The sequence below is a fragment of the Pinus tabuliformis genome, chromosome 5_2 (genome assembly GCF_031772625.1).
Source record: "Pinus tabuliformis cultivar Carrire ecotype Pingquan chromosome 5_2, CPIR1, whole genome shotgun sequence".
Classification (NCBI taxonomy): Eukaryota; Viridiplantae; Streptophyta; class Pinopsida; order Pinales; family Pinaceae; genus Pinus; species Pinus tabuliformis.
Window position 1 is genome coordinate 18,527,727 of NC_142306.1, and position 72,089 is coordinate 18,599,815.

Here is a 72,089-nt window from a genome sequence, read left to right on the forward strand (position 1 = left end):
TGATTCAGGGTGGCGGTCATGAAAGGATGAAAGATGATGTATGGCAGTGGATGGGACACGGTTGACTCTTTCTGAACAACATCTCTTGAACATATAACAGCACTGATGCGATGGATCGGTAGCATTACCCCAAATGTGGATTGTATGGCGAGACCATGGTGATGTGGCCGGTGAATGAAACAACCCAACCCGATGTGGTACGGAGGAAAAGTGTCATGTTCAAGAGCGACTTGCTACCATCAAAGCTTCGAGTTTCTCCCAATTTTTCCCCAGTCATTTCTGACCAGTACCTCTTTATTTTTGTCAAGCTTGAGGAGGATAACATATGCTTGTTCTATAACTTGCCCTTCGGGCAAGCCCATCGCTATGTTTTAACGAGCCTAGCGATAGGGAAACTCATTCTCGTCTAAAGACAAGTTTGTCGCTATTTAATGCATTTAACGAGTCTAGCGACAAAGACAACTCGATCCTTTTCATTTTTAGAGAGTCTGAAAAGGTACGTAAATTTAACTCCAAAGGTCCTTTTTCGTCATCTAATCCCTTAAGTCCGAAAAAGTATAAAACAATACAGAAGGGATGAATGTTCGATAGTTTTATCGAGCCGAACTATACAAGCGCTCGATCTTTTTGTGCAATAATCCCTCAGGTCCAAAAAGATTAAAATCTAGAGGAGGGATAGCTCTTCCGGTCGGTTTAACGAGCTGGAAGGCCAAAACTCGGCAAACTTTTCATATTTTATGAGTCAGATGAAAAGAGCTCAAAGAAGACTGGTATTTTGAGGAACGAGTGATAAACAGGGATAGTAGCAGATTCCAGGTACAGGTTGGAATTTTCCAATCACGACAGTGTCAAAAGGATGGCTAGGTGAAATCACTCTTCGCAGCTGTTCCTTAAAATAGGTAAACACTCAAATGGAAGTGAATGATCGGCCAAATGAAAAGTGGAGGTGACGGTGCAAACACGACCAAGGTTTTTATGGCTGATGAATTTACGATCTCAAATGGTTATTTACCGATTCATTTTTTCTGGATGAGCTTGAACTCTAGGGGGAAGCTTGCTCACAGGTGCATTTATTTTTTAACGAGCATGAACCCGTCCTAAAACTGCTCGAATCCTACATGCCCCCAGCATAATAACTCAAATCAAGGTGCATGCCCCCCAAGCTTCATTGCATTCAACTTGGTGGTTGGAATGAAGGTTTACCTTTGAGATTTGAAAAGGGTATTTGTTTCATTTTTTAATGAGGTTGACATTGTAAAAGAACTATCCTCATGAATCTTTGTTTCATTTTTTAACGAGGTTGACACGAGATAAGAACCGTCCTCGGGGTCCAAATCCATTAGATGTAGAAGGTTTCATATTCCACTGTGGCCACTTCCGCCAGATTACTTGGAGGCGGTAGGGCAAAAGTACCCATTAAGGTAGGGTCTTTTAGGAGACCTACTCTGATATTTTGGAGCGAATTATTACTTCCATGGATCATGGGAATGCTTCCAGTAACTTGAGAACCATTGGGGAGGAAGTTTTCCTGATCGACGATTGTAATCCCTCCTCAAAAGGGAAATGCAATCTTTCTGAAATAGGTCGACACAACAGCCGCCGTGGCATATATCCATGGTCTTCCTAGTAGGATGTTGTAATCAAGATTCCCATCTATGACTTCAACATCTATTTCTACTGTTTTCCCTCCTAGTTCAACTTTCAAGTTGTTTAGGATACCATATGGGGTATATGTCCTTCCGTAAAATGGTTTTAACGTCGTCGCAGACTGTGACAAGGTTGGAGATCCTAAATTTTTCCAACAACTCATCGACATAATACATGTAGATGCCCCCTCATCAATAATTGTTCGATGAACAGTTTTGTTGAGGGCTTTCACTTGAATAAGGAAAGCTAGTTGAGCTGGTAACTGAGGGTCATATCCTTTATGATCAAAGGCCACAAGATTGGAATCCATTGGGCCAATCCCACCTATTGCTGATAATAAAGCTTGCTCTTGGGAGGGGCAATTTTGTGGTACCTCAAGTGTCGACATAGCGGACGATGATTGAGCTAGGTCCTCTATATAATTCTGTGCTATTTTTGCACGAGGATTAAATGTCGATTTGTGTACTACTCCCTTTGGCGACTTTATCATTCGCTCAGGAACGATGGGCGGCACAACTTCGGTCAAAGTTGTTGTCGAACTACTAGGTTGTTCATTAGCCTTGTTGTTCGACAGCTTTGGATTCCTGTAATCCATATTCTTCGTCAAAGCATTATTTTGTTGCTTTGATACAGACAACATAAGCACTTGGGATCGAGAAGAATTTTGATTAGCAACCATATTTTGACCTGGATTGGGAAACGGATCAGTCAATACTGCTGGGCTTTTTGAACTCTTAAAGAGTTTCTTAACTTCAGCTATATGTGGACAATCTTTCGTCCAATGATCCTCATCGCATATATGACACCCTGCCGGGGGTTTCCTTTTTCTCCCTTTCTTTTTCTTCTTGCGCCCTGGTTGCTTCAGTTGTTTGCCCTTGTCAGTCGACATGGCATTTACTTCCGAGGCAAGAAGTTCTTCATTTGCATTTTGACTAGAAATCTTGTGTTTGCTAATCACGCCATCACCGACGTGAGAGTCATTGTTTGATTTAGGAGGAGGAGGAATTGAGAATTCCGGTCTAGGGGCGTCAGGTATTTTGTCGTAGAGCGTGCCGGACTGAGTATAGACCAAGTCCAGATATTGCGCATGAGCGATAACATGCTCTTCCGTTACGACTCCCCCCTTTGCCACATCTTCCGTGATGGCAGGAAGTAATGACTTGATAAACCATTCAACTAATAGCTAATCGGGAACGTACGTTTTTACCATCCTACGACAACGTCGCCACTCATGTATATGATCAGATATGTGGGTGGCGGTCGTCTGTTTGAAGTTGGTAAGGAGTTCTATTCCTGTTTCATACCTTATCGGTAATTGAAAATGGGTTAAAAAGGTTGTGGCTAAGGTACTGAAGTTGTCGAATGAAGCTCTAGGCAATTCAATGTACCATTTTGCCGTTGGACCCGTTAACGTCCTCTGAAAGAGGCGAAGTCTTATCGAATCATCATTCAGGGTGTTTGATGAACACTATAGATGGAATGTCATCACATGATTCGACGGATCTTCACCCGGATTTCCATTAAATTTAGGAATATCTGACGGAAGTTTATGCGGAATCGTTGGCCACCAAGGGGCATAAGCAATTGGATCATTCGTCAGCCGGTTTAGATCTGGTAATTCTAGAGTTGCCACAAAGGGCAACTGTTGATTCAGGTTAGGCGAAGCATACCCAGGATAAGATGGGATCGCCTGAGCAATGGGTCTTTGAAAACCAGCATAATGTTGGCAACTTTGACAAGGTTGATGGGCATAACCATTATAGTATGGTTGCCCATTACTTACAAAGAATTGTTGCTCAGGTCCTTGATATGATTGCTGGAATGGCGGTTGTTGAGATTGAACCAGCCCTGGTTGTTGGACCATTTGCTGTTGACCAATACTGGACGATTGACCAAGATGAGGAGTCACAGTACTTGTTTGATCCTGAGTCGCTCCAGATAAGGAAGCACTAACCTGAGATTGTGATTGAGTCGTCGAGACAAGAGGTTGTTGTATTGCAACCTGAGAAACTTGGGGTTGACATACAACAGGTAGCGCTTGTACTTGCGACGCATTCACCATAGCAGGTGTGGTGGGAATATTCGACACAGGGTGTACTGGTTACATTGAATATACAACCCCTGGTTGTTGAGGCACTATTGGTACCCAACCGCTGGATGTAATTCCAGTTTGACCTGAACTTTGTTGTAAACTCCCATATGGTTGTTCTCTAGGAGGGAACAATGAAAGAGCATACTACCCTCCATACGATGGAAATCTAGTACTTAAAGGGTAAATTGGCCTTTGAAGACACATTGGATCTTTTGTTGAGTTTCAACATAAGAAATACCAGATGATAATCCGGATGAATAAATAGGAACTAACCATGTCGTCGTCCCTGATGGGACTCCGGCTTGTTGTTGATAACTTGCCGGCTCAGATGGTACACCGGCGTACATCATTGGAGTAGCAGCAGGAGGCTCTGTTGCTGTTGTGTCGGACGACACAGTCCTAGATGTCGACGGTTGTTCAGACATATCTAGTCTATCCAAAAGATTTCTTAGCGATTCCACAAGAACTTGTGATGAAGGTAGACTAAATTCGAAGATCAACAAGGGAAAGGTGATGATTATTCCGTTTTAAAATAAATTATTAACGACGCTTTAGACACAACTTGCTTTTTCACTTTTAAAGAGTCGAGAAAAAGCTAAAGATGACTCTAGTCTCCTTCGATGTTTTAACAAGCCCGAAGTGACAAATGCTCGGATGGACTTTTTCTGTTATAGAGTCTGAAAAAGGCCAAAAGGAACTGCTCTGGAGTTCTAGGCAGAGGGTGTGCCAAACTTTTCGCAAAACCACAGAATACGTTTTATGGTACGGGTGGTCGATCTTCGTGAATGCTGTGTTCACTGCATTGCGATCAGTAGGGTGGCTGACACGACTTCCTATGGATAAAGGCTTTATTCCTATAGGGGTCTCCCAATATATACGCGACGGTACGTGGGAGCACAAGTCCGTATTGATACTTATCGCTTCACCATGGAGGAATCACCCAACCACTCAACGGTAAGATATCACGTTTAACGACACCGGAACACGTCTCTAGCTTAGACCTCTATGTGTTTGTGTTATGTTTCAAAGCGTTGTTATGTTCATTCAATTTATTTTAGGTTGATCTTGTTTAGTAGTTTGCCTTTATGGATCACCACGAGATGTATGGTACAACTCCTAAATGCAGTCTAAAGATGATAAGCAAGCTTTTTCAATCTTTTCAACATATGAAAATCTTAACTACTGAGGGAAAAGAAAGACATCATCTTTTCACACAGATCATAGAGCACACACTAATGCACTTTTTCCTAAATCAACATGCAAGCTGTCAAAATGCAAATGCACAATGCAGGTATTTCTTTTCTCTTTCTTAATATTGATGCTTATAAAAAGAAAGCTGTTGTATAACTTTGAATTTGATTTCAAGTGAAAACAAACAAGCTTTTGTCCAAAATCAAAAGAAACCTTAAGATTTACTTGTTTCAACACTAGAAATGCATAAATTCAAACCATATGACGAAAGAAAAAGCTCAATCAATTGTGAACAGCAAACAAACTAACTCGTAAGATCAAAACGACACTTATGACAGGTCTAGATCTAAGAGGTCACAGCAAGACTAGTTCACTTTCGTAATGGGAAACTGCAAATGATGTAAGAAATTCACAAAGAAAAAATACAATTTCTTTATACAACCGAGGCAGAATAGAGGCAAAGAAAGGTGGTTTCAGATAGGTACATTTACTGATAACAGGCTGCAAAAACAGGGATGAAAACTGAGCAAGAGACACAGGGAACCACAGTTGCACAAGGAAAAGATTGTTTCAGCGCAGGTGTAACACAGAGGTTTTGACATTCAGCGCAAGTATCCTTCACGGGACCTGCGTTGAAATGCAAAACCTCTTCACTGGGTCTACGCTGAAACCAGAACGAGAATGTTCCGGGGTTTTGAGCTACGGTTTGCAGTTAAAATCACAGTTTTTGGCCAAATAAAAGCTAGCAATCAAGTACAAACTAAGGGATGATTCAAAGGAGGATGAAAAGCTATCACTAAGAGCTGTTCAGGGTACTTGTGGATCAGCTCTTCAGATCATAAACAGGCCCATAAACTGAGCTAGAGTAGCTGCCCTCTACTTTGCATTTGAAAGATCCAAATGCAGTTCGATTCGGTACTCCCTGTGTTTATGAAATGAATAGCAAAAACACAAACAAACCAACAAGATACGTTCCCCAGTGGAGTCGCCAATTTGTTGTTGGGAAAAGTATCCAATACAGAATGACCCTATCCCACTCTAAGGGTGATAGTACCTCAGCAACAAGCAAAGCAAAGCTATCTAAGATTTCTTCTTTATGAAATGTAAAGAGGGGAGAAAGAGATCCACTAACCGATGTCTTCCGCTAATGGTTGATCCAATCTCTCTCCTTGCTGCTTGCTCCCAGCTCCTTGCTCTTTCACTGGCCCAGCTACACCAAGATCCTGCAAAATGACAAGAGAGGGAAACTACAAGAAGCATACATTCATAACTAGTTTAAGGATTAGAATAAACTAAATACACAAGTATAACAAGACATCATTGAGATACATGCATATAGAAGAAACTCAAATGGCTTTATTAATGGAAGAAGTAAAGTTCAGGAAGTGATACAACCATAAGAGGCCGAATCCAGTATCACCTTCCCAGCAGAAAGAAATCTCCTCTTCACCTCCTTCAAAGCAAATCACCTAATAGTTCTAAACTCAAACCAACAACAATTCTTTGCATTCACAAAATTCCAGCCTCCCGATCTCATGGGAGAGAGATCCATATATAGATGTTTGGAGAGAGGATGAGTCAGCCTGAGATGTGACTAGTGTCCTCTCCCACTTTCAGTTCTTGATTCCACTTAGAGGTTCTTGCTTCCACTTGGAGATTTGGAACCTCTTACTCATCACCAGTCGAATTCCATGATCCAAGTGTCATTTCGGAAGCTTCCTGGGCATTGACACATTGAGGAATGAGCCTTCCACTTGTCCAAACTCGCTCAGCGCAGGTAGCCTTTGTTGGAGTTGACATTCAATGCAGGTGGATAGTGGAGAAGTTGAAATTTAGCGCAGATACTCAGTGGAGCAGTTGACATGATCCAGAATTGGCTTGTTTTTGAGTATTTTCAGGTGGAGAACTTGTCTGAATTGCTGTGGTTTCTTGGCCTTGTTCCTCTAGGGGTAGGAACAACATTTTTAGGGACTTTGGATCCCTTAGATTATGGACATTTCATGCTTCATGCTGTAAGGCACAAAAATGTCTATAACAATGTTGTGACATGGAAACCCAAGTTCCCTACACCAGGGCCGCGTTTTTCACCAGGGTGAGAGATGGAGACCCCAGAGCTTCCTGGAATTAGGTATTTTCCCTCATGACATGAAACATAATCCCTCGGGTTCTATGGATTTGGGCAGTTCTCTATCATTTCGCGGCATGGAAACATGAGTTCCCTACACCAAGGTCATGGTTTCTGTCGTGGCGGGACATGGAAGACACCGAGTTTTCCATAATTGGGCGGCTTCCGTCATGCCACAGAATGGAAAGCCGTATGTTTGATAGACTTGGGCGGTCGTTCCCTATCATGCGATGACATGGAACCCCGCGTTTCCCAGACTTGGGTAGCAATTTTTGTCGTGACGTGAAATGGAAACCCTGTGTGTCCACTGACTTGGGTAGAAGATTCCATCACGCTGTGAAATAGACACCCGGTGTTCCCTGGACTTTAGCAGCTTTTCGTCACACCACGACATGGAAATATGAAGTTCCACAGACTCTCGGGTGATTCAGGGTGTGCCGCGACATGGAAACCCCAAGTTTCCCAGACTTGGGTGGTTTCCGTCGGTGGTTCCGGCCGCACCATGACATGGAAAACACGAGTTCCTTAGACTTTGGCAGTGATTTCAAAACACCCGAAGTTCCCCAGACTTGTGAGCTGGTTTACATCATCATGGAAACCCCAAGTTCCCCAAACTTGTGACTTGGTTTGCATTGTCATGGAAACCCCAAGTTCCATGCATTGGGGCATTGTTGAAAACCCTGCGTTTCCATCGTGTCGAAAAATGTGGAAACCCGTGGTTCCAGCAATGGTGGGACATGGAAACCCCCAAGTTTCCCTAGACTTGGGCACTGCTGGTTTCAGCTGTGGCATGACATGGAAACCCCAAGTTTCCCAGGCTCGGGTGCCAGGGCGCAACATGGAAACCCAAAGTTTCCCCAGGCTTGGGCGCCACTGGCTTCGGTCGTGGCGTGACATGGAAACCCCAAGTTTCCAGGCTTGGGCACCAAGGCACGACATGGAAACCCCAAGTTTCCCCAGGGTTGGGCACTGCCAGTTTCGGTTGTGGTACAACATCGAAAACCCAAGTTTCCCTAGGTTTGGGCTCCAGGGTGCAACTTGGAAACCCCAAATTTTGGGCGCAACACAGAAGCCCCAAATTTTAGGCACTGGGCGGAAGCCCCAAATTTTAGGCACCGGGTGGAAACCCCAAATTTTGGGCACGACATGGAAACCCCAAATTTTTGGCACTGGGGTATGGCATGGAAACCCCAATTTTTCCCAAGCATGGGTGCCTTTTTCGTCGCAACATGGAAACCCAAAATTTTGGGTGATAGGGCGTGACATGGAAACCCTAAAATTTTGGGCACCAGAGCATGACATGGAAACCCCAATTTCCTTGGGCTTCAATGCCTTTTTGTCGTGGTGAGGAAACCCAAAATTTCCTACCCCCAAGAAACAAAAAATTATCATCTAGAGGAAGGGGCAAAGGCGCGAGAGCGGGATGGTTGTCTAGATCTGTTTGTGAGAAGAGCGAAGCTCTGAATAGAGGATACCGAGGGCTGAATCTTAGTGGATCATGGTAGAAAGGCCACTCTTCCACTTACAATGCCCCGTCATGTATTTAAGTCATCTGCAAAGGATTCTTCTCAATGACTATTTGGAATTGAACTTCAAAGCTACCCTGACTGAGATGCTTCGCGGTCATGGTTTGCAAATGACATGGGCCCTTGAGGGCGACAAAGTGACACCCCTACTCTGGGTCGAGATATAGTCGAAGAGTGACATGCACCAGTTTTAGCATGGATTCTCACTTAGAGGCATTCAGTCATAATCCGACACACGGTAGCTTCACGCCATTGGCCTTTCAACCAAGTGCGATGATCGATTGTGTTAATCAATGGTTCCTCTCATACTAAGTTGAATTACTATTACGGTGTGGTTCATCAGTAGGGTAAAACTAGCCTATCTCATGACGGTGTAAACCAAGCTCATGTTCCCTATTGGTGGGTGAACAATCCAACACTTGGTTAATTCTGCTTCACAATGATAAGAAGAGACGACATCAAAGAATAAAAGAGCAACGTCGCTATGAACGCTTGTCTACCATAAGCCAATTATCACTGTGGTAACTTTGTTGACACCTCTAGCTTCAAATTCTGAAAATATAAAGGATCGATAGGCCATGCTTTCACGGTTTTTATTTATACTGAAAATCAAAATCAAATGAGCTTTTACCCTTTTTTTCCACATGAAATTTCTATTCTCGTTGAGCTCATCTTAGGACACTTGCGTTATCTTTTAACAAATGTGCCGCCACAACCAAACTGGCCACTTGAAAATGTCTTCCACCCAGATCGACCAGCCAAAACATGCCTTAAGGCCAAAAACAAGGGCAGTGACCCACCTCCACTCCATAGAATAAGTAAAATAATGTTAAAAGTAGTGGTATTTCACTTGCGATAAAAATGGCTCCCACTTATTCTACACCTCTCAAGTCATTTCACAAAGTTGGACTAGAGTCAAGCTCAACAGGGTCTTCTTTCCTTACCGATTCTGCCAAGCCCATTCCCTTAGTTGTGGTTTCACTAGATAGTAGATAGGGACAGTGGCAATCTCATTAATCCATTCATGCATGTCACTAATTAGATGACAAGGCATTTAGCTACCTTAAGAGAGTCATAGTTACTCCTGCCATTTACCCGCACTTGGTTGAATTTCTTCACTTTGACATTCAGAGGACTGGATAGAAACCACATTATGTCAACATCCACAGGGACCATCGCAATCCTTTGTTTTAATTAAACAGTCAGATTCCCCTTGTCCCTACCAGTTCTGAGTCAACTGTTTGCTGCCTAGGGAAAAGCCCTCGGCAGGGGGTATTCTATGCTCATAGCCCAATTGGCATGTGATGGCCTGCCCTTGCTGCTAGGGCAGCTCAGGCAGACCACTGATAGCCCACAAGTTGAGGGCATAGACCCCTCGGCCCAACCCTCAGAGCCAATCCTTTTCCTGAAGTTATGGATGCATTTTACCGACTTCCCTTACCTACATTGTTCTATGTGCCGCCACAACCAAACTAGCCACTTGAAAATGTCTTCCACCCAGATCGACCAGCCAAAACATGCCTTAAGGCCAAAAACAAGGGCAGTGACCCACCTCCACTCCATAGAATAAGTAAAATAATGTTAAAAGTAGTGGTATTTCACTTGCGATAAAAATGGCTCCCACTTATTCTACACCTCTCAAGTCATTTCACAAAGTTGGACTAGAGTCAAGCTCAACAGGGTCTTCTTTCCTTACCGATTTTGCCAAGCCCATTCCCTTAGTTGTGGTTTCACTAGATAGTAGATAGGGACAGTGGCAATCTCATTAATCCATTCATGCACGTCACTAATTAGATGACAAGGCATTTAGCTACCTTAAGAGAGTCATAGTTACTCCTGCCATTTACCCGCACTTGGTTGAATTTCTTCACTTTGACATTCAGAGGACTGGATAGAAACCACATTATGTCAACATCCACAGGGACCATCGCAATCCTTTGTTTTAATTAAACAGTCAGATTCCCCTTGTCCCTACCAGTTCTGAGTCAACTGTTTGCTGCCTAGGGAAAAGCCCTCGGCAGGGGGTATTCTATGCTCATAGCCCAATTGGCATGTGATGGCCTGCCCTTGCTGCTAGGGCAGCTCAGGCAGACCACTGATAGCCCACAAGTTGAGGGCATAGACCCCTCGGCCCAACCCTCAGAGCCAATCCTTTTCCTGAAGTTATGGATGCATTTTACCGACTTCCCTTACCTACATTGTTCTATTGACCAGAGGTTGTTCACCTTGGAGACCTAATGCAGTTGTGAGTACGACTGGACATGAATGGTACTCGGCCCTCCAAATTTTCAAGGGCTACCGAGGGTGCACTAGACATTGCAAGACATGTGGTGCTCTTCCAGTTGCTGGACCCTATCTCTGGGTGAAACGATTCCAGGGTGGATAAGCTGTTAAAAAGAAAAGATAACTCTTCCGGAGCCCCCAACGATATCTCCGGATTTCCTAACATTTCCACCCACTGCCATGTCCCAGTTCGATAATATTAACCCAATTCCCTTTCAATGCTTGTGCAGAGAGCACCCTTGATACAAGGCTTCCCCATCTCTTAGGATCGACTAACCCATGTCCAAGTGCTATTCACATGGAACCTTTCCCCACTTCAATCTTAAAAGTTCTCATTTGAATATTTACTACTACCACCAAGATCTGCACTGAGGGCCAATCCACCCAAGCTCAAGCCCAAGGTTTCTCAACAACCCCCGCATCCTCCTACTCATCAGATCCAAGCAATTGCTCCGACGATCGAGTATAGGTTCCACACTTTAGCACCATCCATTTTCAAGGCTAGTTGATTGGGCAGGTGAGTTGTTACACACTCCTTAGTATATTTCGACTTCCATGACCACCGTCTTGCTGTCTTAATCAACCAACACAATTTTTGGGATCTGGGTTAGCATGCAATTCGGCATCGTAACTTGACTTTCAGTTGATCCTGCATCGCCAATTCTGCTTACCAAAAATGGCCTACTTGGAGCTCTTGATTCCACAGAACGGCTCAATAAAGTAGCCGCACCCTCTTACCTATTTAAAGTTTGAGAATAGGTCGAGGGCATTATGCCCCCAATGCCTCTAATCATTTGATTTACTCGATAAAACTCGCATGTGAGCTCTAGCTATCCTGAGGGAAACTTCAGAGGAAACTAGCTACTAGATGGTTCTATTAGCCTTTCACCCCTATACCCAAGTCAAATAAATGATTTGCACGTCAGTATCGCTATGAGCCTCCACTAGAGTTTCCTATGGCTTCTCCCTGCTTAGGCATAGTTCACCATCTTTCGGGTCCCAACAGGTGTGCTTGCACTCGAACCCTTCGCATAAGCTCAAGGTCGGTTGACGATGCACCCCCCTAGAGAGGGGATCTCGCCCATCAGCTTCTTTGCACCTTGCAATTTTTCAAACCCACCAACTCGCACAAATGTTAGACTCCTTGGTCCATGTTTCAAGATGGGTCGAATGGAAAGCCCACCAACCAACACCACAAGTGCACAGGTGCACATGGCCCATCACAAGGGCACACACTTCGTTCCTCGACTACCACAATGGAAAACCGATAGGTAGTAATCCACCCGCGCTTGTGACAATGCAGCAGCCCGTGTTGGTTTGCACCTCAATTCAAATGATGAACCAGCTTGATCCATTCCACATCTGACTGAGACGCATTGGAAACCTACATCTGCTTCCCTCCTGGTAATTTCAAGCACTCTTTAACTCTCTTTTCAAATTCCTTTTCATCTTTCCCTCACAGTACTTGTTCGCTATTAATCTCTTGCCTATATTTAGCCTTGGACGAAATTTAGCACCCAATTAGGGCTACATTCCCAAACAACCCAACTCGTCGATAATGCCTGGTGATGCGGCAGGGTCCCGACCCAAAGGGACATGGCCCAAGTCTGCCACTGAGGACGCTTATATAGGCTACAATTCAGGCAACGCTGTCGCCCAATTTTCATGCTGGGCTCTTCCCCATTCGCTCACCGCTATTAGGGGAATCCTTGTAGGTTTCTTTTCCTCTGCTTAATTATATGCTTAAACTTAGCGGGTGTTCTCGCCTGAGCTGAGGTCGTAAATTTGGAGCTAAATCCGCCTACCCGATGGGAGGATAAGAGAGAGCAAAGCAAGTTCAAGCGATGCCACACAAAGCCCGCATCAGCTAATGCCAATTGCCCACCCAAGGGGACAAGATCATCGCTCGGTGATGCACACCATGAAACATCACTTGAGGTATTTCAACCAATCACACCACATTGGGCATGGGCGACCAGCTCCACTGCTCCCTAACATATTGCAGGGAGCACGTTTAAATGGGATGCGATGCCTAGACAGATGTGCCCTCAACCGAGCCCTCGAGTGAAAATTGCATTCAAAAACTCGATGATTCACAAGATTCTTCAATTCACACTAAGTATTGCATTTCGCTACATTCCTCATCGTAACAAGAGCCAAGATATCCATTGCCAAAAGTCATTTCCACGTATTATCGAAAAATCTGCCACAACACTGAATAGGGGCACCCCCCACAACAAATGTAAGGCGAAGGGCCAACAGGAGGAAAGGAAGAGAAATGCATGAAAGAAAGAGAAACAAAGGTGTCTAGCCCCCTCATAGGAGGAGACTCAAACAGAGAACAATCTCCCCGAGTCCCATGCCCTTGCAAAAAGGGGGAAAATGCATGGAACAACAATTGAGAAGGACTAGGGTGGCCACCCTGGGAGCTCGCACTACTTTTAATCCTTCCTGAACACCAGTCCACAACAATTCCCCCTTTTCTCTGTAAAGCTAAGGACCGAAAGGAAGAAGGGAAGAAAACAAGGTGAAATAAATAGAGATCAACGTGGCTACTGGCTCACAAGGGGAGGCTCAGGCAAATCACAAGCCTTCCAAGCCCTGTGCCTTTGCAAAAAGGGGGGAATTGAAGGGGACAATGATCAAGAAGGACTAGGGTGGCCACCCTAGGAGCTCGCACTACGTTTCGTCCTTCCAAAACACCAATCCACAACAATCCCACCTTTTCTCCATAAAGCTAGGGGCCAGAAGGAAGAAGGGACGAAAACAACATGAAAGAAAGGGATAACACCATGGCTACCGGTTCACAAGGGGAGGCTTCAAGCAAAGAACAAGCTTCCCCAATCTCGTTCCTTGGCAAATAGGGGGAACTACAGGGGACGATAATCGAGAAGGACTAGGGTGGCCACCCTGGGAGCTCACACTGTGTTTCATCCTTCCTGAACATTAATCCACAACAATCCCACCTTTTCTCCATAAAGCTAGGGGCCAAAAGGAAGAAGGGAAGAAAACAACATGAAAGAAATAGAGATATCAAATGTGTCTACTGGCTCACAAGAGGAGGCTCAAATAGAGAACAAGCTTCCCCAACCCCATGCCTTCGCAAAATGGGGGGAACTACAGTGGAAGATGATTGAGAAGGACTAGGGTGGCCACCCTCAAAACTCACACTGCTTTTTGTCCTTCCTAAACACCAATCCACAATAATCCCACCTTTTCTCCATAAAGCTAGGGGCCAAAAGCAAGAAGGGAACAAAACAACATGAAAGCAAGAGATATCAAACATGGCTATCAACTCACAAGGGGAGGATAGAGAAGAAGCTTCCCAAACCCCATGCCTTTGCAAAAAGGGGGGAACTGTATGGGACAGCAATCGAGAAGGACTAGGGTGGCCACCTTGGGAACTCACACTACTTTTTGTCCTCCCCGAACACTAATCCAAAACAATCCCACCTATTCTCCATAAAGCTAGGGGCAAAAGGAAGAAGGGAAGAAAACAATAACAAAGAAGCAAAGATCCCAAGAAAAGAGAGAAGCTCAACAACACGCCGAGTAGTTGTTCTCTAACCAAAAAGAAATCAAACAAGGTACCCAATCAAAAAGCATCCCACCTCTTCACACCCTCCCACATACATTATGGCACAACACCCTTTCTATCTTACAACATAACAAACAACAATCTATCAACCAAGGAAGTAAATCACAACCTAAACTTGACCACTAGAAAAGACAAGGGCTACGATGAGACTAGTGTCTGGAGCATGTTACTGAGAGGTAAACAACCCTGTAACCCGACACAAGGCTTAAAACAACAAATGGACTACTAATAACAAACCCACCCTGCTATTTCACCCCTCCGTGTACAAAACACCGAACAACCTTTCCAGCAAGAAAGTCAATGGGGGTCAAGAATCAAACTTCGAAGAGGAGTTGTCATGGGCCAACACTCAATGTTGGAGAAAGCCACAAGCCACAAATACATCGATGGTGCAAAGCCACTGAAGAGAGGGACATTCACAAAGTGCACACCACAAAACAAAGAAATGACCAAGTCCCACAAAAAACCCACAATCCAAAGGGAGGAACAAAGACACAACCCACTACTTATTTTTTCCTTAGAAGGGGAGTGGCTCATGAGAGGACAAGGAATTCCCTCAACAACAAAGGCATGAGACCGAAGGAGGGGTTTTTCATTACCTGGACACCCAACCCTTCTGTAAGGGCATATCGAGGAATGGTCAGGAGGACTAGGGTGGCCAGCCTAATGGGTTGAACCACTCTTCATCCATCCCATATTGAACCCGCCCCGACCCAACCACCAGCAAAAAAGCTCACCCAAGAAACACATCAACCACTGCCGCCTTTTCGAGAGAACCAACTACGGAAGCCCGCACCCTTGGCCCATGCCTTCCAAAGAACAAAAGAGTAAGCACCGCCGCTACGAATGAGTATAAATTTATCCATCATATTTCCCAAGCACCTCAACTACAGCAACCATGCCTGGCTGAATAGATCATCAGAAAGGCTCCCAAGAAACAAGCTTGCAAAATCCCTATAGAAACACATTGGGGGAAAGAGAAACAAAGGATGGGTGGGACAAGCACAATCATGGCTTGCAAGCACACACACGAAAAACAAGCATTACCTCATGACAAGTAACCAACAATGTTCCTACCAAACACCAAACCTGCTTCCCTAGATACACATCACACAGTCCCACATTGCAATCGAAACCCAACTGTTTCAGGGAAAACTAGTGTCGATCCGAACTGCTAGTCCTACTAAGATGGGTAGCTATCTTAGGAACAAATAATGAAATCTTTTCAAGAGTTCCTTTAAGTGTGATAGATGGAAGAGAAGAAAAGAGGACCATCCTGGATCTTCCGCTTTGATCCTAGCTTGATTTCTCATTTCCTTGATAGAATTTTCCACTCCTCTCCTAATTGTCCTACTTCAAAGAGTACCTGTAGAGTCAAAGTAATAGCAAACTATCAAAGCATCTCAATCTAAAACATCATAAACAATGTGGAATCAAAAACACATTGACCATACAATTTCATTCATAAACAATAATATTCACAAATACACGATTATATGGAGGAAAACTCAAAGAACTTTATTAATAGTAATGTAAGAGAGGATTACAACCTAGCTTTGTGATCCAACATCATCCTCCCAGTTGTAGAATCCCTCTTCACCTCATGAATAAGAAAATCACCCAACAATGCAATGTCTCTTCTCACCAACAAACCAACAACACTTCCTTACAAATTACAAAATTCCAACCTTTTGATCTCTCAGATGAGGGATCTATTTATAGATGTCTTGTAAGGGTGTGAGTCAGCTCTGTGTTTTTTATTAGTTTCATTCCACTGATAGTTCTTGGTTCCACTTGGATATTTCATGATCTCTTACTCATCCCTGGACGAATTCAGAGAAGCAAGTGTCACAAGAGAAGTTTCTGGAAGATTCCATGATCGTGCACCTTGCAAACTGTCTCTGCCATTTGTTTATTCTTGCTCGTCGCACCCCATAGAAGGCCATTTTAGTATGCATCACACTTGGCCAGTTAGGCAAGCAGTATGCATCGCACCTGGCCAGTTAGGCAAGCAGTATGCATCGCACTTTGCCCATGGAGCAGTCTATATGGTCTAGTTTTGGCCAGTTCTAAGTATTTTTTTAGGTGGAACTTCTGGGAAATGATGTAATCAACTAACCATGATCCTTTAGGGTATGAAACAACACTTTTAGGGACTTAAGGATCCCTTAGGTTATGGACATATGAGTTTGGGGTTGCAGTGCCCAAATATGTCTATAACAACTGCCCCCTAAAGCATGAGGTCATAAATCTTCTGATGTCGGGTGAAATTATTTATTCATCAGGATCCAAGGTATTCGTACTAGAAGGTGACCTATATAAGATACAATACAATACATCATCATCATATTATTTTCATGATCTAGATAAGGCGGGCATTCCCATGCTCAACTTTATAAATTTATTTTCGTGTACATAGGACAGAGAATCGTCCACTGTTGCAGACTGGTGATTCTTCGCATGAAGAGTCATCTTCCTTGGCTTAGATGACTGTCTGTGCAGCTTCTGTGTACAATTGATGTCTTTATTTTCTTGAATATATCTCAGCCTGGATGGATGAAACTAGATCTGGGGTCTTCAAAACTCCTCCAATCTTCACCTGATGTACAAGTCGATCCATGTGAAAATATGTTCTAAAGTCGAACATGGAAAGACATCACCTGATTACCAACCAATGATGTAAGATGCTAACAGACACGAGAGGAGTCACTGATAATGATGATGACCCTCAAAGTACTACAATACAATTCACGTGGTTTGAATATATGAGCTGATGTCGAAGACCATGCAAAGTATTTCGGTCTAAGGTCATTGATGTAAACCTGTCGCCAGAAGTGAGAAACTTGCCATTGAGGCATGCAAGCTTCAAAGCACTGAAAGGGTTGTTTCTAAGTCAACTTCTTGGATAATGAGCTGATGTCGACAAGAAGTGACATGTCATAGGAGGGCCTTGATGTATCCCACATCTACGATGCAAAACGGAGCAAATGATTTTTGTGGAGGTGAAAACTATCTGATGATATAAGGATCAGGAATGGCAGCCATGAAAAATTAAGAGTGGATGTAATGCAGTGGATGAGGCATTTGCTGGATGGTGAATTCTATGAATGAATTCTCTTGAACATATTGGTGACACTGATATCGACTTGGTAGTGTTAACCCCATGGATGGCACGGTGGACCAATGGTGATGGTGAACGGAAAAACCCAACCCAACTCAATCAAAATGATGGAGTGAAAGTGTCATGTTCAAGAGCGACTTGCTACCAATAGAGTTCTTCAAGTTTTCTTCCCATTTTTCCCCAGTCATTGCTAACCATTACCTCTTTATTTTTGACAAGCTTGAGGAGGATAACGTATGCTTGGTCTATAATTTTCCCTTCGAGCAAACCTTTCGCTTTTTGTTTAGCGAGCCTAGTGTTAGTGAGACTCGTTCTTGTCTGGGTGGACAAGTTTATCACTATTGTTTTAACGAGTTTAATGAAAAATATAACTCAGTCCTTTTCATGTTTAGAGAGTTTGAAAATGGATGAAAAGGAGACTCCAACAGTCCTTTTTCGTGGCATAATCCCTTAAGTCTGAAAAAGTGTAAAATAATCTGGAAGGGATGAATTTTCGACAGTTTTAATGAGCCAACAAATACAAGCACTTGATATTTTTATTTAATAATCCCTCAAGTCCAAAAAGATTAAAATATATGAGAGGGATGGATTTACCCTTACTTTAAGGAGCTAGGAAGGCCAATAGCTCGACAATATTTTTATTTTCAATGAGTCTAAAAAGAGTTTAAAAGAGGCTCGTTTTTTAGGAACAAGTGGTATTTCCGGGTAGCAGCTAGTTCTAGGTAAGTTTTGAACTTCTCAAAACATGGCAGTGTGAAGAGGGTGGAAATTAGAATCACTCATTGCAGATGTTCCTCAAAAGGGTAAATAATCAAGTGGAAGCATATGGTTGGCCAAATGAAATCGAGGTGACGGAAGGAACACAACCAAGGTTCAAAAAGGCTGGTAGCAAAGTGATCACAAAGGTTATTTATCAAAGGCGGGTTTATTTTTTAATGAGCTTCAACCTTGTGCCAACATGTGCTTAGTGCAGGTTGATTTTTTAATGAGCTTGAACCTTGCGGGAACATTCCTCTTACCAGTATTTTGATAATGTCTCTTGGTAGATTTATTTTTTAATGAGCTTGAACACTACCATAACATGTGCTCATGACCTTTTTATGCAAGCTAGAAATGACCGAGCTACGAGGTTAAAGGGTTAAGAACCTACAAACTAATAAAACCAAAGGTTTCTTTTCACTTGTATGCAAAGGTTTACATGCCCCCAGGTCTTTCAGTAAAAGGGGAGTTTCCAGGTTACCAAATGGAAGTCCCTATGGTTAGGCAGGATTGTTTCTGTCAGCCGACAAAAACTCTTCCTTTGCTTTGTCCATCGAAATAGACGAAGGTGATTGTTGTGAGATTCCAATCACATAACATACAAAGGTGAATGCTGTGAGCTTCAATTCACAATCATACAAAGGAAATAATTGTGTCAGATTGATTACAACCTATACTATAATGTTACTTGGTCCAAGTATTATGACCTTTCAAGAGAATTTCTCTTTTCCTCTAGGTTCACCTGCTGAAGTAGACTAGGGTGCATGCCCCTAATCTTCATCACACTCACCAAAATACTCACGGTAATTAGGTGGATGGGATGAAGGTTGAAGAGACATTATTGATGCGAAGAGACCATTTAGGGATGATGATTGATTTATAGCTGTGTTTGAACCAGGAAATGAAAGCTGGTTGACAAGTTGCACCAGTTTACCTTCATGTGGAAAACACATCACTCGAAAAAATGTGGAAACAATGGCTTCCATGCTATATATATAATCACGTCCAAGGAGTAGATTGTAATCTAGTGGACCTTGGACTACCATCATGTTCAAATGAATGGTTTTCTTTCTCAAACTTATCGACAACTTTGGAAGGATCCCTAATGGTCAACTGGTTCCTTTGTTGAAGCCGGACAAATTTTGTTTCTCAGGAAAAAGCGATGGTGAACCAAGTGATTTCCAAGTAGTTGAGGAATGGATAATCACCGAATCCCCTTCATCTATGATAGTGCCAAACATGATCATTTTGTAAACTTGTACTATCATTCGAAATGGTACATTATATGGAAGGCAAGGTTTCGCTAGTTGATTCCAATCAAAGAAAATGACTAGACTGCTCGGAGGAGGTACCAAATAAATGTCCAGATAAGTTTCATGAACTGGGGGGGCCTCTTCTTGTTGTGAAGGAATGGGTGGATTGCCCCCAAGGTCATTAGACTCTGTATCGACAAAAAGAATTTGAACTATGTCATTCTCATTCTCTTTAGAAACTGTATCATCTGAAGGTGGGTTTTCTGAAGGCAAGACTGGGTTGACTGCCATCTCGACCAGTTGAATTTGGTCTGGTATGGACTCAGAAGGTTCACTTTCAATGATAGGTGATTCAATCAACAATTGAGTTATGCTAATCAGGTTTTCAACTAGCGAAGGACTTGGCAAGAGTTTCCTGTATCCAGGTGGAAGTTGCTGTGGTGAAGCAGGCTGGTTATCCAAAATTCTTTTAGCTTCATCCAGAAAAGGATAATGATGAAGAGTGTGATCACCTTCACATAACCTACATGGAACTCTAACTTTTCCTTTTTTTCTATTAACTTCATTTTCACTAGTTGATGGTGTGCTATCAAACTGACTGTAATGGGTTGATGACACCGAATGGTGCAACCGGGGAGACCATTCCCTCAAGGTCCGTGAGGTGCAAGGGAAATATCGATGGTAATGTCTCTCCTTGCAAATTACGCATGGAGTTTTTGGTTTGGAAACTTTAGTGTGCGGATTTTCGCTAGATGATGCATTGTTGTTCCCTTGTTTAGCTAGCTTCTTCTTCTTCTTCTTCCCTTTATTTTTCTTCTCAGCTGCTTGGTTTTTAGTGTCATTAGTTTCACTAAGCATAGAGGAAGAAGGGGAGGAAGAAACAAACAAAGTATAAGGTTAAGGGGTAACTTTAGTATCATCTGGTTGCTGATTAGATTGTTGAGGAATTATGGTGTTTTGAATGACAGAGGTCGAGAAAAGCCATACTGGCAGGCCGATTGTGATTCCTGGAAGGGACAATGTAGCCATATATGGAGAACCAATATCTCCCCAAGAGGAGAAAGGACTAGGATTCCCTCCAAGGGGGATTCCTTGATTGGTAGACTCCATTATCTCAACCTCAGATCAACGAAGGAACAGGGATGTTATTTCGATTAAAATAAATTTTAAGACACTTTGATGCAACTTTCTTTTTCAATTTTTAAGAGTCGAGAAAAAACTAAAGTCACCTTCGATTTTTAAAGAGCCTAAAGTGACAAGTGCTCAGATAGACCTTTTCTTTTAAGGAGTCGAAAAGGAACGAAAGTGACTGCTCTGGAAGTCTAGACAAAGGGTTTACCAAATCGATCATAAAACTACAAAATACACCTTGGTGATAAATAATAGAGAAATTACCCAGGACTTATGTACGGCAGACAATCTTCCTGAATGTTGTGTTCAGTACATTATGACCGATAGGGTGGCAGACACGGCTTCCTAAGGATATAGGATATCAGCCTATTATGGTCTCCCAATATATACTCGATGGTACGAGGAGCACAAGTCCGTACTAGCACTTGTTGTATCAAAGATGAGGAATCACCCAACCTTCGATGAAAACGATAGTTACCAGGTTTTATGATGTTTGAACACATCTCTAGCCTAGACTTCTAGATGTGTTTGGTTAGATTCCAAAGTATTTTTATGTTCATTGATGTTTATTTTAGAGTTGATCTTACTTAGAAGTTTGTCTTTCAAGGTTCACCATGTGATGTAGATGTGAAATTCCTAAATATGCAATCTAAAATGATAAACAATCATTTATGTTCTTTCAGAAATTAAAATCCTAGCTACAAAGGAAAGAAGATAACGATTGTCACACAGAATGAGTCGATCTTGTGGACAAGATAGACATTCCTAGAATCTAATGATATCTAGTGACAAGCAAACCAATCAAAAACTATCTTTCTCTAAATATGCAATTATAAACAAAGGCAAATAAGTGGTTTAGGCCCACCTTGGGTCCAATGCAAGTTTGTGGAAGCCTCGCTCCTTTGATCCAAATGAGCTCTCTTGTAGTGGATCTGCAAACAAAAACAAGCAAACAAATTTAATAGCACCTGAAAAGCCAATATCATAAAGCATACCTATCATGATGATCAAGGAATTCATGAAACAAATGACATAAGACAATTTGTTGAGAAAAATAAATCTGATTGTATTAATTCAAATCAAAGAAGAACTTTACAACTTGTGCCTTGATGCTGTACAAGCTCCTCCCAGGGTCCAACAAGAAGTCTCCTCTACTTTGACAAGTTTCACTCTCTTCCCAATGAAGCCAAAAAGGTATGTGATCTCTCCTCTCAAGCTTAACTAGGAAGTCTCAATTCCACCAGCATTTATCCTCAAAAATGTTCAGCTTCTAACCTCCCTAGCAACCAGCCCAATGCCTTAATTTATAGTGCAATGGAGGGAAGTTACTAGGTCCTCCTTCAAAGGGATAAATCACTCCTTCAAAGGGATAGCTCCTCTCATCAAGGGATTAGCTCCTTCTCTTTTGGGATGCATGAACCACCTAAGAGCGAACAATCCACGTCAAAATTCCTTCTAGAATCATCTAGAATTAACCCAAAGTGATTTTTTTTAGAATAAACTTGTGCCTTTTTGACTTTCACAGGGGTCTGCACCCACTCCTTTAGGGAGAGAGTGGGCAGGTCCACAGGTATTGTGAACAGGGGGTGCGAGACCACAGGCAACAGTGAGAGAAAGTGCGAAACCAGAGCTTTGTTGATTTTCAATGTCTTTCTCTCATTTTCAAAGCTTGACTTGAAGAGCTGAGGTGTGAGACTTGCTTAGGAGGACAGTACAAGTGATGATAGACACATACTGACTACAAATAGTCATGGTGATGATATTTTTGTGTAACAGATTTCCCCCTAAAGTGCGAATTCTGTAGTAGATGAGGATTTCATTTATCATTTAGGAAGAGTGAAGTACTTTATCATTTCGAGGATCATCTTGTGGAGAGCCTGGTTGGAACCTGTAAAAACATTCAATGCAAAATATATATATGAGATCATATCATCGCTGAGGTAGGCATTCCCATACTCAGATCAAAACTGACTAGAAAACTAACCACTACTTTGATATAGGAATGATCTTGTAATACATCACAAGTATAGACACAATATGGACGTAGGCATCTGTTTATGAATAGTCCACAATGTAATGAATACAAAATTCCTTGCAGCCTGGATGGTAGAAACTAGATCCAGGGTCTTCATTTCTACTTCCCAAAACAATACGATTCTAACCATGTGAATGAATGTGTTGAAGTCGAACATGGTAGAAACCACTTGATTACCAGTCAATGATGTAAACTGTTAACAAGTGTGAGAGAAACCACCATTAATGTCAATGGCTCTCAAATTACTCAGTACAATCCATGAGATGTGAATAGATGTGTTGATGTCGAACATGTCACGGAGTCCTTTGATCGAAGGTTAATGATGCAACCTATCATCGAAGGTGAGAAACCTTCCATTGAGGTATGCAGATCCCAAGGTACTGACAATTTCTAGATCATCTTTCTAGATAATGAGCTGGAGTCGATAGAAAGCGATCCGTCATAGGTAAGCCCACAACACGAAATCATAGATCAATTTTGAAGAAATTTAGTTGCAAGGACTGACTCAGGGATGGTCAAGATGGATGACAGATATTTTCCAGGTGAATGGCTTATTGTACTGACCTCTTGAACACATAACGACACAGCAGATGGTTTCATGACGATTGACCCAAAGTTAATACCTAGAAATCGGCTGAAGACTTTCAATGTGGTTTGATCAATTGTTAGGCAAAGGATTTCCCAACCTAGGTGAATAAAAGTGTCGTGTTCAAGAGTGGTTACAAAGTATGAAAAACAGGCTCATTTTTCTCTCTTTTCCCCCACCATTTCTGGCAAGTACCTCTTTATTTTTTACAAGCTTGAGGAGGATAATATTTGCTTGATTATAAGCTCATCCTTCAGATGACTGCAACTTAGTTTAAATTTGAACCATAAGAAGGAGTGGTCCATTCTTGTTTGTAATTGAACAGGTCCTTTACTGTTAAATTTTAACGAGTCCAGTATAGGAGAAACTCAGCGTTTTTCAATTTTAGAGAGTCTAAAAAACTTAAGAAGACTCCAGGGTTGACCTTTTTCGTAAATTTGTGTCTCCCAAGCCCGAAAAAGTATAAAATAATACTTGAGAGAACCGCTTGATCATTACGACCAAGGAGTACTTTTTGTAATTAGTGCCTCTGATCTGAAAAAGTAAAAAAGCGATCAATGACACGTCATTCTATAACCAATATCGAATTTGAAACGACAAAAATCCGACAATCTTTTCATGTTTTTATGGTCAGAAAAAGAGCTGTAAGTGGACCGTCTTTTTAGTTCGGTTTTAACGAGTTTAAAAAGAAAAACTCAGCGATCTTTTCATGTTTTAGGAGTCAAAAAAGAGCTTAAAGGTGACTCTAATGCTTTTTCGTCGAAAATGACCGATTTTGCCTGAAAAATCCGTTATCCTGAACAAAAACTTCAAACATTACTCATACCTGTTTAAAATGGATAAAAATGCTACAAAAATTACCTTTCTAAAGTGAAACATAAACAAATTTACAATTCATTTATTCAAAAAAACTTATAAAAAGGGCTTTCGTCAATTCATTTTTACCGTTTGAGATTTGGGTGAGAAAATAGAGCTTTTGGTCAGAAACTTCTCATGAAGATTACGGAAAATCCATCTATCGGAATCGAGTGTCGTCTCCTCTAAGTAATCCACATCATCCTACTCTTCAATTTTATCCGTTCCAAATCGTTTTTTAGGGTTTCATTTCATTTTTTAGAGGATTTTTAGGCTAGAAACCCACGCGCGGGGGCCCACAGGCACAACACTGGTAACCTGCGGACCCCGAATTTTTCTCAATGGGGAAAAAGTTAGGGGTACGCACCTACCATGAAGGCAAGGTGCGAACCCACGCACTGTCTCTAAGAGAGAGGGTGCGGTCCCCGCAGCAAGGGTTTTTAACCCTAAATTTCTCAAAATTCACCCAAACAATTTAATTTTTTGCATTCTAATTCGCCTTTTTGTTGGATGTAGAGTATACATCATGCTTGATTGGCGAGGACAGGAGAATGAGGATGTATATCTTGCCACGTTAAATCACCAACCTTCGACCGATGCATTGAAGGCATGCAGCTTGTACAAATTCTGGGCCATACCTGGCATGAGGGCCAAGGTGGACTTCTTGCAGTGGCTGGTAGGCAGGTGGAGCATACAGGACCAGTGCTTCTTCATTGGTGGCCACCAGCTTGAAATTGAGCCGGCAGACATATACTTTTTGACTGGTTTGCCTAAGACAGGCGAAGACTTGACTCTATTCGGGACTAGGCCAGGTGGTCAGTCTATCGATAGCCTCCGGCTAGAGTTCTGCAACAACCAGACTAGAGACAAAGGGATAAACATCAAAACCATATCCCACCCTGAACTCATGGTGATTGTGTTTACTATTACCAGGCTCTGTGCGAGTGTCGCACTACATATAGCCACTGGATCCCAGATGCGGATGGCAGTTGACTGCTTTCGAGGCACCATCTTCAACTGGTGCGATGCTGTGTTGGCTAATGTAAAAGGCCAACTGACCAGAGCCAAGAAGGGAAAACTGAAGACCTTTGGATATGGTGCTTTAGTTGTGAGCTTTGGTCTGGATAGGGTCCCAATGTTGGTCCCGTAGCACCTCACTATTGGAGCTGGACTTCCTCAAGAGCCCAAACTGATGCGATGGGTTGCAGTTATGGCCCGTCATCCTAATGAGGGGATAGAGGTCATTCGATTCAGACCTGAGTATTTCCATTGGTTGGAAAACCAATTTTTTGCTATTCAAGACTTCCCTTATGCTGGGGTAGATTTTTGCGGTGACCCAGACATGGTTCTTCCACCAGGAGAGCAATGGGATGACTCAGGTAAAATCATTTTCAACATTTTCCTATTTTAATTTTTTTTTTTTTTTTTATCTCGTCTCAAAACTGATAGTAAAAGTTTCAAATGCAGATGTGGGTCCATAGCGACCAGCCGCTCTCCAGCCTTACGAGAGGAAACAACCAGCTGCAGCAGCACCAGCCCCATAGGACGAATCAGTAGAGACCTTGGCCGAATTGGAGAGCCATCTAGAGCGTTTGATAAGAGACATTCCAGAGACCGGCATAGATGACATTCCTTGTCGACTACAGCGCTATGTGATTGGGGTCCCAGGACCTTTTAGGAGGTTCCTTTGTAAGGTGGCCTGTACAGTGGTTCCTTATCGAGATCATCACCAGTGATAGGATGATCGCCTATTGTAGACACATATGATATTTTTGCTTTTTGTATATCATTTTTGCCGATCATAAGGTGTTTCTCAACCTATGATCGAGGACGATGTATATTTTGACACACTCCTATATTACACTATATCCCTATTACCAGATTATCTTGTAAAACATGTTATGAAATGCTTTTAAATTTACATGTATGATTATTGCAAATGTCTACTTAACATTCGAGAAGCAATTGCATCTGCTAATGTATTTAAAGATCTTGGAATATGCTGATATTCAATATAATCAAATTCATGTTCCAAGAGACGCACTCTCAAAAACAATCTCAATAACACTAGATTTCTAATGGCATATACTCTATTAAGCTGTAATACAACGAGTTCAGAATCTAACCTCACTATCAAACTCCGAATCCCAAATGAAATAGATTCAGATAATAACTCAATCACTGCACTATACTCGACAATGTTGTTCATTGTTTGACCGAGGCTTACCCCATGCATAGATACCAACTCATCAGAGGGCGAATAGATAACCCAAGCTGCGGAAGAAACGTTCTGTGTATTATGACAAGCACCATCAGAAAAACCAATGTATGTTTGGAGAGGCATCGACATCTGCAATATCAAGAGTAAAACCAAGATAAGTAGGAATAATGACGAAAAACACTCTCTAAGCTAAGCACACTTTTTAAAACTAAAACACACCAGCTAGAAAGAAAACTTACCTAACCAAAAATCTCCACACCTATTTTTAAGCATAATACCTCTTCAAGTAAAGACCATTTCTAGGTTTACCTAAAGAGTCCTCATCAAAGTCTACCAATTCATAGGCCCCTTTTGCTAGCTTTTGCTTGAAAACATAGGGACCATGCCACATAGGAACGAATTTTCCAGTGCCTAATTTATCATTAGCTTGATCGTACAATAATACTAGGTCTCCTTCCAAAAAATTTTGAGGGGTCACATTTCGATCATACTGAGCTTTAATACATTTTGCATGAGTTTCTATCACCAATGCAGCATCATGTCGATTCTCATCTAGTTGAGCCAAGTATAACAAACATTTTTCCCCTTCGGAAGTGGTTGGAAGTAACTCGATGGCCATTCGCAATGACGGGATTTCACATTCAATGGGTAACACAGCTTCCATACCATAAACTAGTTGGAAAGGAGTGAACTTTGTTGACATTTTTACTGAGGTTCGATATGCCCAAAGCGCTGAAAATAGCATGTTATGCCAATTCGATCGATGAATCCCAATGATTCGTCGGATCATGATGACTAGAACTTTATTGATGGCTTCAACCAGACCATTAGCTTGTGGATAATAAGGAGTTGAATTATCATGACGCAAGCCAAGCTAGCCTGTAAGTCCAGTCATCATAATGTTTCGAAAATGATGCCCATGATCAAAAATTTGGGAGTTGTGACATTTTTGGACCGCGTTAATACAATCTTTAAACAAGGATGGCTAGAAGTAGCCAGCGCGCAATATCTTTTGGGTTGTGGCATACCCAGACATATGACTGCCACACGCCCTAGAGTGACAGTCATTTAGAACCCTTTCAGCTTCCTCGTGAGTTAAAAAACATCGAAGAACAGAGTCTGCCCCACAACGATAAAGAGTATCTCCAATAATTCTGAATTGTTGGGATTGGAATCATATTTTTCTACGTTCGGACCTGTAAATTTCTGGCCAAAAGGATTGGGTCTGGAGATAAACTATGACATCCCCATACCATGGATCTAAAGTGCTGATTAGAAACAAGGATTCGTCCGCAATGGGCTCCTTCGCCACAGTTTCCGTGTCAGCACGCGAGAAGTCACACATTAACTCTGCAAAAACTAAAGATTTCTTCGACTTAGACTTTTCAAATTCCAAGTCTAACTCCTGTAGGATGAAAATCCATTTGGAGTACTTGCCCCCTAGCAATTGCTTGGTCAAAATATAGATCATAGGGTTGCAATCAGAAATTACTGTAGTTTTACGTCGTAAAATGTAATGACGAAAACGTTGGATAGCTTGAACAGTTGCCAATGCCAATTTCTCCACATGTGAGTATTTTAGCTCAGTTGGATTTAAAGTTCGATTGAGGTAATATATCACATGTTCAGTACCGAATTCATCTTCGTGAACTAACACCATTCCAATGGTGGAATGGGAGGCGACGCATACAAGAAGTAGTCCTGGTTGTAGTTGGGAGGATGCAATAACGGTGCATGGGTCAACGCGTGTTTTAGTGCATCAAAATATTTCTGAGCTATCTCATCCCAATAGAATGGAGTATTCTGTTTCAAAAACCAGGTAAAACCCTTTGTAATCTCGGCGTAGTTAGGAATGAATCGTCGAAAAATGTTTGCTTTCCCTTGCAACCTTTGGAGTTGGTGAAGACTCGAAGGAGGAGGCAATTTGACAATAGCTTCAACCTTCCAGGGGTCGACGCGAATGCCGGCTTTCGAAACAACAAACCCCAGTAACCAACCCGTTTCTATACAAAAAACACACTTGTGTGGATTCAAGCTAATCTGATAATTCCTACACCTCATAAAGATTGCTTGTAAATGGATGAGAAGATCAGCTCAATGTAATGAATGAGCAGGCAAATCATCGAGATAGGGTTGCACAATGTGCTTGATGTCATGAAACACATAAGACATGGCCCTTTGAAAAGTTGCCCCGGCATTCTTGAGCCCAAAAGGTAATTTGCAATAAGCAAATGTCCCCCATGGACAAATGAAAGCTGTTTTTGGTTGATCGGCAGGTAGAATATTGATTTGATTGTATCCGAAAAAACCATCCATGAAGGAGAATATTTCGCTACCGGCACAATCATCAATGATTTGATCGATATAGGGAGTTGGGTAATTGTCCTTTGGACAGGCTCGATTAATGTCCCTATAATCGATACATATTCTTATTGTCCCTTGCTTTTTGTTAACCAGAACAATATTCGATACCCAATCCATTAACGGAATCGGATAAATGAAACCTGCTTTGAGTAATTGTTCAACTTCTGCTTTAATAGCAGCAGCTTTTCTCGGGTGAATCTGATGCAAACGTTGCCGAACGAGTTTAGCGTCCGGGTAAGTTTTGATTTCATGAACAACAATTGCGGGGTCAATTCCTGGAATTTCCTCATATGACCAGGAAAACACGTCGCGAAATTCTTGAAATAGGGCCTTATATATTTGAATTTCATCTTCTGTACACGAGGCACCTATATGAATGTTTTCAACAATTCCAGGTTTAACCAAAATGTTAATAGGAATAGTTCGAGAAAATTTTCCCAAATTTAACTCTGAATCGGGATTTTTCATTGGGTTCTGAGGTTCCTTGACATATTCAGTCGTAAAAATTGATGAAAAATCATTTTCAAAATGATCACTCTCGGGTAAAAACGAAGATCTATGATGAAGATCTTCCCATGGTAAATCATCGACACATAGGATTTCACGAATTTGCTCATCAGTGTGAACAAGTTTAGAAAACGTTGTTGAATCCGAGTTTGATGTGAAAAGTGATTCCTCATGGACCACATTCATTAAGTCAATTTTGGTTGAATATGGGTCGAAAAATGACTGCACGGCCTGATACGCAATTTCATATGGACTCAAAGGCATAACATCGCCAAATGAGTCTATCTCAGATTCAGAAGGTACAATCCAAGGATCATCATAAACAATGGTGTCTGACGAAATCATATGAATGGCTGCAGTAGAAGACGATGCGTTGATAGGAGGAAAAGGAAAAGTTCCCAGTAAACCGGCATCTTTAACTAGTCCTACTTCAACATCTTTATACGGGATAGTTGTTTTACCGACATGCTGAATACTTTTAAAAGAGGTTGGGTCGAATCAAAAGTAAGTCAGCTGGTCTATAGTTACGATCTTTGCATTATGAGGGAACTTTATAAGCCGAAAGACCGATGAAATGATAGTTGTCATAGCGTAAGACCAACTACGACCCAAGAGGAGGTTATAATCTAGAGGGGCATCAACCACCTCCACATCTAGATTAACAGTTTTTCCTTCAACCCTTATAAGTAGATCCTGTAGAATGCCAAAAGGATGAAACCCACAACCATCAAAGGCCTTTAGAATCGTCGGGGATTGATTTAGTGACGGAGAACCAAGTGATCTCCAACACTGTATCGACATAATACACGTTGAGGCTCCCTCATCAATCACAGTCTTGTAAATAGGTATGTTTTTGACTAACACTAGGATCTGGAAAGCCATTTGATGAGGTAAGCGTGGTGTACTATTTTCTAGATCGAAAAATTATAAGGTTCGAGTCCTGAACGTCAATAGCTCCTATAGCCAACAATAGTAATTTACGTTGTGCTGGACATGATTGCAGCACTTCCAAAGCCGACATTGCTGAAGGTGAAATAGCTAAATCTTCAATAATGTTATAGTTCTAAGCCGCTCTCGCATGTGGATTGAAAGTTGACTTTTGAAGTATACCCTTGGAGGGCAGTTTGATTACTAAGTCTGGATTAGGTTTCTCGATCTATAGTGGATCGGAACCGGGAGCTGAGGTTGATGGGTCAGAATGAGAAGATTCTGCTTCTTTACCATCAACGGGACTTTTACTACCATAATCATGCGATCGAGTCACAATCCTAACATGGGACATCATCAGTATGGGTTCGTCATTGGCATTTGAGGAAGAACCTATCATCTTACTGTCTTGACATGGAAAAGGATCCTTCAAAACAGCAGGCGTCTGGGAACCTTTGACAATTTTCGCAACCTCTACATGATGAGGGCAATCTCTTGTAAAATGATCTTCGTCACAAATGAGACAAGGATAACGAGGTTTTCATTTCTCATCATTTGATTCTGCTTTTTCTGGTTTCTCTTTCGAATTCTTATCTATTTTATTTTTCTTCTTCCCTTTCTTCTTACCACCAGATTTTGATTTGGTTGTAGATGACTCTACAACATGAATATCGGCGGAAATTTTCACGGAAGAATCTCCTGTCAGGGAATGTGGCAAGGTTATGATAGGAGAAGAATTCTTGGAAGACTTCTTCTTAATTTTGGTGTTAACCGTACCACTCATACCGTCAGTGGCATGAGACCCTGAAGGAGCTACAGCAATTTGATTTTTCTTAGGAATATCGGGGATTTTCTCGTGTAATGTACTCGACTGAGTATAAACTAAGTCAAGGTACTGTGCTTGAGCAATTACTTTCTCCTCAGTAACGACTCTGGCCTTAGCTACATCCTAAGTGATCTTTGGCAATAAATATTTTACAAACCATTCAGCTAAGATCTGATCCAGAATAAAAACCTTCACTAAACTCCTTTGACGTCTCCATTCATGAATGTGATCTGAAATGTAAGTGGACGTTGACTGCTTTAATGACGTTAGTAATTCTGTGCCATTGTCATATCTGACTGGCAGCTGAAAATGAGTTAAAAACGAAGTAGCTAACTGACTAAAGTTATAAAAAGTGGCTCATGGTAACTCAATGTACCACTTGGCCACAAGACCAATTAGAGTGCACTGGAAAAGCCTTAAACAGATTGAATAATCTGAAATGGAGTTAGATGCACACCAAAGGTGATAAGTCATCACATGGTTCGACGGGTCCTCTCCTGATTTTCCTTCAAACTTAGGAATATCACTAGGCAACTTATTCGGCATTGGCGACCAAAACGAAAGATAGTTAATGGGATCGTTTGTTAGGTGGGACAAGTCAGGCAAGTCCAAAGTTGTGATAAATGGTAACTGGCGATTAGGGTCCCTAAAACTCTGGGTCATGAGACCAGCCCCAAGAGGAGGATATCCAGGATAACTAGGAATTGGGATTGCATTTGGGATATTATATCCTCCCGGAAAACCAGGATTAACCAGACCATATTGGGGTTGTTGAGGTTGTTGATATGTACACCCAGGGTACGGTTGATACTGATAGACTGGCTGCTACATAGCAGGACCAAATTGGTACTGTCCCTGGTTCAGTTGATATGTAAATTGAGGTTGACTTGTGACAACCGTACTTGAACCAGGTTGTCCTACACGCATCTGAACCGAAGTTTGAATTGTGGATCCAGACTGAGGTAAAGATGTCTGAGGAGTTGATACAGGAACAGTAGAAACCAGAGTTGTCGATACTCCAGAAGTAGGTGGGGTAGATTGAACAGATGTTGCAGCAGTTGCAGCAGCCGTTTGAGGCAGAGTACGAGGTGTACTAGGCCCAGGCTGAGAAACTACCGAAGGTACAGAAGTTTGAATAGTAGACTGGACAGGTTGCTGGGGTGAACCAGAAACTAAGGGTTGTCCAATTTGAGATGACAACTGTACATTCGGTTGCAAGACCTGTTGAGTTTGCGATGGATCCCACACTAAGTTCATTCCGGGGTACGGACCCATAACAGGTTGAGAATATTGAGGACCATAACCGGGTTGAGGGTAGGGTTGATAATTCAGAGGTACATTTCCAGTTACTTAAACATATGATTGACCGGAAGGTGGTTGGAAACCTTGGTTCGAGTACTAACCTTGGGGTTGATAACCCTGAGGCACGTACTGATACTGGGGTTGACCTTGAGGTACATATTGATAATGGGGTTGACCTTGAGGTACATATTGAGTCTAGGGTTGACCTTGAGGAACGTACTGTCCCATAGGTATGTATTGTCCTTAAGGTTGCCCCCCAGGCACAAATTGGGTACCTTGAGGTTGCCCCCCAGGCGATAATTGAGGATTTTGAGGTTGCCCCCCAGGCGGTAACTGGCCACCTTGAGGTTGAGGATTAGGAATAGTACCTGACATCATGAGAATATCTTCTACACTCAATGGCTTAGTACCATTATTTCCAATTAATAACCCTTGTTCAATGGGTTGAGGAGATGATCCCGAAAAAGTACCAGTAAGTGACTGATACCTGGAGGGAATAGAAGGACGTCGTACAAAAAGGATTCTGGAGATTGAGAAAACATGGACGACTATCTTGACATATTTAACGGAGGATAGTAACCTCTAGGTGTTGGGTGATAAGGAATACGAGGTGGTGAAAAACTTAGTCTTGGATTTTCCAAAAAGTTAGTCAATGAAGATACCAAGCACTACTCCTAGGTGGATTGTAAAAGATTGATTCATGCTCCCTATGTTCTATAACAGGTTGATTTTCAGGGATAGGGATCCCTACTTCTTCTTCCGGAGTAGCAAGTTCTTCAATAGCTATAAGTCCAGAAGGAATATTTTGGGTAATTATTCTTTCTACCCTGGGTGAACCAGGACCACTAGAAGTTGGAGAGGTAAATCCCGATGTCGGAGTAGCAGCAAATTCACTTTCAGGTTCAGATATTTTAGGTTCCTCACCTGTATCACTAGTAGATGAAAATCTACCAGTAATTTCGGAAACAGACACAGAATGTGGATTATGATCTGCTACTAGAGCTTGAAAATCAGGATGTACCACTAAAGAAGACTCTCCTTCTTCAGGTGACCCAACTCTACTGTCTCCAGGAGTTACAAGGGCTCTTAACCCTTCAGGCTGGCTCGGTGAAAACTCAGGAGGTTGGCCCTGAAGTCTACGGGACTTCCTCGGTAATTCAACCACGATAAAAAAAAAATTTAACTACTTCACATGCAAACAAAGTAAAATCTCAATGAAAACCACCTAAATCCTCTAAAGAACCAAACAAATTTGAATCACATGCCTAAAGAATCTAGGAGATCAAACCACACACAAACAGTAACTTTCCATACTAAAAACACTAGTTGGTGATGAAGTCTAACGTCGCAGAGTTCAATACAGAAATGGCGGTTGGAACAGTTACTCCAAAAACCTGCTTAATGAATAGACTGGCACATGTTCCTCCACTAAACTGTCTCGAGTGAAGAGAACCCCCCAGAAAATCCAAGTGAGTCTAGCCAATTTCTGCTCCAGGTACAGTGGGATCTTCCCACCACTATCACCTTAGGAAGAATCCTATAGAATATGGTCACTATGGTTACCAACGGAAACAAATATAGCTGGGGGAACAATCTACGATCCGATACGCACGCAAGGGCAGAGTAACAAGCTCAATCCCCTTGAAGGCTCCTTGACATATTCCAAGGTTTACCAACAAGTGACCCTAGGCTCCTCGACAATGGTTAATCCGAGGTTTACTGTTTTTAATACGTGAATATCTGGTGTCGTTCCCAATGAGGAAGGATTGATTCCCACACTGGTTCGGACACAATCTCGTGCTTCTCCTTTAAGAGGAGCTTTCCTAGAGCATAGATGCAACAACTGAATTTTTCTCTTACTGCAAGATACAACTACTTGTTTGTTTTACTGCCTTGGAGAGTTAATTACTCCCTACTCCAAGACACTAGCCTAAGCTATGTTGGTGTATTAGAGCCCTAGAAACAAAAAGATTACTAGATAGATTTTACTTTAAGCGTTTATTTTTATTGGTTTTGTTTAAGTCAAGAGGTGCGGAGATGAAACTTGTGGTGTGAAGACTCGACTCAAAATCACTAAAAAAAAATGCACTTAAGATGATTAAGCAATCTTTTCCCTTCAATGAACTTCTAGCTAGGAAAGAGTTTGAGAATGCAAATGCTTGTAAACACAAATCTTTCTTAACCAACAAATTAAAAGAAGAGCTTTTTGTCTTTTCCAATGCACTCAAAATGAGATAACTAGTTATTTTCACAGAAATTTCCCTTTTCTTTCAAACACTCAAATACTACAAAAACAAACTTTTTCCAAAAGAGATTTTTTATTTTTTATAAAACACTCAAAACTATAGAAATAACTAATCTTGAGATCTATAAACTATAAAAAACTATTTGAAGTCAAAGCTTACAAGATGTTTTTCAAGGATGTTTTACTTAGCTATAAACAAACTAAGGACTAATTTGTCCAGAATCATAAATCAGTCAAAAAACAACCAATTTTTGTTTTCTTTTCTAAAAATGAAATCCAAACTTTTAACACAAGCCTTTTCGAAGTTTCGCAAAGAGAAAACAAAAGGTGGGTTCCTCAACAAAGGTAGATTTTGCAAATGGTCAGACTCATAAGAAGGCCAGTAAAAACCAAGGTGATCTGAGGCTTCTATAGCTTCTAAGCTCAGAGCAACTACAAGACCAAAATGAAAACCAAGCCTGGCAACCAAAACTTCTAGGAATTTCACCTAAAACCCTAACACCAATGGAATGAACCTAAGAAAAGCTTCTGACTAGTTACATGCAGGTCTGGGTAGGGGATAATAACATCTAAACAAAAACTAAACTGACTGAAAGAGAAAATCTTAAGTTTTTCAAAATTTTAGCAGGGTCCGCAGGCCCACCGTTCACACAGGTGCGGTACCGCTCTGTGCTAAAAGCAAAAGTGTGGATAGGTCCGCACTGTGTTCCAAGCCGAGGATGCGGTCCTCTCCCAAAGATATGAAAAATAAAAAATAATCCTAGATCTACTGAATCTACCCAATTCCACACACAACAAGCCAAAATCAGAAACAAAAACACAGTTTCTCAGGTCAAAGTAAAAACAAGGAAAAAATCAAGTCCCCAGTGGAGTGGCCATTTTGTCACACGGAATGAGTCAATGTTGTGGACAAGATAGACCTCCCTAGAATCTAACAATATCTAGTGACAAGCAAGCCAATCAAAAACTATCTTTCTCTAAATATGGAATTATAAACAAAGGCAAACAAGTGGTTTAGGCCTACCTTAGGTCCAATGCAAGTTTGTGGAAGCCTCGCTCCTTTGATCCAAATGAGCTCCCTTGTAGCGAATCTGCAAACACAAACAAGCAAACAAATTAAATAGCACCTAAAAAGCCAATATCATAAAGCATACCTATCATGATGATCAAGGAATTCATGAAACAAATGACATAAGACAATTTGTTGAGAAAAATGAATCTGATTGTATTAATTCAAATCAAAGAAGAACTTTACAACCTGTGCCTTGATGCTATAAAAGCTCCTCCCAAGGTCCAACAAGAAGTCTCCTCTACTTTGACAAGTTTCACTCCCTTCCCAATGAAGCCAAAAAGGTATGTGATCTCTCCTCTCAAGCTTAACTAGGAAGTCTCAATTACACCAGCATTTACCCTCAAAAATGTTTAGCTTCTAACCTCCCTAGCAACCAGCCCAATGCCTTAATTTATAGTGCAATGGAGGGAAGTTATTAGGTCCTCCTTTAAAGGGATAAAGCCCTCCTTCAAAGGGATAGCTCCTCTCATCAAGGGATTAGCTCCTTCTCTTTTGGGATGCATGAACCGCCTAAGAGCGAACAATCCACGTCAAAATTCCTTCTAGAATCATCTAGAATTAACCCAAAGTGAGTTTTTTTAGAATAAACTTGCGCCTTTTTGACTTTCACAGGGGTCCGCACCCACTCCTTTAGGGACAGAGTGGGCAGGTCCGCAGGTATTGTGAACAGGGGGTGCGGGACCGCAGGAAATAGTGAAAGAAAGTGCGGAACCAGAGCTTTGTTGATTTTCAATCTTTCTCTCATTTTCAAAGCCTGACTTGAAGAGCTGAGGTGTGAGACTTGCTTAGGAGGTACATTACAAGTGATGATAGACCCATACTGACTGCAACTAGTCATGGTGACGATATTTTTGTGTAACAATGATTTTTCTTTTAGTAAAGAACATAGAGCACACACTAAATGCACTTTCCTAAATCAAATTTCGCATGCAGTCAAAATGCAGATGCACATGCATGTATTTTTTTTCCGCTTTCTTAATGTGTGAATGCCAAAAAGAAATCTAAGTACAGAACAAGGGGATAGTGGGAATATTTTTTTCCCCACTGATTCTGTCAAGCCCATTCCCTTGGCTATGGTTTTGCTAAATAGTAGATAGGGATAGTGGGAATATCATTAATCCATTCATGAGCATCACTAATTAGATGACGAGGCATTTGGATACCTTTAGAGAGTCATAGTTACTCCTGCCGTTTACCCGCGCTTGGTTGAATTTCTTCACTTTGACATTTAGAGCAATGTGCAGAAATCATATTGTGTTAACATCTGTAGGGACCATTGCAATGCTTTGTTTTAATTAAATAGTCAGATTCCCCTTGTTTGTACCAGTTCTGAGTCGACTGTTTGTCGCCTAGGGAAAAGCCCCCAACAGGGGGTATTTTATGCCCATAGCCCAATCGGCATGGGACTGCCCACCCTCGCTGCGACTGCAGATCGAGCAAACTGCCGACAACCCATGAGTTGAGGGCACAAACCCCTAGGCCCAGCCCTCAGAGCCAATCCTTTTCCTAAAGTTACAGATTCGTTTTGCTGACTTTCCTTACCTACATTGTTATATTGACCAGAGGTTGTTCACCTTGGAGACCTGATGCAGTTATGAGTACGAATGGGCATGAACAGTACTCAGTCTTCTAGATTTTCAAGGGCCACTAAGGTTGCACTGGACACTGCAAGACATGCGTTGTTCTTCCAACTGCTGGACCCTATCTCCGGGTGAATCGATTCCAAGGTGGGCAAGCTATTAAAAAGAAAAGATAACTCTCCTCGAGGCCCCCAACGACGTCTCCGGATTTCCTAACGTTGTCGCTCGCCACCATGTCCCAGTTCGAAGTGCACCTTTGATACAAGGCTTCCCCATCTCTTAGGATCGACTAACCCATGTCCAGGTGATGTTCACATGGAACCTTTCCCCACTTCAATCTTCAAAGTTCTCATTTGAATATTTTCTACTACAACCAAGATCTGCACCGAAGGCCGATCCACCCAAGCTCACGCCCAAGGTTTCTCAATGACCCCCACATCCTCCTACTCATCGGAGCCAAGAAATTGCTCTGACGGTCAAGTATTGGTTGTGTGCTTCAATACCATCCATTTTCAGGGCTAGTTGATTCGGCAGGTGAGTTGTTACACACTCCTTAGTGTTTTTTGACTTCCATGACCACCGTCCTGCTATCTTAATCAACCAACACCATTTGTGGAATCTAGGTTAGCACGCAATTCAACACGATAACTTGACTTTCGGTTCATCCCACATCGCCAATTCTGCTTACCAAAAATCACCCACTTGGAGCTCTCGATTCCATGGCACAGCTCAATGGAGTAGCCACACCCTCTTACCTATTTAATGTTTGAGAATAGGTCGAGGGTGTTATGCCCCGAATGCCTCTAATCATTTGCTTTACCCGATAAAACTCATGCATGAGCTCCAACTATCCTAAAGGAAAATTCGGAGGAAACCAACTACTAGATGGTTTGATTAGTATTTCACCCTTATACCCAAGTCAGACGAATGATTTTCACGTCAGTATCTCTACGAGCCTCCACTAGAGTTTTCTTTGGCTTCACCCTGCTTAGGCGTAGTTCACCATATTTCGGGTCCCAACAGGTGTGCTTGCACTCGAACCCTTCACATAAGCTCAAGGTCAGTTGACGATGCACCCCCTAGAGAGGTTATCTCACCTGTCAGCTTCCCTACGCCTCGCATGTTTTCAAACCCATTGACTCGCACACATGTTAGACTCCTTGGTCTATGTTTCAAGACAAGTCGAATGGAAAGCCCGCCAACCAACACCACGAGTGTGCAGGTGCACACGACCCACCACAATGGCAAACTGATAGGCAGTAATCCACCCACGCTTGTGATGATGTAGTAGCCCGTGTTGGTTTTCACCTCAAGTCGAGTGGCGGACCAGCCGGAGACGTTCCACATCTGATCAAGACGCATCAACAACCTCCATCCACTTCCCTCCTGACAATTTCAAGCACTCTTTAACTCTCTTTTCAAAGTCCTTTTCATCTTTCCCTCGCGGTACTTGTTCGCTATCGGTCTCTTGCCCGTATGTAGCCTTGGACGAAATTTACCACCCAATTAGGGCTGCATTCCCAAACAACTCGACTCGTCGAAAATGCCTCATGATGCAGCAAGGTCCCAACCCGATGGGGTTCTCAACCTCTTAGGTGCCCCCTTCTAAGGGACTTGGCCTAGGTCCCCCGCTGAGGATGCTTCTACAGACTACAATTCAGGTGACGCTGCCGCCCGATTTTCATGCTGGGCTCTTCCCAGTTTGCTCGCCGCTACTAAGGAAATCCTTGTAAGTTTCTTTTCCTCTACTTAATTATATGCTTAAACTTAGTGTGTGTTCTCGCCTGAGCTGAGGTTGCAAAGTTGGAGCTAAATCTGCCCTACCTAATGGTAGGACAAGAGAGAGCAAAGCAAGTTCAAGCGATTCCACACAAAACCCACATTAGCTAATGCCAATTGCCCATCCAAGGGGACAAGATCACTACTCACCAACGCACGCCAAGAAACATCGCTTGAGGTATTTCAACCAACCGCATCACATTGGGCATGGATGACCAGCTCCACTACTCCCTAACATATTACATGGAGTGCGTTTGAATGGGATGCAACACACATACAAACATACCCTCGATCGAGGCCTCAGGCACAAATTGCATTCAAAAACTTAATGATTCACAAGATCCTGCAATTCACACTAAGTATCACATTTCGCTACATTCTTCAATGTAACAAGAGCCGATATCCATTGCTGAGAGTCATTTCCACGTATTACCGAAAAATCTGCCACAACACTGAATAGCGGCAACCCCCACAACAAATCTAAGGCTAAGGGCCAGAAGGAGGAAAGGAAGAAAAACACATGAAATAAAGAGAAACAAAGGTGTCTACCCCCCTCACAGGAGGAGGCTCAAACAGAGAACAATCTCCTCGAGCCCCATACACTCACATAAAGGGGGGAAATGCATGGAACAACAATCAAGAAGGACTAGGGTGGCCACCTTGGGAGCTTTCACTACTTTCAATCCTTCCCGAACACCAGTCCACAACAATTCCCCTTTTTCTATGTAAAGCTAGGGACTGAAGGAAGAAGGGAAGAAAACAAGGTGAAAGAAATAGAGATCAAATCTGGCTACCAGCTCACAAGGGGAGGCTCAAACAAAGCACAAAGCTCCCAAGCCCCATTCCTTTGCAAAAAGGGGGGAATTGAAGGGGACGATGATCGAGAAGGACTAGGTTGGCCACCTTGGGAGCTCACACTGCATTTCGTCCTTCCCGAACACCAATCCACAACAATCCCACCTTTCCTCCGTAAAGCTAGGGGCTAGAAGGAAGAAGGGAAGAAAACAACATGAAAGAAAGGGATATCAACCGTGTCTACTGGATCACAAGGGGAGGCTTCAAATAGAGAACAAGCTTCCCCAATCCCGTGCCTTGGCAAAAAGGGGGGAACTGCAGGGGACAATGATCGAGAAGGACTAGGGTGGCCACCCTCAGAACTCACATTGCTTTTCGTCCTTCCTCAACACTAATCCACAACAATCCCACCTTTTCTCCGTAAATCCAAGGGCCAAAAGAAAGAAGGGAAGAAAACAACATGAAAGCAAGAGATATCAAACGTGGCTACCAGCTTACAAGGGGAGGCTCAAATAGAGAACAAGCTTCCCAAACCCCGTGCCTTCTCAAAAGGGGGGAACTGCAAGGCATGGCGATTAAGAAGGACTAGGGTGGACATCTCAGGAACTCGCACTACTTTTCGTCCTTCCTGAACACGAATCCACAACAATCCCACCTCTTCTCCATAAAGGTAGGGGCAAAAGGAAGAAGGGAAGAAAACAACACCAAGGAAACAAAGATCCCAAGAAAAGAGAGAAGCTCAACAGCATGCTGAGTAGTTGTCTGCTAACCAAAGAGAAATCAAACAAGGCACCCAATCAAAAAGCATCCCACCTCTTCACACCGTCCCACATACATTACGGCACAACACCCTTTCTAGCTTACAATATAACAAACAACAATCAAACAACCAAGAAAATAAATCACAACCTAAACTTTACCACTAGAAAAGACAAGGGCCATGATGAGACCAATGTCTGAAGCATGTTACTGAGAGGTAAACAACCTCACAACCCTGAACAATGCTTCAAATGAAAAATAGACTACTAATAACAAACCCACCTCGCTATTGCAACCCTCCATGTACAAAACACCCAACAAACTTTCCAGTGAGAAAGTCAACGGGGGTCAAGAATCAAACTCCAAAGAGGAGTTGTCACACGCCGACACTCAATGCTAGAGAAATCCACGAGACAAAAATACATCAATGGTGCAAGGCCACTAAAGAGAGGGACGTCCGCAAAGTAGACACCATGAAACAAAGAAATGACCAAGTCCCACAAAAAACCCACAATCCAAAGGGAGGAACAAAGACACAACCCGCTACTCCTTTTTTCCTTAGAAGGGGAGTGGCTCATGAGAGGATGAGGAATTCCCTCAATGGCAAAGGCACGAGGTAAGATTTCAACCCTCATGCCCATTGGCCGGAAAATTGCGATCTCGATGGAGCTCAGACCGAGGGAGGGGTTTTCATTACCTAGACACCCAACCCTTTCGCGAGGGCATATCGAGGAACGGTCAAGAGGAATAGGGTGGCCAGCCTGACAGGTTGAACCGCTCTTCATCCATCCCATAATGACCCCACCCAGACAATTTCCCTCATGGAAGGTTTGAGATAACAGGCACACACGCAACTACTCCCTTGACCCAACCACTAGTAAAATAGCTCACCCAAGAAACACATCAACCACTGCTGCCTTTTCGAGAAAACCAAGTATGGAAGCCCACACCCTTGGCCCATGCCTTCCAATGAACAAAAGACCAAGCACCACCACTACGAATGAGTCAAAATTTATCCATTATATTTCCCAAGCACCTCAACTGCAGCAACCATGCCCAGCCGAATAGATCATTTGAAGGGCTCCCAAGAAACAAGCTTCTGAACCCCCTACAGAAACACATTGGGGGGAAGAAAAACAAAGGATGGGTGGGACAAGCACAAGCATGGCCTGCAATCACACACACGAAAAAACAAGCATCAACTCAAGACAAGCAACCCAACAATGTTCTTGCTAGATACCAAACTCACTCCCCTAGAGACACACCACACAGTCCCACATTGCAATCGAAACCCAACCAACCCGAACCAAAAAAGAAAACCCCTGCTATCAATGATCCTACTGCAGGTTCCCCTAGGGTAACCTTGTTACGACTTCTCCTTCCTCTAAATGCCCCCAACTCAATGATAAATAATATATATATATATATATATTTATTTATTTATTTAGTTATTTATTTATTTTCTTGAATAAATACAAATATCAAAAGTACATTTATGAAGACCGAACCCAGTTACACTTTCTTCAACACCCCGTCTTAACTAGGGAGGTATTCATAGATCATTACAAGGTGTTTGGCTATTTTTCAATATTGAATAATTCACATAAGATAAACCGGATTGGCAACCCATGTGTTATAGCATCAACGTTGTTCATAGCAAGGCCTTGACTAACAACTTTATCTCTCATAAGATCAGAGCACAATGTTGGCAAGGCCAATGGCTTATAAACACCTTAGTCATTGTCTCTCAAGGTACATACCCACCTTGGTGTTCCCTCAGTATGACCTTCTAGGAAAAATCTTGTCTTGGGTTCCCATCCCTCAAAGAATATCACTCCTCTTGCCTACTCTTATCTTGGATGCCCTACACATCCTCAAAGAGCATTAGATGCTAGATGATTACCCAATCCTCCCATTCTTTCTTGCCAAGTGAAGACAAGAATGTTGTGTCTATCTCTTCCCCTTGATTGAGGAAGACATGCCCAAGTTTCCTCTGACAAGGAACATGCCCAAGCTCCTTTGTAGTTGGGAACTTGTTAGGACTCCCTCCTAGCTAGGGAGTTTTCCATTCATCAAAAACCTCTTCTTCGTGGGTCCTTCAGCTCCTTGATCTCCTTCTTTCCTTCGAAGTCATGAAGTCTTTGTTTGAACTTCTTCTTGGTAGGGTACCGTCCATCAATCACTTTCCCTCCTGGTTTGTCATGTCATTGCTCCATTTGTGGAAAGTGGCCTTCTTGATATATATCAAGTCCTTTTTGTCATCTAGCTACTCCTTTGTAATCTTGTCTATCCTTCATAATACTTATCACGTGGATTCTTAGTTGTACTTGCTTGTTCCCATACTTTGATTTAGTGGCCCTTCATGACTTCATCATGATATTGCTTCAACATCAAATGGTGCTTCTGTTGGATGGCCTCTTCATCATGACATATTTGTAGAGTTGAATCAGTTATTTACACCTTACTATCTCCAAGGCCTTCATAGGTGTCAAGTGTCCTTTGATCTTTTTCTTCCATTGTCAGAGTTGTCATTCCTTCTTTTGAGAGATGTTGAGGAATCTTGTCAAATAGTTATATGTTGTGACCATGATGTCCTTCACATGATTGATCTCTTTCTTCATTTTCTTCTTCTTGGATTGATTAGTCAACCACCTTATAATCCTTATGAGAGCACTTATTCATGTTGACCTTTACTCTATTTTAGTACATGCCTCTGAGCATATCATTGGCGAAAGAGATCCCTTTATTATTGATCATGATTCTAGAAATTTTCGCATGACCCAATATATATGATGACATGACTTAAAGTTTGATGCATACATACCTCATCTTGATTATGCTTTTATTATTTCAGCTTTATTTGATAGTTCTCCTCAATTGGTGTAGCCTTTCTTGCTTAATCTGCTCTCACCTGTATATCATCCTTTCTTGCATCCCATAAATGGGATTCCCAATGAGACATATACCCCCTTATGTACGAACCTTATTTTGAAGATTCCATCAGAGGATCTTGAAGACCCTTACCTTGCAAGTGTTTTTTCCTTTGATGATGGAGGCCTTCTAAGAATTTTGATCATGATCAATCATTTTTTCATTGTGGATGAGACCCTATAATAGGTATGATCCTTCTATGTGAATATCTTGAGCTATATCTACACCATGCTCCTATATTCTAGAAGATACCTTTAAACATGCAATCTGTTCTATTTCTATATGCTCCTATACTACTCAAAACTTTGAAAGAAGATTCTAAGCAAAGAGGTTGACTTAGTCATAGGAGGATCTTCCTTCTTTTGCTTCTTGTCATCTTCTTTCACTTCTTGAGTTACATGAGATTCTTCCCTTTTTCTCTTTTTTTTGTTGTCCTTCTTAAGTTTAAGACAATCCCTTTTGTAGTGTCCATATTCTTGGCATCCAAATCATTGGACTTTGGACATGCAGTGGTCCCAACCAATTTGTTACTTTCCTTGCAAAAAGACATTTAGGTATACTCAGAAGGGGACATATACTTACTTGATAGAGTTTGAGATGTAGTGCACTTACTTTCTTCTTGAAGACTTGATGGCTTGCCTTCCTTAGATCTTGATGTTCTTCAAGTTTCTTTCTTCAAATGGACTTGCTTGATGACTTGACTCATAGTGCCTTTCATTTTTCAAGATGGTGTAGCTTGATGTAGGTCCCTCTTTGATTTGTTCTTCTTGTAGGTGCCTTTATACAAGGTGTTTCTTCTTGCTTTGTAGTCTTCCATGATGAATGGTAGATGGTAGACCTTCTTGTCCTTGATGTGATTGAGACTTCTTGGCTTGATGCTTCAACCTTGTGGATGTTCTTGAGATTCCCTTTCCTAGCTCCGATTCAGCGTTGAAGAATATGGGGAAATGGGGTATAGCAGGATTCTTCTATACTTGATAACAATTTGTGAAGATCTTTTACAATTTATCTTGTTATCTTAATCTTCTTCTCTTTTTATTAATGCATGTGTGTTTACTTCATCAAACTGGTGCAAAAAACAGAAGAAAAAGAACACAAGATGTTGGCTCTTTACCAGGGCAAAAACTCTCTCTCTCAGAGAGGAAAACCCTTTCGTAAATTTATATTATTAAAGCTTATTATTGGTAATTGCGAAGCCCTAGACCCTTGACAAGAATATCCACCAAACACAAGTCAAGTCCTTCCTCCTCTCTGCACTTTTTTTCTTTCGCACTTCCTTCTCAGGAACTATGTCCTTCTTTCAATTTTTGATAGTCCTTGGTGGACTAGCTCTAGAAGAGACTCCAACCTTTGATCCTTAGTGAGATCATTTACCAATGAAGAAACCTTCATTTTCTTGACCAACTGAGCCTTTTTCTTGATGTGAGGTTTCAGACTTGATGTACACCAAGTTTACTGCTCCTGGGGTGATTTCCATCATGACGAGACATGGAAACCCCAAATTTCTTGCACTTGGGGGGCTTTTGACAATGCAGGACATGGAATCCCTAAGTTCCTCACAATTTGGCGAATTTTGTCGAGGAGGGACTTGGAGACCCCATGTCACGCTCCTATCCTAGTGGTAGTATTTCAACCACACATAAGTGGGTGTTGCACCACCGTACTTTTTCCTTTTACCAATACACTAGTACATGGTTTGTGCCTACTTCAACACTCAGTCAATTTTCCAATAAGTGTTCTTAACAATGTAGTGAAAATAACTTACCATTAATTTATCTTCTTCAATTATTCTTGTTACACAATAATTTGTCACCGTTTGTCACCATCCCTGTTACCCCTCTCCTAGACACTGGAGGAATCATTCCGGGACCTGTGAGAAGTGACATGACCTGAAAACACTTGCATTATATTCCTCTAAGTATGAGCTTCATATGCCCTGAAGACATCTCCTGCAGCATACCCATAAAAATAGCCCTTTTAGCATTAGCGCGGGTCCATAGTGTACTGCCCGCGCCAATGGGGGAAATCCTCTAAAGAGGGCACGCCAGTGGCGCTCTGTCTCAGAGTCGCACTCGCGCCAACCCAGTTGGGTAAAGTTTTTAACAAACAAACTTCCGAAGGTTCTCCTTAACCCATTCACCAACTGAATCCGTGTTGAGTTAGGATGGTTTGGATTCGAATCTCCATAGAAGGGAAGTGGTTTGCCACCTTTCATGGAAGCTTCTAAGTGATAAAGCCAATCCCATGGAAATTGTGATTGATCTTATCTCCTTCCCCTCTATCTATAAAATCTTGTCTCTATGCCTTGAGCAAGCTAGTTCCAGTAGAGTGCTAGTGATAGTAAGAGTTCCAGGAGTTCAAGAGATTAAAGTTGCAAGAGCCTCCTTTGCATCCATAAGGCCAAATCTAAGTGAGAAGATTCTCGTCACCAAGGAGAGAGAGGCTTGTTTCCCATCCCAACAAGCTTTGTAAGACTTGTGTAGCTAATCACCCAGCCAAAGGAGGATTTGACGTCAGAACTATGGTTGTATCCTTCTTTGTTGTTTATCAATAATAGATGACTATCATTATGGTTCCACTCTCATTGTCCTTTGTAATGATTGATGTTGAGTTATATGTTTTCTGACTGATATATAATTGCATCTATTGGATTTTATGCTTGTATTTGTGTTGTTCTTTGCATGTGCAGGTGTCCAATTACAGAGATCGTGGGGATCGTGACCGGCCGAAGCAAAGGAACGAGAGAGACGTCTCTTCTACGATTATTAGCGTTGGAATCCAAGTAGGTTCTCATCATCCACCTGTAATTTGCAATAAGGAACTTGCATGATAGCATTGTTTGATTGTTGTTAGACCCGGTCTAGGCTAGTAGGGATCGCCTTGGTCCGCAGAGGGGATTTATCTCCACAATAATTCTTTCAACCTGTCATGTCATGTGGTTGCGCTGCATTGCCCACAGCCTACACAACACCACTCCACACCTGAACTTCGAACCTATCTGCATGACTTTCTATTCCGTGGCACATAAAATCTGCCCCTCGGTGTGGTCCATAGTGAGGGTGCATGGCCCGCATGCTGTGCAGCCTGCCTGCCTGGTCGATAACCCGCCTCGCTCTACTTTTCTGCAGTACCAAGTCTGACCCGCCCACTATAATCTACCCACCGGTGCGGCCCTCTTACCTACGTCCTTCTCTTCCTTTTTTTTCGCTAGCTCCTTCCTTCACACTTTTTCTGCAATGTGGAAGTCTGAGTTCAATGTCCCTTCATCGAATGCCATCCTCTTTACTTATATGCATCCCTTCACCCAAGGGCCGTGTCTCTTGGGGATAACAAGGGTCGGCTCCATCAACATGCATGCCTGGCCGACCTGCCACATAACCTCGACACACCCCATTCCAACAAACCGCCACGTCCCTTCATGGGCATCATCACACTCATGGGTTGGCTCCAACAATTAGTTGATTACATCTGTCACCTCACGTCATACACCTTCCCATGTCCTAACTTGTCCACACATGGTCACCTCTTTCATTTGGGCACCCAATAAGGGTCTCCCATGCACCTTTCGCTGGTGACTCACCCATTGTGCACTTATCAAGGGGTATGCACCCTGCCCAACACAGTGTGCCCGCTATGAGTGCGCCCATCACCATCACGCATAATAGAATGTCGAGCTTAGTCTTTGCATATAACCGAACGCTCACCCGAGTCGCATATAACTGAATGCGGGCGCCCATACTATGGGTTTAGTCTTTCGACTCTCTAAGGTGCTCCCGAATCGAATACCTGACACCCCAGGCCCCCCCACCCGTACGTGGTAGAGGTTTCCAGTGCAATGGGACATGGAAACCCTAGATTTCGAACACTTGGGCCGCTGTCATCACGATGGGGCAGGGAAACCCCACTTTGCTCGCACTTGGATGGCTCCTGTCACAACGAGGCATGGAAACCCCAAGTTCCAGTGACAAACTAGGCAAGTGGTTTCCACCTTGCCGCGAAATGGAAACCCTGAGTTTACAAGACTTGGGTGGTTCTTCATCGTTCTGCAACATGCAAACCATGAGTTCAATAAACTTGGGGGATTTTGGTCATGTTGTGACATGGAAACCCAAGTTTCCCGCACTGGGACCGCGTTTTTCACCCGCGTGGGAGATGGAGACCCCAGAGGTTCCTAGAATTAAGCAGTTTCCCTCATGCCCTGAAACAAAAGCCCCCAGGTTCTATGGAATTGGGTGGTTCTCTATCACTCTATGACATGGAAATATGAGTTCCCTGCACCAAGGTCGCGGTTTCTATCGTGGTGGGACATGGAAGACCCCGAGCTTCCCATAATTGGGTGGTTTTCATCATGCCACAGAATGGAAAACCCCGTGTTCTGTAGACTTGGGTGATAATTCCCTATCACGCGATGACATGGAAACCTGAAGTTCCCAAAACATGGGCATTCATTCCCTGTCGTGCGATGACATTGAAACCTAAAGCTCCCTAGACTTGGGTAGTAGTTTTAGCCATGGCGCGAGCAACATGGGAACCCCGCATTTTCCAGATTTGGGTAGCAATTTTTGTCATGACGTGAAATGGAAACCCCATGTGTCCACTGACTTGGGTAGCAGTTTCCATTGTGCCATGAAATGGACACACCGAGTTCCCCGGACTTTGGTGGCTTTCCGTAACCCCATGACATGGAAATCTAAAGTTCCACAAACTCTCAGGAAATTCAGGGTGTACCGCGACATGGAAACCCCAGGTTTCCCAGACTTGGGTGGTTTCCATTGGTGGTTCTGGTTGTGTCGTGACATGGAAACCATGAGTTCCCCATACTTGGGTAGTAGTTTTGAAACACCCCAAGTTCCCCAGACTTGCGAGCTGGTTTGCATCGTCATGGAAACCCCAAGTTCCCCGTGTTGGGGCGTTTTTGAAAACCCCGCATTTATATCATGCCGTAAAATGTGGAAACCCACAGTTCCATTAAGGGCGGGACATGGAAACCCCAAGTTTACCCAGACTTGGGTGCCGCCGGTTTCGACCGTGGCGTGACATGGAAACCCCAAGTTTTCCTAGGCTTGGGTGCCACCGGTTTCGGTCATGGCACGACATGGAAACCCCAAGTTTCCTAGGCTTGGGCACTAGGGCACGACATGGAAACCCCAAGTTTCCCCAGGCTTCGCCTCTGCTAGTTTTGGTCATGGTGCAACATGGAAACCCCAAGTTTCCCCAGGTTTTGGCACCAGGGCACAGCTTGGAAAACCCAAATTTTGGGTGCGACGTGGAAGCCCCAAATTTTAGGTGCCAGGTGGAAGCCTCAAATTTTAGGTGCCAGGTGGAAACCCCAAATTTTGGGAGTGACATGGAAACCCCAAATTTTTTGCGCTGAGCGAAAGCCCCATTTTTCCCATGCTTTGCGCCTTTTTCATCACAATGTGGAAACCCCAAATTTTGGGCATCGAGGCGCGACATGGAAACTCCAAAATTTTGGGCACTGAAGCGTGACATGGAAACCCCAATCTTCCTGAGCTTCAGTGCCTTTTCCATCGCAACATGGAAACCCCAAATTTCCCACCCCCAAGCAATAAAAAATTATCATTTGGAGGAAGATGCAAGGGTGCGAGAGCAGGAGGGATTTCCAGGTTTTTTTGTGACAAGATCAAAGCTCTGAATCAAGGCAACCAAGTGTTGAACCTTAGTGGATCATGGCAGCAAGGCCACTCTGCCACTTACAATACCCTGTCATGTATTTAAGTCGTCTACGAAGGATTCTTCTCAACGACTGTTTGGAATTGAGCTTGAAAGTTGCCCTGATCGAGATGCTTCACAGTCACGACTTGCAAATGACACGGGCTCCTGGGGGCGACAAAGCGATGCCCCTACTGCAGGTTGAGATATAGTTGAAGAGTGACATCCATCACTTCTAGCGTGGATTCTGACTTACACGCATTCAATCATAATCCGACACACGGTAGCTTTGCACCACTGGCTTTTCAACCAAGTACGATGACCAATTGTGTAAATCAATAGTTCCTCTTGTACTAAGTTGAATTACTATTGTGGTGCAGTTCATCAATAGGGTAAAACTAACCTATCTCACGATGGTCTAAACCCATCTCACGTTCCCTATTGGTAGGTGAACAATCAAACACTTGGTGAATTCTGCTTCACAATGATAGGAAGAACCGACATCAAAGGATCAAAAAGCAATGTCGCTATGAACACTTGGCTACCACAAGCCAGTTATCCCTGTGGTAACTTTTCTGACACCTCTAGCTTCAAATTCTGGAAATCTAAAGGATCGATAGGCCATGCTTTCACGGTGTGTATTCGTACTGAAAATCAAAATAAAATGAGATTTTACCATTTTGTTCCACATGAGATTTCTATTCTCGTTGAGCTCCTCTTAGGACACCTGCGTTATCTTTTAATAGATATGTCGCCCCAACCAAACTACCCACCTGATAATGTATTCCAACTAGATTGACCCACCAAAACATGCCTTATGTCCAAAAACAGGGGTAGTGCCCTGCCTCTGCCCCACGGAATAAGTAAAATAACGTTAAAAGAAGTGGTATTCCACTTGCACTGAAAACGGCTCCCGCTTATTCTACACCTCTCAAGTCATTTCACAAAGTTGGACTAGAGTCAAGCTCAACAGGGTCTTCTTTCCCTGTTGATTATGCCAAGCCCATTCCCTTGGTTGTGGTTTCACTAGATAGTAAATAGGGACAGTGGGAATCTCGTTAATCCATTGATGCACATCAATAATTATATGACAAGGCATTTCGCTACCTTAAGAGAGTCATAGTTACTCCTGCCATTTACCTGTGTTTGACTGAATTTCTTCACTTTGAAATTCAAAGCACTGGGAAAAAATCACATTGCGTCAGCATCTGCAGGGACTATCACAATGCTTTGTTTTAATTAAATAGTTGGATTCCCCTTGTCCATACCAGTTCTGATTCAACTGTATGCCTCCTAGGGAAAATCCCCCGGTAGGGGGCATTCTACACCCGTAGCCCAATCGGCACGTGATTGCCTGTCGTCACCATCAGAGCAACTCGGGCAGACTACCGATAGCCCATGAGTTGAGGGCACAGACCCCTAGGCCTAGGCCTCAGAGCCAATCCTTTTATCAAAGTTACGGATCCGTTTTGCCGACTTCCCTTAGCTACATTGTTCTATTGACCATAGGTTGTTCACCTTGGAGACATGATGTAGTTATGAGTACGATCGCAGATGAACGGTACTCGGTCCTCCAGATTTTCAAGGGCTACTGAGGGCACAATGGACACCGCAACATGTTTGGTGCTCTTCTAACTGTTGGACCCTATCTCTGGGTGAACAGATTTTAGGGTGGGCAAGTTGTTAAAAAGAAAAGATAACTCTTCCCAGGGCCCCTTATGATGTCTCCGGTTTCCTAACGTTGCCACCTGCCGCCATGTCCCAGTTTGGGAATATTAACCCAATTCCCTTTCGATGCTTGTGTAGATTGCACCCTTGATACAACGCTTCCCCATCTCTTAGGATTGACTAACCCATGTCCAAGTGTTGTTCACATGGAACCTTTCCCCACTTTAGTCTTCAAAGTTCTCATTTGAATATTTGATACTACCACAGAGATCTACATTGAGGGCTGATCCACCCAAGCTCACACCCGAGGTTTCTCAACGACCCCCGCATCCTCCTACTCATTGGAGCCAAGCAATTACTTCGGTGGTTGAGTATAGGTTGTGTGCTTCAACACCATCCATTTTCGGGGCTAGTTGATTTGAAAGGTAAGTTGTTACACACTCCTTATCAAATTTCAAATTCCATGGCCACTGTCCTACTGTCTTAACCAACCAACACCCTTGTGGGATCTAGGTTAGTGTGCAATTCAGCATTGTAACTCAACTTTCGGTTCACCCCGCATCGCTAGTTCTTCTTACCAAAAATGACCCACTTGGAGCTCTCGATTCCATAGCACGGCTCAATGGACAAGTCGTACCCTCTTACCTATTTAATGTTTGAGAATAGTTCGAGGGCGTGACACCCCCGATGCCTCTAATCATTTTCTTTACCCGATAAAACTTGCGCGTGAGCTCCAGCTATCCTAAGGAAAATTTCAGAGGAAACCAGCTACTAGATGGTTTGATTAGTATTTCACCCTTATACCCAAGTCAGACGAATGATTTGCACGTCAGTATCGCTACGAGCCTCCACCAGAGTTTCCTCTAGCTTCGCCCTACTCAAGCATAGTTCACTATCTTTTGGGTCCCAACAGGTGTACTCACACTCGAGTCCTTTGTGTAAGCTGAAGGTCAGTCGATGATGCACCCCAACAGAGAAGGGATCTCGCCCGTCAGCTTCCTTGCGCCTCACAAGTTTTCAAGCCTACCGACTCGCACACATGTTAGACTTCTTGGTCCATGTTTCAAGATGAGTCGAATGGAAATCTTGCCAACCAACACCATGAGCATGTAGGTACACACGACCCGCCATAAGGGCACGCGCTTCATTCCTTGACCACCACAACAGAAAAATGATAGGCAGTAATCCACCCGCACTTATGACGATGTAGCAGCCCGTGTTGGTTTTCACCTCGAGTTGAGCGGCGGACTAGCCTGAGCCATTCCACATCCGACCAAGACGCATCAACAGCCTCCATCCGCTTCCCTCCTGGCAATTTCAAGCACTCTTTAACTCTCTTTTCAAAGTCCTTTTCATCTTTCCCTCACGATACTTGTCCGCTATTGCACTCTCGCCTGTATTTAGCCTTGGACGGAATTTAGCACCCAATTAGGGCTGCATTTCCAAACAACCCAACTCACCAACAACACCTCATGATGTGGCAGGGTCTCGGCCCAACGGGGCTCTCACCCTCTGAGGTGCCCTCTTCCAAGGGACTTGGCCTAGGTTTTCCACTGAGGACGCTTCTATAAACTACAATTTAGGCGACACTGCCACCCAATTTTCATGCTGGGATCTTCCCAGTTTGCTTGCTGCTACTAGGGTAATCCTTGTAAGTTTCTTTTCCTCCACTTAATTATATGCTTAAACTCATCAGGTGTTCTCACCTGAGCTAAGGTCGCAAAGTTGGAGCTAAATCTGCCCTACCCGATGGGAGGATAAGAGAGAGCAAAGCAAGTTCGAGCAATGCCACACAAAGCCCACATCAGCTAATGCCGACTGCCCATCCAAGGTGACAAGATCAGCACTTCCTAATGCATGCCACGAAACATTTCTTGAGATATTTCAGCCAACCACACTGCATTGGGCACGGACAACTAGCTCCGTTGCTCCCTAACATATTGCAGGGAGCGTGTTTGAATGGGATTCGATGCCTAGACAGACATGCCCTCGATTGAGGCCTCATAAGAAAATTGCATTCAAAAACTTGATGATTCACAAGATTTTGCAATTCACCCTAATTATCTCATTTCGCTACATTGTTCATCATAATAAGATCCGAGATATCCGTTTCTGAGAGTTGTTTCGACGTATTACCAGAAAATCTACCACAACACTAAATAGGGGCATCCCCCACAACAAATGTAAGGCTAAGGGCAAAAAGGAGGAAAGGAAGAAAAATGCATGAAAGAAAGAGAAACAAAGGTGTCTACCCCCCTCACAGGAGGAGGCTCAAACAGAGAACAATCTCCCTGAGCCCCACGCCCTTACAAAAATGGGGGAATGCATGGAACAACAATTGAGAAGGACTAGGGTGGCCACCTCGGGAGCTCACATTGCTTTTAATCCTTCCTGAACACCAGTCCACAATAATTTCCCCTTTTCTCCATAAAGCTACAGACCGAAAGGAAGAAGGGAAGAAAACAAGGTGAAAGAAATAGAGATCAAACATGGCTACAAGCTCACAAGGGGAGGCTCAAACAAAGTACATGACTCCCAAGCCCCGTTCCTTCGAAAAAAGGAGGGAATTGAAGGGGACATTGATCAAGAAGGATTGCGATGGCCAACCCAAGAGCTTTCACTGCGTTTCGTCCTTCCCAAACACCAATCCACAACAATCCCACCTTTTCTCCATAAAGCTAGGGGCCAGAAGGAAGAAGGGAAGAAAAAAACATGAAAGAAAGGGATATCAACCATGGCTACCAGCTCACAAGGGGAGGATTCAAATAGAGAACAAGCTTCCCCAACCCTATGCCTTGGCAAAAAGGGGGGAACTGTAGGGAACGATGATTGAGAAGGACTAGGGTGGCCACCGTGGGAGCTCACATTGTGTTTCATCCTTCCTGAACACCAATCCACAACAATCCCACCTTTCTTCGTAAAGCTGGGGGCCAAAAGGAATAAGGGAAGAAAACAACATGAAAGAAAGAGAGATATCAAATGTGTCTACCGGCTCACAAGGGGAGGCTCAAACAGATAACAAGCTGTCCCAACCTCATGCCTTCACAAAATGGGGGGAACTACAGGGGACGATGATTGAGAAGGACTAGGGTGGCCACCCCCGGAATTCACACTCCTTTTCATCCTTCTTGAACACCAATCCACAACAATCCCACCTTTTCTCCATAAAGTTAGGGTCCGAAAGCAAGAAGGGAAGAAAACAACATGAAAGCAAGAGATATCAAACATGGCTACTAGCTCAGAAGGGGAGGCTCAAACAGAGAACACACTTCCCAAACCCTGTGCCTTCACAAAAATGGGGGAACTGTAGGGGACGATGATTGAGAAAGACTAGGGTGGCCACCCCGAGAACTCGCACTACTTTTCGTCCTTCCCGAACACCAATCCACAACAATCCCACCTATTCTCCATAAAGCTAGGGGCAAAAGGAATAAGGGAAGAAAACAACATGAAAGAAACAAAGATCCCAAGAAAAGAGAGAAGCTCAACAGCACGCCAAGTAGATGTCAACTAACCAAAAATAAATCAAACAAGGCACCCAATCAAAAAGCATCCCACCTCTTCACACCCTCCCACATACATTACGGAACAACACCCTTTCTAGCTTACAACATAACAAAAAACAATCAAACAACCAAGCAAATAAATCACAACCTAAACTTGACCAGTAGAAAAGACAAGGGCCGCGATGAGACTAGTTTCTGGAGAATGTTACTGAGAGGTAAACAACCCCGCAGCCTGGCATAAGGCTTCAAATGACAAATAGACTACTAATAACAAACCCACCCTGCTATTGCACCCCTCTGTGTACAAAACACCCAATATCCTTTCCAGCGAGAAAGTCAATGGGGGTCAAGAATCAAACTCCAAAGAGGAGTTGTCACAGGCCAATGCTCAATGTTGGAGAAAGCCACAGGTGAAAAATAAATTGATGGTGCAAGGCCACTAAAGAGAGGGATGACTGCAAAGTGCACACCACGAAACAAAGAAATGACCAAGTCCCACAAAAAGCCAAAAATCTAAAGGGAGGAACATTGTCACCCTCATGCCCATTGGCGGGGAAAATTGCAATCTCGATGGAGCTCAAACCGAGGGAGAAGTTTTTTATTACCTGGACACCCAACCCTTCTGTGAGGGCATATCGAGGAATGGTCGGGAGCACTAGAGTGGCCAGCCCAATGGGTTGAACCACTCTTCATCCATCCCAGACTGACCCCACACTGACAATTTCCCCTCACAGAAGGATTGAGCTACTAGGCACGTGCACAACCACTCCCTTGACCTAAACACTAGCAAAAAAGCTCACCCAAGCAACACATCAACCACCGCCACCTTTTCGAGAGAACCAAATATGGAAGCCCGTACCCTTGGCCCATGCCTTCCAACAAACAAAATACCAAGCACCGCCGCTATGAATGAGTCTAAATTTATCCATCGTATTTCCCAAGCACCTTAACTGCAGCAACCATGCCTGGTAGAACAGATCATCTGAAGGGCTCCCAAGAAACAAGATTCCAAACCCCATATAGAAATACATTGGGGGAAAGAAGAACAAAGGATGGGTGGGACAAGAACAAGCATGGCTTGCAAGCACAGACACGAAAAAACAAGTGTTACCTCAAGACAAGCAACCAACAATGTTCCCACCAAACACCAAACCCGCTCCCCTAGAGACACACCACACAATCCCACATTGCAATCAAAACCCAACCAACCCAAACCAAAAAAGAAAACCCCTGCTATTAATGATCCTACCGTAGGTTCACCTATGGTAACCTTGTTACGACTTCTCCTTCCTCTAAATGATAAGGTTTAATGAACTTTCCATGACATCGACGGTAGTGAACCACCATTGTCGACACAATCTGGACACTTCACTGGATCATTCAATTAGTAGGAGAGTGGGGGGTTGTGTACAAAGGGCAGCGACGTAGTCAACACAAGTTGATGACATGCGCTTACTAGGAATTGCTTGTTGAAGACCAATAATCGCAATGGTCTATCCACATCATGATGCAATTTGAGAAGATTTCCTGATCCTCTCAAACCAGGAAGAAAATATCATTAGTTGCATCAGTGTAGCACGCGTGTAGCCCAAAACATCTAAGGGCATCACAGACCTATTATTGCCTCAAAATTCCATGGCCTAAATGGCCATAGTCCCTCTAAGAAGCTGGCTATGAAGGGGAACCTCCGCGTAGATAGTTAGTAATATGAGGTCTCGTTCATTATCAGAATTAGCCAGACAAATTTCTCCACCAACTAAGAACAACCATGCACCACCACCCATAGAATCAAGAAAGAGCTCTCAATTTTTCAATCCTTACTATGTCTGGACTTAGTAAGTTTCCCTGTGTTGAGTCAAATTAAGCAACAGGATCCACTCCTGGTGGTGCCCTTCCATCAATTCCTTTAAGTTTCAGCCTTGCGACCATACTCCCCCCGGAACCCAAACACTCTGATTTCTCAGAAGGTGCTGGCGGAGTCCTTAGAGGAAAATCCATTGATCCCTAGTCAACATCATTTATGGTTGAGACTAGGATGGCATCTGATCATATTTGAGCCCCCAACTTTTGTTCTTGAGTAATGAAAACATCCTTGGAAAATTATTTTGCAGTGGTCCATCTTTCATAAATCCAATAATTTCACCTCTGAAAATGAAATACGGATGCCCCCGAAAGTCCCTATTAATCATTACTCTGGTCCCGAAGGCCAACACAATAGTATCAAACTCCTATCACATTATTCCATGCTAATGTATTCAGAGCATAGGCTTGCTTTGAGCACTCTAATTTTTTCAAAGTAACAACGTCAAAGCCATGACCCAACCAATTAAGGCCAGGAGCATGCTGCTGAGAAAAGGGATGGAAGGGCAGGTGCATACTGAGTAGGCGAACCAACCTTTACGACCCAAGATCCAACTACGAGCTTTTTAACCGCAACAACTTAAATATATGCTATTGGAGCTCGAATTACTATGGTTGTTGGCACCAGACTTGCCCTCCAATGGATCGTCGTTAAGGGATTTAGATTGTACTCATTCCAATTACTAGACTTGATGAGCCTATTATTGTTATTTATTGTCACCACCTCCCCATGTCAGGATTGGGTAATTTGCATGCCTGTTTCCTTACTTGGATGTGGTAGCCATTTCTCAAGCTCCCTCTCCAGAATCGAACCCTAATTCTTTGTAACCTATCACCACCATGGTAGGCCTCTATCCTACCATCGAAAGTTTATAGGGAAGAAATTTGAATGAAGCATCGCCAGCATAAGGGCTGTGCGATCCATTGAGTTATCATGATTCACTTGAGAAGCAGGCAAGCCCACACTGGCCTTTTATCTAAAAAATTCATCCCTTCCAAAGGGTCAGGACTTGTTGCACGTATTAGCTCTAGAATTACTATGGTTATCCAAGTAGTATGGTACCATAGAAAAACTATAATTGATTTAACGAGCCATCTGTAGTTTCACAGTCTGAATTAGTTCATACTTAGACATGCATGGCTTAATCTTTGAGACAAGCATATGACTATTGGCAGGATCAACCAGGTAGCACCCTCCCACTTCAAAGGGAATTCCATGGCACTCTCTTACCAAGAGCCAACTTGAACACCCATCAAGTCAAAGAGATAACAAAATATCATGTAAAACATTTATGCCTTGCACCTCTTGCATCCCAAGAAGGAATCACATGCAACATGCCAAGGAAATGGCGAACAAATGGGTAGACCTGCCGAATGACAATGCACCAAGGCCACTTTGGAGTTTGCAACCATGCCCCAACCAACAAGAAAACGAGCTATCACTCACCCACTCCCTTAGAAATGCCTCCAAAAGCCTCCATGCCTCGCACTGAGGCCACCTAGGAGTTCACCTGGACAACAACAATAGTGGACCTCGATCTCCCAATTACCTGCAGTAGCCTCGATGCAAAGGAAATAAATGGAGAATGACCAACCACGCAACCTCTATATTATAAATGAGCCCCAACCCTCCCCGCCCCACACCGAGGCCACCTAGGAATCCACCCGGACAACAGCAATGATGGACCTCGATCTCTCGATTGCCTGCAATAGCCTCGATGTGAAGGAAAAGGAAGGAAATAAAAAGAGGACGACCGACTGCAAATCCTATCATAAAGAGGCCATACAAACCTCCCTGCCCCACACCAATGCCACCTAGGAGTCCACTTGAACAGTAGCAATAGTGGACCTTGATAAGATGATCACCTATGGTAGACTCGACACAAAGGAAAGGGAAGGAAATAATACAAGACAAACTGAGCCTGCAACCTCCCTTAGAAATTCCCCCTAACCCTCCCCTTCCCACACAAAGCCACCTACAAGTCCACCCAAATTGTAGCAATGATGGACCTCGATCGCATGGTCACCTGTTGCAGCCTCAATGCAAAGGAAATGGAAGGAAATAAAACAAGACCAATCGAGCCCACAACCACTCTTATAAATGTCCCCTGACCCTCCCCACCCCACATCGAGGCCACCTAAGAGTCCACCCGGACAACAACAACAGTGGACCTCAATCACTTGACCGCTTGCGGTAACCACGATGTGAAGGTAAAGGAAGGAAATAAATGCAAATCAAGAGGCTTGCTACATAATACAAGAACATATCCAAATAGGAGGAGGGATTGGGCAGCTCCACACCCCACGCACCCTACGTACAGGAAACCTAGGAGATTTCCCACAACTTTACCAACTAGACAATGAATAATTTTCACCTACGGCCACCTCCACATAGAGGAGGGAGGTCAAAGCATTCCACCTCAAAATCCTTGTTCCAGATAGCCCCCACCATTGATGTAGAAAGCCTCCTCCCCATTGGACCACGAGCGCATACAAAATTGAAACAAAAAATGCCCATAAACGTTGTGACTTAACATTTCCAACCGCAAAAGATTGCCACGCATGCGGATGCAAGGAAAAATCCAACCAATCGATCAAACATATGGACCAACACATCTATAAAAACCTCAAAACCAATGCAACCACAGACAGTCTGCACTTTGAAAGGAATGCCAACCCTTAACTTTACAATAAGGAGAACAATGCCTCACATCCCCTGACGGAAAAAGCAAGCAAGAGGGAGGGTAGGTGGTTTACAATCAAAACCCTCCAACATTCCTCTTAACTGTATGCATCTCAATAGACAATGCCAACATAGAAAGTGTTATCACAAAATCACTACTGAGGGCTGCAACCAAGCAAGATTTCATGTAACTCTTTCAACCAGACTTTAGACCAAAGATTAGCCTCTTTGGTCAGAGAGGGCTCTCTCACAAATTCTTGATAAAAATCCTTCACTACAATAGATGGCTAACTCTTTACTCATTCATGAAAACAAAAGATGGTTGGATACATATCAAACTAGTCCTCATTGGGCTATGGAGTCTCATACACTAAGTAAACAAGAAAAACATAGTCATTTCATGGAAGTCAAGGCTCTTTGCATTAAATGTTCAAACATACTCCATAAAAACCACAGCTTGCCAAACACACAGGAAGTCAGAGCATAAGATATGAATTCTGAGTGATTGTGCTATAACAAGGCTGTAAAAGAACATATAATATAAAACACCACCATTATATTTGAACACAATAATCCATCGAGAATCTTGAGAAGAAATCAACACTGTTTTACTATTACTGTAACAAGTCTTACAATGGCCCAAATAACTCTGTTTTTGTATATAATGTCCAACCTTTTTTACATCAGAGTCATTTCTATATATAGAAAACCAAAATACTACTACCTAAGACTCCTCAACAAGCATGAAGGGAGCTCGGAATTCTATCATTAATTATCTTATCTATATCTTAAACAAACTAATTAATTACAAAGGTATTGTGCTGCGAAAACAGAGGGTTCCATTCCCATTGAAACTTCAAGTCTATCTCCTCGTGTGCATTGATGCGTTCTTGGAATTTGACACCTGTAGCACTTCAATAATAGCCAAGCCAAGCTGGAAGAACATTCACTGAATGAGCAGCTTCGGATGCCTGATATATGGATGGTTCATCAACTGATAAGAATCTATGCCCTATGTTCACGGTCTCTGCCTCCCATTAGTGTTCATGCATTTAAGATTATGCTTCAAGCCATTTAATCCTCTAATAGTCACGTATGATGGAAGAAACCTTATGATCTGGCCATCTCATAAACTGAACAGGTGTACCACTCAACACCTCGGCAACCCTACCAGAACCCTAAAAATTCGGATATAAAGTGAAAACTTTAACAAAAGACAAAATTTCACCTTTTCCTTAAATACTTACACCTGGCACCTTTTTAAACATCTGAATGGCTTTATATAATCTCCATGCTAGCCTCGAGTCATCCCTTTAAGATTCGCTGACCTCAGCATCAATCTCAAATTTTTCATATAAACAGTCATCTACAGCAGTTTCGTAGCGCGCTACGAAACTGCTGTAGGTAATCAAAATTAAGCATATGAACCTTAAAGCAACAATAACTTAACTCTGTGATCTCTTCAGCTATTTTACACAGGTGTAAGGACTTCAAAAAGTTTCAAAAAGTTTCAAAATGATGACAGCCAAAATTTACCAAAATTTGGAAGACAAATTTCCCCTTGGATCAATTAGCTAGTTTGCCTAGCTTCCTTTTCAAGCTGCTAACTTCTTCCTTTAACACCTTGTTTTCTGCTCTTAAGCTTGTATTCATTTGTTTCATGATTTTTGCCTGCTTCAGAGCTGGCACTGTCCACACATATGCATCAGATACTGAATCAGTTTGGCTAATCAAACTTGTTCTGCCTTTCATTACAGCCTTTTTATAATTTGTATATCTTACTGCCCTTTCCTTAGAAACATTTTTAATCTGAGGTATTTCTTCCTTTGTTGCTCCAGCTTGTTTCTTGATAGCAATAACGTTTCCACTTTGACTGATAATAACCTTATTATTCTTGTTCTTGTTTTTGGCTGCTTGAACTATTTCGGTGAAAACCTCAAGTACCTCTGTCCTAGGCACTTCTAATGGTGCCTTCTCTTTCTGCGCTTTCTCCACTTCTTTGATTTGCCTTCTTGTAACTGGTCTGCGTGGCTTAAAAGAATATTCTTTACTTGGCTCTTCAAATTTCAACCTTTTAGAAGCCCTTGATTTTTTAGAACTTTCAGGTGAGGACTGAGTGAGGTCAATATGCATTGGTTGCCCCGAGTGATCTTGCTCAAATTCTAGTGGTTCAATTTGTATTGGCTGATCTTGCTCTAGTTCAATGGCTTCAAGTAAGTCATTTAAACTACCTTTTGAAATAGGACTTTCTTCCACAGTAACTGACTTTCCTTTCTCCTTGTTTAGTTGACCTCTGGTTCTCACCCTTGAAATCTTTTCAACTTCACTTGATTTAATTTCATCCTTCTTTTTCCGAATCTTCTGCTTTGATGACTGAGGTGTTTCCTTAGATGATGACTTAGGAGTTTCCTTTTCTGATACTCTAGATGGCTTAGGAGTTTTCTTCACTGATGCTTCAGGTGTCTCTTTAGCTGCCACAGACTTCTCTGATTTCCTTGATTTAGTTTTAGGCTGCTTATGGTCTGTCACTTCTCTTCTAAGTTCAGCCAAAGTGGGTTCTTCACTCCTTTCTTCCCTTTCTCTCACAGGCAATGGAGTGAGGCCTGTTTTTCTTGGGAAGCCAGCCATAAACACAAATGAATCCCAATCTCTACCAATTTTTTGTAAACTATCCAACACCAGCAACTTTACTAGACCATGATGAAAGAGGGATGTTTCACAACTATCTTTCTTTAACTGAATTTTATCACACATTTTGCTAATGCTCCTGAACAAATAGAAAGGTATGTCTATTGAAACCTTACCTGTGAAATGTAACAGAAGTTTGAAGTGGTAGGAGTAAACTTTATTGTACCTACCCTCGCATGTCAGGTATTTCTGGATGCATGTGAGGAGCGTAGCATAATTCTCTTTTATATAACTCCTTGGCACTGCTTTGGTGAGGTCTTCATCTACATAAGGTTCCTTCAAAAACTCTTTACAGGGACTCATGTCGAACTTGAAGTTTTTGAACCATTCTTGGCCACCCCTCGGAATTTCAGTGATAGTGGAAATAACTTCAGGAGACACCGGAAACTCTAACATTGCCACCTTCGAATTCAGTCCAGTGAAATTTAATGCGAAAGCCTTCGTCACCTCTGCATGTCCTCCCTTCAATTTTTCGCAAAACCGCCAGCAGCCAGCATTTCGAAAGGCTCTTACTACACCTTCATCCCTGAGAGTAACATCTAACCCCTCCGGCTCTGTCCTCACACACTTACCGGATCGGTGTTCCCTTCTTTCCATCTTGCTTTGAATATTTTCACACAGGAAACTAATGGTAGCTTGTAGCACGAAAACAAACTTCGGCTTTGGAGTGCAGGCTCGCTTGCAATGGTCCCTTTAAATAAGAACTTGGGCTTCTCATATAGCAAACATGTTTACACATTATGAAAAACCCATTATGATATAACCATCCCTTGTAAAATCCCTTAAACTGACACTCAAATGCATGACTCTGGACCTTATGGCGGAATGATGGTTTATCAAGACCTGGAGAGGACGTAAACTGACAAACATGACCGGACCTATGACTCACCCATCCCAGATTTGACATTGCAAGAGAAAACGCTACAAACACCCCGAAACCCCGATTTCGTAGCGCGGTCAGTTCAAATTTAACAAAACATGCTACGAAATGGTTGCTGACAGTACGCTGCGAAAAGACAGAATCATCATTGCGCAACTAAATGGACCAAACAAACATGCGCTGCGAAACTGCGCAAAGTACTAATGACATGACAGGCTTTAACTAACAATGATGGAGGCTATCTAATGATCTTTTCTTTACACGAATTCACATCAATACCTTTTGAAATTCAAATTTCAAATTGACATACACCAATAAACCTATTCACAAGACTTAAAACCTTTATATGAAACTTATGGACAACCTTATATACATGAACTATAGTTCTGAGTGATAACAGAAAGAGTAGAAGCACAAGAAATTGGCACCATAAATAGCCGAACAATGAAGAGGCTAGCTGTCATAGGGAGCCACACCATAACAACCCATACAACTCCGAGAACTTAGAGTAGAAGGGGAATTGTTCACATATGCCTCCCAGGACAAATATGGCCAATATTACCCCTCATTTGCTACCAAGTGGGTATGGAGAGAAAATGAAAATCGGCCACCCTACAAATGATCCAAGGCCATTCTTGAGGCAAACCTGAAAAACCAACTCAATTACCAACCCACCTTCCACATGAAAAGAAAAACCCTCCCCACCAAATAGGGAGGAGGTCAACAATATAACGAGGAGCTAATTTCAATGGAGCCACACATGGTTACCTAGCCCAATCAAAATTTTCTATTCACAACAACCGAGGGGCACGATAGCGACATAGGCACAATGGAGTTTTGGGGTTTCCATCTGGGACCACAACAATGAAGGCTCAAAGGAGCGCCGAGCAAACTTTAACATTTTTATCGTTCGGATGGGCAAGAGGGATAGGGACAAGCATGGCCAACATTACCGCTCATGTGCTACTGAGTGGGGATGGAGAGAAGATGAAAATCAGCCACCCTACAAATGACCCAAGGCCATAGTTTAGGCAAACCCGACAAAACAACTCAATTACCAACCTAACTTTCACACAAAAAGAAAACCTATCACTTGTATCATTTGGATGGGCACGAGGGACTAGGACAAGCTAGTGAATCACACCACAACAACCCATACAACTCCAAGAAATTAGAGAGCAGAAGGGGAATTTTTCACATATGCCTCCCAAGATGAGCATGGGCAACATTATAGCTCATGTGCTACCAAGTGGGGATGGAGAGAAGATGAAAATCGGCCACCCTACAAATGAACCAAGGCCACCATTTAGGCAAACCCAAAAAAACAACTCAATTACCAACCCATTTTTCACATGAAAAGGAAACCTGTCATTTGTATCATTTGGATGGGCACGAGGGGACAAGGAAGTGCCAGGGAGCCACACCACAACAACCCATACAACTCCAAGAACTTAGAGAGCAGAAGGGGAATTGTTCACATATGCCTCCCGGGACGAGCATGGCCAACATCATCGCTCATGTTCTACCAAGTGGGGATGGAGAGAAGATGAAAATCGGCCATCCTACAAATGACCCAAGGCCATCATTCAGGCAAACCCAAAAAAACAACTCAATTACCAACCCACCTTTCACACGAAAAGAAAACCTGTCACTTGTATCATTTGGATGGGCATGAGGGGACCAGGATGAGCCAGGGAGCCACACCACAACAACCCATACAACTCCAAGAACTTAGAGAGCAGAAGGGGAATTTTTCACATATGCCTCCCAGGACGAGCATGGCCAACATTACCGCTCATGTGCTACCGAGTGGGGATGGAGAGAAGATGAAAATCGGCCACCCTACAAATGACCCAAGGCCATTGTTCAAGCAAGCCCAAAAAATAACTCAATTACCAACCCACCTTTCACACGAAAATAAAAATTTTCACTTGTATCATTTGGATGGGAACGAGGGATGAAGTTGATCTTGGGAGCCACACCAAAATAGCCCATACAACTCCAATAACGTTGAGAGAAGAAGGGGAATTATTCACATATGCTTCCTGGGATGAGCATGGCCAACATTACCGCTCATGTGCTACCAAGTGGGAATGGAGAGAAGATGAAAATTAGCCACCCTACAAATGACCCAAGGCCATTCTTCAGGAAAAACCAAAAAAACAACTCAATTATCAATCCACCTTTAGCACGAAAAGAAAACCTATCACTTGTATCATTTGGATGGGCACGAGGGACCAGGACGAGCCCGGAAGCCACACCACAAAAACCAATATAACTCCAAGAACTTGGAGAGAAAAAGGGTAATTGTTCAAATATGCCTCTCAGGATGAGCATGGTTAACATTACTGCTCATGTGCTACCGAGTGGGGATGGAGAGACGATGAAAATCAGCCACCCTACAAATGACCCAAGGCCATTCTTCAGGGAAACCCGAAAAAACAACTTAATTTCCAATAAATCATTCACATGATAAGCCAATCGAGGGACCAAGATGAGTATGGCCAACATTACTACTCATGTGCTACTGAGTGGGGATGGAGAGTAGATGAAAATCAGCCACCCTACAAATGATCCAAGGCCATTCTTCAGGTAGAACTGAACAAACATCTCAATTACCAGCCCACTAAAAGTAAGACCGTGCCTGAATGAGTTTACATGGGCACCCTCACACGACTCGACCCAACCCAACCGAACGAGTTTTCATGGGTGCCTTCACATGACATGATAGGACATGACCCGACCTGAACCAACCGAGTTTACATGGGCACCCACACATGACCAAGATGAAGGCACAAGGGAGAGTTGGGAAAACGAGATACATGAACGTGCACAAAGCTCACCCCGGGTCACAACTTAGCAATTTTGATACGGGCTTGTGTGCCCGGGTGCACCCTCACACTGAACAACCTGACCAAATGAGTTTACATGGGCACCCTCAAACGACCCACCCAAACGAGTTTACACAAACGCCCTCAAATGACCCGCCTGAACGAGTTTACGTGGGCAGCCTCAAACGGCCCGCCCAAACGAATTTGCACGAGTGCCCTCAAATGACCCACCTAAACAAGTTTACATGGCTGGCCATAAATGACCCACTCAAACAAGTTTACACGAATGCCCTCAAATGACCTACCCGAATGATTTTACACAAGCACCCTCAAACAACCACCCCGAACAAGTTTACTTGGACACCCACACATGACCAAAATGAAGGCACAAGGTAGAGTCGGGCAAACGAGCTGCACGAACGTGCACAAATCTCACCCTGGGTCACAACTTAGCATTTTTGATACGAGCTCATGTGCTTGGGTGCACCCTCACACTGAACGACCCAACTGAATGAGTTTACACGGGTGCCCTCAAATGACTCACCCGAATGAGTTTACACGAATGCCCTCAAACGACCTGCCCGAATGAGTTTACATGGACACCCTCAAACAACCCACCCCAATGAGCTCACTTGAGCACCCACACATGATTGAAATGAAGGCATAAGTTAGAGCCAGGCAAATGAGTTACACAAACGTGCACAAAGCTCACCCTGAGTCACAACTTAGCATTTTTTATACGGGCTCGTGTGCCCGGGTGCACCGACACACTGAACGACTTGACCGAACAAGTTTACATGGGCGCCCTCAAATTACTTGCCCAAATGAGTTTATACGAGCACCGTTGAACTACCCACTTGAATGAGTTTACACGGACACCCTCAAATGACTGCCCAAACAAGTTTACATGGGCACCCACACGATTGAAACAAAGGCACAAAGGAGAGACAGGAAAATGATCTACATGAACATGCACAAAGACCACCCCGGGTCACAACTTAGCATTTTTGATATGGGCTCATGTGCCTGGGCACACCCTCACACTGAAAAACCTAATCGAAAGAGTTTACATGAACAACCTCAAAGGACCTGCACGAACGAGTTTACACAGGCGCCCTCGAATGACCTGTCGAAATGAGTTTACATGAATGCCCTAAAATGAGCTGCCTGAACGAGTTTACACGGATGCCCTCAAATGACTTGCCCGAATGAGTTTACATGGGTGCCCACATGACCAAAAAGAAGGCAAAAGGGAGAGTCGGGAAAACGAGCTGCACGAACGTGCAGAAAGACCACACCAGGTCACAACTTAGCATTTTTTATATGGGCTCGTGTGCTCGGGCGTACCCTCACACTGAACGACCCAACTGAATGAGTTTACACGAACGCCCTCAAACGACCTGTTCGAACGAGTTTACACTGGTGCCCTCAAAAGGCGCACCCGAACGAGCTTACACGAATGCCCTCAAATGACCTGCCTAAACGAGTTTACACGAAAGCCCTCAGATGACCCACCCAAATGAGTTTACATGGGCACCCACATGACCAAAACGAAGGCACAAGGGAGAGTCGAGAAAACAAGCTATGCGAACGTGCACAAAGCCCACCTTGGGTCACAACTTAGCATTATTGATATGGTCTCGTGTGCCTGAGCACACCCTCATACTGAATGACTCGACTGAATGAGTTTACATAGATGCCCTCACCCAACCCGCCCAAACAAGTTTACACAGACGCCCTCGTCCGACCAGCCCGAATGAGTTTACACGGACACCCTCAAATGACCCACCCGAACGACCCGCCCAAATGAGTTGACATGGACACCCTCAAATGACCCGGCCGAATGAGTTTACATGGGCGCCCACAAGACCGAAATGAAGTCACAAGGGAGAGCCAAGAAAACAAGCTACACGAACGTGCATAAATCCCACCTTGGGTCACAACTTAGCATTTTTGATACGGGCTCGTGTGCCCAGGCGTGCCCTCGCACTAAACGAACTGACTGAACGAGTTTACATGGACACCCTCATCCGACCCGCCTGAACGAGTTTACACAGACACCCTCACTCGACCTGCCTAAACAAGATTACATGGGCACCCTCAAATGACCCACCTGAATGACCCGCCTAAACGCGTCTACATGGACACCCTCAAACAACCCACCTGAACGAGTTTACATGGGTTCCCACACGACCGAAATGAAGGCACAAGGGAGAGCCAAGCAAATGAGCTGCACGAACATGCACAAAGCTCACCCTGGGTCACAACTTAGCATTTTTTATATAGGATTGTGTGGTTGGGTGCTCCCTCACACTGAACGACCTACTCAAACAAGTTTACACGGATGCCTCGCCCGACCCGCCCTGTCACACCCCTACACTGACGTTACTCTTCCAATCGCACTATAGCAAGGTGTATTACCACCAACCCTTTTCTTTTCACCAATACTCACGATCATGGACTATGCCTAACATTTGTACTTAGTTTATTTCTTCATTACCAAGTATTAAGTTATCCTTTATACAAGATGAAAACCATGAACATTCATCATAACAACATTAAAATGTATAAATTCACAATAGTATAAAGGGAGGGGTAACTCCCCAATGTGAGTCTGCCCATATATCAATATATATAAATCTTCAACTTTCAAATTACAAGTTAAATCTTGGAGGAAACCCCAAATTTACACTTGGCCAAATTTTACATTCATCAGAAAACGTGGTTGCCCAGCTCATCGGCACTTCCGAACAGTCGCTGCACGTTCTACCCAACTCTTCGTTTACTCTTGAACGACTTTGTTCAACTCGTCAAATGAACCGTATCATTTTCTAAACTCCGGCACACTCCCCATGTATGTGTCACCCAATCTGGGCGCCCTCCGCACGCCTCATCGTACCTCCATTCACAAAGCACAACACTTCCATTTCATTTAACTGATCGGTGGGCACACCTCCGTGTCACCTCGCATGGACCATCCACCCAAACATGGCACGCCCACCCGTGGGTCACCTGTTCACTTGGTCACTTCATTCGGCGGGCGCACCCATCGTGTAGCCCTGCCCAAACTATTCAACCGCCCGACGCATTTCCACCTGGCCACCCGACGTTCACCCGGCACCCAACCTGGGTCGCCCTCCATGCACACACTGTCTGCCCGGTTACCTTCAGCCGTTCTACCCATCATGCGGGCACATCTGCACTGTTCAACCACAGGCTCCTCGCACTTCAAACTTGACTTGTGAGTTCGTTGGTCGAATGCTTGATGACTTTCCACCACAACACGCTGCTCATATATATGTTGGCCAGCTTGTTGTGTGGTCACCTAGCTGACCTACCAATTTAACACATCCATTAGCTTCACCAAGTTTTATCACCATTGGCCCACCCATATAATGTGTGGCCGCCCGCTCGCTCGTCTGTTCACCTGTCGGCCCGACCATCAGTTGGGGAAACCAGGACCACCCACATGGGTATAAGTGTTTCACCACTTAAACTCCATCGCATATCTTTCGAAGCTCCTCACATGACTTGCAACTTGGTCAACTCATCCGCACATTGCCCATGCGCCCTCACTTTCCACCAATTGCAGCTCGTCTCCATGTCGTGTAGCTCGCCCGGTGGGCACCTGTGCTGCCCATCTATCGTGACAACCATAGGGTGTTACATCCTCCCCCACTAGAAGTAATTTTCATCCTCAACAATCCATCCATCCACTGTCGCTGCCATCCAACATCTCATAATCCATCAGAATAGTCATATCCCTAATCCATGATATCAACTAGTCCATACATTGCGAACATCCCTGCAACATATACAATATGACAGTCTCCACCATGTATCACCATCATGTGAATTGTTGCCATGATACTCCAACATAATGCTAACACATCTCTGCACACTGTTGACCCCCATGACTCAAACTAGTTGGGTAGCTAATCCAACTATCATGCTCAAACCATAAGAATGCACATCCTTATGTCATCACCAATCTTTTCTCAGAACATCTTCCACAACATCGACTCGACCAAGAATCCACTCCAACCCCATGCTCAAGTCCATGGAATCTCCATCCCATCTGCAACATGTCTATCCAGTCCATGGTATTGTTGTAAAAGAGTGTACAACACCTCCATCAGCTTATACACAAAACGTCTCCATGTCACACCAGCAAATCTACCTGCACAACATCCCTGCCTTGGCACTCCTCATTGGATGCCCATAAGTGACACCTCTACAAGTGCTCCTACATATTATCCCTACATAAGACTATCATTCTCCATGTCTCCAACCTGATGTCCATGAATCAAGTTTCCCATGCTGTCCAACTAAGTAGACCCATCTCAACAGTCGGTCATCCGCATCCAAGTCTACAAATCTGTCATCATAAAGAAGCCTCCTCCAAGGCCCCTTATCAAGGTAGTGTAGCCCCTTCCAACCAAGGTCCCTGCACCAACCCATCTCCAAGCTTGTCTATTGAGACAGGAGGGCTAGGAAGTTTCCTCCTTGGCTCTCATCCACCCATGTATCAGATTGGTGTTGTGTCCTCAAGTATCTGTGCACAGCCTCAACCTCTTCTCATGTACATCCAAGCTTCTAAATCTTGTCTTTCGTCAACTGAAAGTCATATATGCCCATAACATACTTACAAAACTCCACTATGCCAGCCAGATCTCTACCTGCATAATCCTCTCCAACCACTGCCTCTGAAGAAGTACTTGGACTCCCTTCATCTGCAACTCCATTGTGAAGATCTTCAGTAGAAGATGTCTCTACCAAGTGCTTCAGGATTTGTGAGATTGATCTCCCACTTCCTTCCTTCTTCCTCACTCTTGCAACGAAGTCAATCAACTTCTCTTCCTTCATTGTTTGAGTCATACTCCCAAGTCCTCTTTGCTCCACATCCTCATGCTTCACATTCGGATCTTTGGGATACAAAGTGATAGAATTCATCCTTGGTCTATACCCCAAGCAACTCCTCTTATTCTTCGGAACCAACATAGTTCTTCCTTCAGCAGTGATCAAGAGAATGTCCTGGTCCACCATTGGTATGGCTTGTGAAAGCTTCATGAAATCTTTCCCCATCACCATTGAATGATCATCCATGACCACAATCCTCAAGTCCAACTTTCCAAACCACGAGCCCACTCTCACCTGAGTGTTCTCCATCACATTAGTAACAACTTTCATGGTAGAGTTGACTGCTTTGAAAGCACTCCACTCTTTCCCCATCTTAGCTTTCTTCCCAAAATACTTTGCTGCCTTCCTGCTCAAGAAGCTATGAGTAGCTCTCGTATCCACCAAAGCTACAAATCTCTTTCCTTTCATGGTTACCTGCACAAAACTTAGCTTCAAGTCATTACCTCCTTCTGTCGGCTCTATCTTCTTACCAAGTATTAAGTTATCCTTTATACAAGATGAAAACCATGAAAGTTCATCATAATATCATTAACATGTATAAATGCACAATAGTATAAAGTGAGGGGCAACTCCCCGATGTGAGTCTGCCCGTATATCAATATATATAAATCTTCAACTTTCAAAGTACAAATTAAACCCTTGTATGAAACCCCAAATTTACAATTAGCAAAATTTTACATTCATTGGCAAACTCAGTTTCCCAGCTCATCAGCACTTCCAAACAGTTGCTACATGTTCTACCCAACTCTTCGTTTACTCCCGAACGACTTCGTTCAGCTTGTTGAATGAATTGTGTTGTTTGCTGAACTCAGGCGCACTCCTCGTGTCCATGTCACCCAACCTGGGCACCCTCTGCACGCCTTGTCGCACCTCCGTTCACAAAGCACAACACTTCCATTTCATTCAACCGGTCAGTGAGCACACCTTCGTGTTGCCTCGCACAGACCGTCCCCCCGAACAGGGCACGCCCACCCGCAGGTCGCCCGTTCACTCGATCGCTTCATTCGGCAGGCGCACCTATCGTGCAGCCCTACCTGAATCGTTCAACCACCTGGCGCATTTCCACCCGGCCACCCGACATTCATTCATCACCCAAACATGACTTGCGAGTTCATTGGTCGAATGCTTGATGACTTTCCACCACAACACACCACTCATATATATGCTGGCCAGCTCGTTGTGTGGTCGCTTAGCCAACTTGCCAATCTAACACATCTGTCAGCTTCACCAAGTTTTATCACCGTTGGCCCACCTGTATAACATGTGGTCGCCCACCCGCTTGTCGGTTCACCCATCAGCCCACCCATCGGTTGGGGCACCTCGGACCGCCCACACAGGTATAAGTGTTTCACCACTTAAACTCCATCGCATATCTTCTAAAACACCTTGTGTGAAGTAGGAAAGTGTTCCCTTTGTAGACAGAGACAACCCCTCTAGCCCTAGAGTGGGTCTAGTCATAGCAAGGACAAAACAACAATTAATTCCCTTAAATATTCATCGTTGGAGGCCTACCTCAAGTCAGTGGTTGACGAAGTTCCGTTGTGCTGCCCCAACTTCCGTTTCCTTCTGCTTACTGAGCAATCAACCTGAAACACCACATGGAAACAACAGAGCATGTAACCGAGAAACAATAATGATCTATTTACTCACAATGTCAAGAAGTCACGAGCTATCAAGTGAATTACATACAAGACATAGGAAATCATCATTGATTTTATTAATAATAAATTAAGAGCAAAGCTTACAGCCAAGTCTTGACGTCGCAAGCCTTCTTAGAGGGTCCAACCAGTATGTTTCTTCAAGCATTCACTCTCAAAGATGGGTTTCCCAAACAACAATATATCTCTCTCATTCACAAGCTTTAACACGA

General features: G+C 43.2%; 3 non-coding genes and 4 pseudogenes across 3 annotated transcripts; all 7 read right to left on the reverse strand.

The window, feature by feature from the left end:
* Positions 1-8,515: 8,515 nt before the first annotated feature.
* LOC149157288 (25S ribosomal RNA) lies at positions 8,516-12,644 on the reverse strand (annotated as a pseudogene).
* Positions 12,645-12,890: 246 nt separating this feature from the next.
* On the reverse strand, positions 12,891-13,044 carry LOC149157289 (5.8S ribosomal RNA). The gene has a single exon (XR_016262153.1). It is a non-coding gene; the product is annotated as a 5.8S ribosomal RNA (ribosomal RNA).
* Positions 13,045-36,673: 23,629 nt separating this feature from the next.
* Positions 36,674-39,044, reverse strand: LOC149157290 (25S ribosomal RNA; annotated as a pseudogene).
* Positions 39,045-39,291: 247 nt separating this feature from the next.
* LOC149157291 (5.8S ribosomal RNA) lies at positions 39,292-39,443 on the reverse strand. Its single transcript, XR_016262155.1, has one exon. It is a non-coding gene; the product is annotated as a 5.8S ribosomal RNA (ribosomal RNA).
* Positions 39,444-49,162: 9,719 nt separating this feature from the next.
* Positions 49,163-52,571, reverse strand: LOC149157292 (25S ribosomal RNA). The gene has a single exon (XR_016262118.1). It is a non-coding gene; the product is annotated as a 25S ribosomal RNA (ribosomal RNA).
* Positions 52,572-52,818: 247 nt separating this feature from the next.
* Positions 52,819-52,972, reverse strand: LOC149157293 (5.8S ribosomal RNA; annotated as a pseudogene).
* A 2,622-nt stretch (positions 52,973-55,594) lies between these two features.
* LOC149157294 (18S ribosomal RNA) lies at positions 55,595-57,406 on the reverse strand (annotated as a pseudogene).
* Positions 57,407-72,089: the final 14,683 nt, after the last annotated feature.